The following is a 72,089-nucleotide window of genomic DNA, read 5'->3' as shown; positions in this document are numbered from 1 at the left end:
ACATAATTTACCATGCGGGTTATACTGAAAGAGTTCATATAAAGGATATATACAATGTATAAAGACAAAAAATGATATAAATCATTGCTATATACTGCAAAAATTAGGGCCTTGCGGCCCGCTAATAGAACCGATCTATATAGGGGCGATGATAATACTGGTAATGCTCTTCTCCTAGCTGCCACTGAATTATCCATAGTCCTCTAAGATGTGTTGTGGCCTCCTTGGAAAGTTGTTCAGCAACTGAATTACGTTCCCTGTAAATGTGTTGAAAAGAGATATAATTAAATTGAGCTTTTAAGATCATGATTTCGTCCAAAATGTTTATGAGAGAGTGGATATGACATGCAAATGTGTTGTTGAACCAATTGATGATGATTTTTGAATATCCAAATATTTGAATGTGATTGCATGCATGTGCAAGGGAAAAATGGAGGAGGTGTCTAAGAGATATCAATTCTACAAAATTGTTTGTCCCCATCCCTAAACCCGTTTGAATTATGTAGAGGTTATTTTAAGTTTTGTGCAATATTATACCCTCCCCACACCCTTGTGCTTGTGCTACCCCATCAAAATATGCCTAAGGTAGAGTGCGATTGATGACTTCAGGTGTCACGACGCGGGCAACAGGGATGTGATTCTCTTATGGGATTTCATGATATGCAGATACAATTTTGGCAATGGAAGATGACCATCGAGCCACTCTATCTATGAAAATAATCTCGTTCTTAATGAGCCAAATAGTCCAACAGATAAGTAGCGGAAGGCAGTGGACTTTATGGTTCGAGGTCTCAACTCTCCAAAGATCCCAAGCTTCTAAGACATTGAGACCATGCAATCTGTAGGTTAAGGATAATGTGGCTAGAACTTGTTCCTAGATGTGAAGCACTAACGAGCATAACAAAAAAAGGTGATCATTAGTTTCCTCTGCTTGATGACAGAGCACGCACCACGATGGGTCAGAGAAGGATCGTTTCGTAAGATTGACCCCTGTTGGTGTCCTGTTTCGTAGGAAATTCCACATGAATAGTTTAGTTCGCGGAGGAGATTTTAATTTCCATAAACTACGCCACTAATCCAATATCTCAGGCAGCCTGTGGGCAACATGTATGATGGGAGAACCAGTTTTGGGGGAAAAAGTGCCATGAGTAGCAGGGGCCCAAACAAGTTCATCGACACCTTCCTTTATTCAAACATGGGACTCTTACAACGCATTAATATAGCCCTCCCAATCTTGATGCCAATGAACAGGAATGCCTAGATGCTCAGCTGTTTCCCATGCTTGTGTGAAAACTGTGCTATTCCTAGGGTCAACAATATGAGCAATCATAGTAATATCTCTCTCTTGAGAAAATGAATGAGGTCAGGAGGGAGGTGAAACATGTTTCCACAACCCGTCCAGGTTTGATGCTAGTGCCCGATAGACCATCACTAATTCTCCAAGTGAGTCCATTCTTGATGGTGGGTAAGGTATGCAATACAACTCGCCAAACTATGGATGTCCCCTTTCTCTTCCATGTAGGCAAATGAATCCAATCCATTCTTTGATGTGGCCAGATATATTTGTAGTAGGTCACCTCTGTCCAAAGGCTATGGGAGGTAAGGATAAGCCATTCCATCTTTGCAGTGAGTGCATGAGCAAAGGAGGATAGATATTTCAATCCCTAGCCACCCCATTTCTTTGGAATTGCAATGTGTTTCCAGCCCACCCAGGCAAAAGGTTTTCCTTCCTTATAACCATTCCAAAGGAATCTGCAACAAATTTTTTGTATCCGAGATAAAATTCCTTTAGGAATCCATGCCAGAGACATCCAATACACAGGGTTAGCCTCCAGGATTGATTTAATTAGCACTAATCGACCCGCTCTAGAGAGGAATCTGTGGTTCTAGTTGAGTAGTTTTTTTTGATCTTGACCACAAGCCATATCCAGTCATTAATTTGTAGCAGTGTGGTTTGATCCAGAACCCAAGGTATTTGAGCCCATCATCTAGTTCATGGCTCTCGAATGGGAATTTCTGTTGTGCAACCCGGGCTTCCTATGGGGTACAGGCTGAGATGGTGATAGTAGATTTCAATACCTGCTACCTCTATTAAAAACATAATTAAACTAATTAAAACTTTTTTATTTTTATTTTAACAATAATCGAGTAAACTATATTAGCATATTTTGTGCAACTACACAACAAAATTACAAGTCTTTCCTAAGTAACATATTGAGTCTACATTTTCTATAACATAACTAAGAGTTATTGATTCCTTTGGTCCATATTAGTTACATACATCCATAAAAACTGAAAAGTATAAAGTTTATTAAAGATGCCTAGGGCTTGATAACTTTTGGTTGGCATTTACAAAATTTTGAAAGCAAACAAATGAACCAATCATGTGAGATTATGATATTTGCCATATAATCTAATTGGTTCATATTTGGAAGTCCCTTTGGTGTTGCATAAATGGAATTTTCAGAAGATTCCATTACCTTAGAGTTTTTAGCTCCTCCCTATTGCTAAGCCTACATTTCTACTCGTTATTGCTTCAACCCTTCTATTTCCAATTCCAATTCATGGATTTTGTTCCTCCAAATTGTGAGAGTTTCCAACGAAGAATCTAATTGGCTTGAAAGGTTTTCGACCCACTTGGATTGGATAACAATTTCCACTTGATTTGACACTTTGAACCTGTCCAAATCTATCCCTCGATTTTGGCCACTATTACGTCTATTTTCCATTGCTTCTAAAGGAGAAAGGTCAACATTTATTGTCAAATTTCCATGGGAGTAGACACAAAAGAATTTGTTATTACTCTCGAGCTCTGCAATTCTCAAGAGCCAAAGTGATACCCCTTTACTTCATCGTAATCTCCTTTTGGTTTCCCAAAGACAAAGAACAATTTTTTTCCCTGTTTTACTACCTCTGAAACTTGGATTGATTGAGAGGTGTATTGACTTGCTCACTGTGTATTTATTGCACCTGTATTTCCACTTGAGCTTCCCCTACTCCCAAGCCTTTCTCAGGCTTTAATCAATGATGAATAGCACGAGAGAGCAATGATCTATCACTACTATGACTAAGGCCCATCATCTTTTCACATGTTTCCTTATTTCAAACTTCAAGAGCTCTCTTGCCATTTTGTTGTAGTCATACTTCCACAAGGTTGAAGGACGATGCACAAACAAAGTATCACTTTGGTCTATTGTACTATTAGAACTACGCTCGCCTCCAATGATTTAACTCTATTGCATGTGGTATAAGACTTATACATGTACCTTTTACCTTTGACATTATTATAATAGTTAAGGAACCATGACCTCTTTCGAGGTTCCATTCACACTCATTGTTCCAGGGGTTAGGTTGATTGCTAAATATGCCATGGAATCAACTAAGGTGTTGAGTTCTCTTAGCATATGCTTGCCATGGAAGCAGACAAAAGAAGAATAATTATTCATAATTCGTTTATACAAAGAGTTTAGTTTAAAGTTGGTTGGAGAGGTGTTAAGGTTTAAGTGTCCAATTAAGTTGTTAGAATCACGCACAATTATAAGGGAATCACTAGATAATTTGCTCTGCTAGATTTATTCTCGGAAGCAAGGCATACATTTCTACTTTATTGTTGCTCCATAAACACCTAGTTTCAATTTGTCCACCAAAACCATAAAGTACCTTACACATACCACCCAAAAACTTTTTAAAATGATTCATTAATGATTACAAACTTTTATACCTAATTTCTTTAAAAAAATTATAAAACAATATATATAAATTAAATTCCAAAATATAGGTCTATTCTTTTTCCATCCAGGCAAGATAAGGTTATGAATATCCCCAAATAATGATCTAGACGGTTCCATAGTGAAACACCGGTGGAGTCTGCTCTATCTCATGTTCTTCTTGTTTACCCTAAATTTCAATTTTACCCATAAATACCGTAGATCAATGCCCACTTGCGTACGAGAAAAATACACGTATAGAAATACAGTATGCCACCAGTAAAAATACTCTAAACCCTTCGAGAAGCCTCCAATGCCAATGGCAAGGGTTTTAGGGAAGCTCTTAAAAGGACCAACAGGAGACTCTGGAAGTATAGATGGTGGAGGCAGAAGGATTTTGCAATTGCAGGGTCTCTATATAAAAGGCTTCTGGCTATTAGGGTTTCTTCCCTTACAGTATCAAACCAATGGCGAAGAAGCTTATCCCCTTGCTTAACAGGGTTTTGATAGAGAAAGTTGTTGCTCCGAGCAAGACCGCTGGCGGCATTTTGCTTCCGGAGAGCACTGGCAAGGTATGTTTATACACATTTAGGAAAACATCTTCTGGAAATATTTGTGTAATTTATGCGTATTCTCTCATAGGCCATTGGATTTGCCTTATTTTGAATGGCAGAGCTGAGTAGCGAGGTTGGTCGCTTTTTGTTAAACCGATTGATAATCGAAGCGTCTCTTATTTTTTCTCTGGTTTTATTGCATAGTAGGGTTTTTGTGTGGCACTGAAGCCTCATACCAAACCACCTGAAAAATGAATCTATTGGTATGATCTAAAATATGCTCACACGCAGCGCGTTTGTGCTATAAGTTGGTCGGCTTGCAGATACGCGTAGCGTTGATTTCTCAGTTTAGGTTGCTTTATTCTAACACCTCAAACCCTAGGTTGAAGGTTTCTATGCGTCAGTCTACCCAACATATATGTATGCACCGAACCGAACATACGGACGGTGCCTATACAGTGTGTGGCTATAGTGCTAATTGTCAGAGAACATAGGTCTCTGTTACTGCAGCACCAAGTGAAACCGGGTGCGCCATAGCCCAATTGGAGGAGACGTCTCTGTGTTATAACTCTTAAAAAAAAAAATTAAATGACAAACACATCAGACGATGAAGAATCAGAGGCCACTGATGCTTTTGTTTCCATTTTAAATCGGTAGGTGTGCAACACATGCAGTGTGAATAATGCACCCATAAACCTAGTTCTGTATTATTGTTAGATATGTAGTGTGTATTTGTGCAATGCATACTGAAATAGTTCTATATGGCTGGTCAGATATTCAGATTGTTTAATGCACAACAAACATAGCTCTATATTATTGCTGGATATACAGTGTACGCTGTACACGTAAATGGAGATCTCTCTTACTGATTAGATATACACTATGAGTTGTGCACATAATTGTAGTTTTCTCTTACTAATTGGATATACTGTATGTTTTGCACACGGAAATGTAGGTCTCCATGACTGATTGGATATACAGTATTTGTGGGTGTAATGCACATAGAAACATAGGTCGATAATATTGAAAAGATATACTCTGTATGTAATGAACACAGAAACACGTATCTGTATTTACTGATTATTATCAAATGTACAGTCTTTATGTGTAGTGCATCGCATTGGTCTTTTTATACAGTATTTGTGGGTGTAATGCACTTAGAAACATAGGTCTATAATATTAAAAAGATATACTCTGTATGCAATGAACACAGAAACACGTTTCTGTATTTACTGATTGTTATCAGACACTACAGTGTTCATGTGTAGTGCACCACATTGGTCTTTTTCTAGACTTTATACACTGGGTATTTTCGTTCCTATGTATGAGAGAGATATGCACACAAACACTGGTTTACATTGTTGATTAGATATTGTGTCTTGTGCACAGAAACACAGGTCTATATTGCAGATTAGATATATATTACTTATGTCTCTGTGGTGCACATAGAAACAAAGGTCTGTGTTTCAGACTATTTATGTAGTGTGTATATCCCTGTAGGGCACACAGAAATATAGGTGTCTATTGACAATATACAGTGTGTATTTATACAGAAACGTAGGTCTTTGCTACTGGTTATATATAGAGTGCATGTGTAGTATATACAGAAGCACAGGTCTTATGTCTATGAAGTGTGTGCCCGCTTTTGTGCGGATATTGCACACAGAAATATGGGTTTGTATTACTGATTAGCTAAGTCACCTGACACGGGGATTCAGGATTCGACGGATATGGGGATTTGAGTGTTGGATATGGACACATTGACCCCCTGGAAGAGGACACGTTCGGATATGTTATGTATATGTATATCTATATATATATATATATATATATATATATACTTCTTACACAAATTCTCATTCATAATTCAAATTCATTGATCGAAACATAGATCTTCATCTAGATGTAAGTTTTACAAAGTAACATTATGCATACAAAATCACAAATACAATTGTGACATAAATGATAAATTATAATTTTCTAATACATATTCAATTCATCAATGATCCAATAGGAGAAAGACAAGATAGTAAGATACAGATATTGTAGTTTTCTCATTAAGTCATCAAGATCAAAATGCGTAGTTTACATAGGTAGTGCAATGCCAATGGCAAATAGAAAAAGAAAATACAAAACAACTACAACTACAAGTCTACAAGCCTCAAGGCAGTAGGTAGCTCATGACTCATGAGTCATCAATCCTCATAGTCATCATTAAAATCAGCATCACTGTCATCACTGTCCTCATCATCATGGTCACCACGGTTCTCCTCTGCTGCATCCTCCTCTGTATCCAAAGTCATCTCTGCATCTGCTGGTGTGGAGGATGACCTCTCTATAGTATCACTATCATCAAATCTGACAGGCTCTATCCCTTACCTGTTGGTTGAATCTCCTTGAAAATGCTTCCACACCATTTTCTCCTTGCTCCCAAACACCCACAGCAAACCCACAACAAACTAAACAAGTGAATGTGCAAATAGAATGGGGAAATATTCCTTTATAACGCCACGTGGGTTCTTGATTTCCAGATTCGTGTCTGAAAATCAGGACACGTTCCGGATTCGAAGTGTCCTGATTGGAACACGTTCTTGATTCGAAGTGTCCCGATTGGACACGACGTGTCCCGATTTTCAGACATGAATCCTCCCAAAGCGTGTCCGATTCACCGGATTTGGGACACGTAGGGCCTGGGAGACGAATCTGGTTTCATAGCTGATTAGTTCTACAGTGTGTATGTTTTACCCAGAAACACAGATTTTTATTGGTGGGGAATACTATACATGCAAAAGTGAAAAATGGATAAGGCCTTACCCTGGAGAGTGCCCTGCTTAAAGGCAATTTCACTTGAGAACGTATTTCAATATATCTATCTGAGATGGATACACAGTAGCACAGCATTCCTTCTTAAGCAGTACAAGCCGTGGGACTTTGTGCATATTGCATGTTTTGTTAGTGTACTATCAATATTTAAATCTCAGTTGCTGTCAGGTTCCTGTCTATTAAGCACTGGAGATTTTGTTTATTGGCTGTTAGTCACACTCTAAAAGAAGATACTGAACGTGACATTTTTGGGGTATAGTCTGAGAAGATACTTCATGGTACAATTCTAGGGCATAGGCTCTGCTGTTTTCATGTCATTTTTTGATAACTGCATATTACTGTTAATTTTGGATTTTCGTTTTTCCCCGAATAATTTCTTGTTGGGTGGTTTTTAATGTTTTATGTTTTATGGCTTCCAGTTGAACTCAGGAAAGGTAATATCAGTTGGGCCTGGTTCTCGTAGCAAGGATGGAAACACTATCCCTGTTAGTGTCAAGGAGGGTGACCATGTTCTTCTTCCTGAATATGGTGGCACAGAAGTAAAACTTGCAGAAAAAGAGTAAGTATACGGTTTATAAATTGTTATATCTCATGGACTACTTTGTTTTAACACCAAATTGGCATGCATGGGAGGGGTTTATCAATGATGTGCTGGATACACTTATAACAGGTGCATTCTGCTGCTATAAGGGAATGCTCTATTCTGTCATATTTTAATCCAGAGCAGGTTGCTTAATCTCCTCCTTCCATGTTAGCAGAAGTGTTTATGTAGGATGCACACACATACATACACAAATATATTTGTACTTTAAATGTAAAGTGGAATATTTATACAAGAGAAACATCATAAATATTTCAGTAATCTTGAGAGTTTCCTTCATGAGGACGTGCAATAGCGGACCAAAGTGGATATATGTGAGAGTGAAAAATATGGTATATATGCATTTGAATGTAGAAGACTAAGGAAATGGCATGGCATGGTTTATATTGGCATGACATTGTTTATATTGGCATGGCATGGCATATAGGATTTTCTGTGATACTTGAGATGGTAATAATCTTAAATTTTAAGAAGTTGCTGCTTGCGTAATGATGTTTAAATAAGATTTTAGCACTGCATTGGATGAAGGGAAATGGCAGGGCATTGTTTATATTGGCATGGCATTTAGGATTTTCTGTGATACTTGAGATGGTAATAATCTTAAATTTTATGAAGTTGCTGCTTGCATAATGATGTTTAAATAAGATTTTAGCAACTTATTGGATGTGCCATATTCACTAAAATTAAGTAAAGTGAATCATCGTTTTGTGTACGAGTCAGCTCCGCAATTTAATCATGCTCTTCGAAGTTGCAAATTTTGAAGTTGTGTTCATTGCTGGCTCTGGTTTCAGGTACCACTTGTATCGAGAGGATGATATTCTTGGGATTTTGCAGGATTGAGTTTGCCTACAGTCAGGGTACACAGTTTTGATTCTAGTGAGACGGTTTGAATTGTTTTGTTAAACAAATTGATAGAGTGTTTGGGGATGGCAGGGCAATTTAGATGCTGTTGTCATGCCAATGTTTTGATAGTTTGGATTAGTCAATATAAACTTGCAAAAAGTCTCAGCTCGCAACTTGAAGCTGAGTGCAGTGAAGTGATGTTTTGCTTCAAACAAGTTTCAGCTATATATTTTTCAATGATATTGGAAATAATATATTGATGATAAGCACAGAACGTTTCAAGGAAGAAAACTCTCTTTAATGTGTATGCATCATGGATTTTAGTTGACGAAGAACGAATCAAGCAAAGCATATTTATAGCTAGTAATTTTTATATTGTGTTTTTTTTGTTGTTGTTTAAAAGTATTTAGGTTTGGTTTAAGAAAGAAAGTAGTTGTCATAAAGAAGCACGAGGGTAAGAAAATAGAAATTTGAACCATTGCCTCCTAAGTAGTCCTCATAAAGAAGCACAAGGGTAAAAAAATAGAAATTTGAACCATTACCTCCTATTGTCTAGGGTATCTGATAAAACGTTGATACTCAGATGTACCGGTCTAAATAAATGAAGCGACTGCTATATAAAACAAGAAGTGCAAGCACTGGAACAAAACTAGAAGTTTTGAATTTGAGGCTTTAGAAAAGAAGTTGGATTGGTTATTTGTCTTGCTTCGTTTTGAGTTTCAGGCTTAAGAAAAGTTGGATGGTTGTTTGTCCTGCCTTACAGAGTAGTTAACGATAATGCTTTGGGTTATCACATCGTTGTCAGCCGATGTAATAGTGCGTTGAATTTACAGATGGCCCATTTGGAATGCATGCCAGACGCATCTCTACACCTATGTTAAATTGCTGTTGTCAGCCTCGAGGTGCATAGTAGGGTTTTATATTGTAAAATTTCACATACTAAGAAAGAAAATTAGGACGGTAGTGTTCTTATAGTTACCATTCATTAAAATTTGTGGCCCTAGTCTTTAATCTCCATGAATAACAGGATGCGAGTCGGTGCAACCAGAGGGTTTAATGTGTTATAAAGCATTGATGATTGTAGAAAGTTTTTGATGGTGAATATATTGAATTCTTTGGAAATTAATTTTTTTTCCTATTATTGAAACCATGAAGAATTGGGTTTTAATTGTGTTCCTATTCATGTTTAAACCATTAACAGCTGGGTTTTAATAAATTATGGTGACTTATATTGACAAGAGCTATTGTTCCAATTCTTATGAAGAAAGTTATGATACTAAGGTTATGATACTGAAAATTTAAGTTATAGGAAAATGGATAATCATGACAGAGAAGTGAACCCAATGTGTGATGTCTTTATGGACCAATCTGTGAACTGAAACTATATAGGTTCTGTTGTGAGGCTGTTCTTGGTAAGGAAATTTTTTTTTTTAAATGCGTGCACATATTCATAGATAGGCTTGTGTCTATTGTGTCTAGCAGAAAGTTCGATTGATCGCAATAATGATGCGCATGAGTTTGATTTCTTTCAGGTAGGTTGAAATGCCACGTTCAAAAAGCAATTAAGAGAAGGATGCTATGTTACAAAAGCTAGGTTGAAATGCCACATGAAAAAAAATAATTAAAAAGAAAAAGAATGCTATGGTCTCTTGTAACATTATCACAGGGTAACTTGAATTTTTTTGTTTGTTAATTATATAAGTGGAAGATTTTTGCTTTTTTAATTTTAAAGCGGAATTTGATTGTAGTGTTTAAGTGATGCTAATCAAATGTGAATACGATTCGTGTTTCAAACTATCTGTGAAAAAATTTGGTCTGTAGTCAACATCGTTCGCATTCTACGTTAGTGCTTCATGTATATGTATAAATAAACTTGGTCTGAAAATTTGGTCTATGGGATTGAGAAAATCTGGTCTATGGGATTGAGAAAAATGAGGAGTGGGAATTGTTTGAAAAATGAGGATTGAGATGGGAAAGGGATGTCAGTTTTAGGGATGGACTCTGGTAACAGTTTTGGATAAATAGATAAATAGAGAGATAAATAAATTTTGTCAATGGGATGGAGAGAAATGAGGATTGAGATGAGAAAGGGATGTCTTGGCCTTTCATAACTTTCTTATAAAGAAAGTGCTACAAGAACTGTTTCTCTTGAAGCCAATGTTATAAGATCTTTTAAGTTTTCTGGCGAAGTACATGCTACAGGAACTCTAAAATTTTGAAAGAGTTTGTGCTTGACTGAGCAATCCACACCGAACATGATTTTATATTTTGGAGTACTCGAGTCACGCGTTTCTCTGAACTTGTGAATAAGATAGTGTGTGTTTATTTGTTTTACATTTTAGAGTTTTTCTTGGAGCTTTTTGGGGACTTTTTCTGGTTGAATTTATTTGAAATGTCATAGGAATTTGTTGAAATCTTGAAATCACAAATTTTAGCAGTGATTTTTTTTAATTGGTTTTTTTGTGTCTCTGAAGAAATAGATGAAGGTTTATATTAAAAAATTGTTTTTTTGTGTCTCTGAAGAAATAGATGAAGGTTTATATTAAAAAAGAGATCTCGCATCTGGCCCAGAACTGTTATGCTTTTACGTACTCCAGTTACGCGTTTCTCTGAACTTGTGAATAAGATAGTCTTAGTTTATTTGTTTTACATTTTAGGGTTTTTCTGGGAGCTTTTTGGGGACTTTTTCTGGTTGAATTTACTTGAACTTGTGAATAGCTCCTAAATCTACGTCTTGATTTCATTGTTTTCCAGAATAGATCTACAGATTTGGTAGTGGCATGCCCAGAGTCATATCAACAGAGTGCTTGAATTGATAGTGTAGAGGTACTCTTATGGGTGGGGTGAATATGTCCACGTACTCCTCCATAACCTTGTCCCTCCATAACCTTGTCCATTGACAGTGTAAAGGTACCCTTATGGGTGGGGTGAATATGTCCACGTACTCCATAACCTTGTCCATCTGCTGCTAAACCTTGTCCATCTGCTGCTACTGTGCGGAGGAGCCCTACCTGGAGGCCATGGCCACAATATTCTTCTTTCCTTGAGGGTGAATCATAAGGAAAAAAATTCCCGGTCTGAATAATGATCTTACTGCACTAAGATAGTCTTAGTTTATTTATTTTGCATTTTGAGTTTCTTTTGGAACTTTTTGGGGACTTTTTCTGGTTGAATTTACTTGAACATGTGAATAAGATAGTCTTAGTTTATTTGTTTTACATTTTAGAGTTTTTCGTGGAGCTTTTTGGAGATTTTTCCTAGTTGAATTTACTTGAAATTTTATAGGAGTTAGTTGAAATTTTGAAATCACAAATTTGAGCAGTGATTTTTTTTTGCCTTATAGGAGTTAGTTGAAATTTTGAAATCACAAATTTGAGCAGTGATTTTTTTTTGCCTGTGAAGAAATAGAATGAAGGTTTATATTCAAAAAGAGATCTGGCATCTGGCCCTGTGCAGAAATAGATGAAGGTTTATATTAAAAAAGAGATCTGGCATCTGGCCCTGTGCAGAAATAGATGAAGGTTTATATTAAAAAAGAGATCTGGCATCTGGCCCAGAACTGTTATAATTTTTCAATGTTGTCAATATTCTTTTTGGGTTTGAGATCGTGCGTGATGGCTCAATTCAAACCTTTCAATATTGTCAATGTTACTTCAATCTATACCTTCCAATATTCCTTTTGGGATTGAGATCGTGCGTGATGGCTCAATCCAAATCTTCAATTGGGGATCACCATAGTTTAAAAATTTTATTTTTTTAGTTCAAGATTTTCCAGAATATTTTCAAAATCCAAATACATTTATATTTTTTTTAGAATATTTCCAAAATCCAAATACATTTATATTTTTTTTTAGAATATTTCCAAAATCCAAATACATTTATATTTCATTTCTCATTGAATGTTAAGAGTGACTTTGATTGGCTTATTGTTTTCCTTGATGAGATATTTTTGGTTTTTCTTCTAAGTTGGGCCCAACTCTAACTCGGATCCAACTCTTATTTTTTCCTAAATTTGAGACTTGGATCCAACTCTTATTTTCTCCTAAATTTGAGGAGTCACCCTTATGTGAGTAATCTTTATTGTCTTTTTCCAGAATATTTTCAAAATCCAAATACACTTAACTTTATTACTAGAATATTTCCAAAATCTAAATACATTTATATTTCTTTTCTCATAGCATATCAGATTGATCTTGTAACTTGGAACCAACTTTAAGTTGGGCATTTTTTATTTTTCTTCCAACTTGGACCCAACTCTTATTTTCAGCTAAATTTGAGGTGTCACCCTTGATTATTTTAAAGCTAATTTTGAAGAGTCACCCTTTTGTGAGTAATCTTTGGTGTCTTTATTTCTTTTAACAGGTTCTCCTTCATTTGTCTAATTAATCAAAGAAATTGTTTTTCTAGCCTTATCTCTTGAGGATTTAGAGAAGGATCTAACATTCACAAGGGGAGCTGGACATGGCCTTCCTGTGTAGTTGAGTCCAAAGGATTTTGTCTGACATGCATTTCGTCTAATTGAATCAATCTTTTTTGTTTATTTGAATCCTGGGTGTTTGTACATTGAATAATATTCACTCCATTTGGGCTTTCAGCTATTTTTTGGACTCTTGTTTAGCAATTGCGTGGGGTAGCAATTGCGTGGGGCAGTTTTTTATTTGTGCCTTATTGACATCGAAATAAAATATATTTATAATTAAGTTTTTGAATCCATAGATGGTTTAGAGCCATTAGATTTATCTCAACAGAAAAACCTTCATTAAAATCTATCTTTATGAAGATTTATGTTATAACTAGATCAAAAGTAGAAGACCAGGGATGCATGAAGAAACTGACATTATCCCAAAACTAGGGCACTGAATCACAAATATCACAAATAATAGTTTTATTCTCAAAAAATTCAAAAACAAAACAAAAAAACTTTAAACTTATAACTAGATAACCAGTGCTGGAAAACGATAAATGTTTTCACATATTAGAAATCCCCTATTAGTTAACTGAGGCTAAAACCCATTAAATCTAGAGATTAAAACCCATTAAATTTAGAGAACACAACCTAAACAATAAACTCTTTATAATATGAGAATTTTAAGAATTTTTCAAGTATTGAATTTATTTTTTATATAAAAAATATTTTAAATAACAAAAATTCACAATTTGATTAAAAAATGTTTTATTAAATTTCGGCCCACTTTTTTAAGATGTAGAATAATTAAACAATGTGATTTCAATTTCAATGTTTGATTCAACGTGATTAATATGTTCTTTTGGTTATTTGTACTCATAATTAAGACGTTAATGTCCTCTCGCTTATTTGTACTTGTGAATAAAGAAGTGATTTGAGTGTTTCAACATGATTGATGATTCATGTTTTTCGGTTAACTATGCTTGTGAATAAGATGTCAATGTTATGTTACTCGTTTGCCTATACTTGTGAATGAGATACATCTCAACTGTTTCAACATGATTGATGTTTGAATGTGTACCAATAAAGATGGATATTTATTTGTAATTGTTACTAACATTATCTAAATAAAGATGAAATTAAATATAGTTAATTTTTCTTAATTGTTCATAACATTATCTTTAAATTGACACATATATTTTCATATTATATTGAAGAATGTAATTAAACATTCAAATTGAAGTAAATAGGGTTGGAATTTATATAATTAGTTGCTCGTAGTTGTACATAACATTATCTTAAAATTGAAGTGAGACTATTGATCTTCATTGTGCTAGGGTTATCTCGCTATCTCCGCTATGTGTGTTGCCATGATGGTGTTAGTGGGGGCTTAGAGGCCCCCTCCTTTTGGGATGTTGTCACGAGCAAGGGCAATGAGCTCAAATCCTCCTTCACAAAACTCGCTGCATACAATGCTTTCAACTCCTCTCGAAAGTCAAATGGTGCTCGCTCAAGGGAAAGAGGAGCGGAGAAGAGCTCATACAAGAACACCACCTCACAACCCACTGATGCAGGGGGCTTCCAACAGCCTTGGCCTTGGAATCAAACAAGGAACAATTGCAAGCTAAAGGCGAAGAAAATACTGATACTAGAAATTCAAGACCTTGATGTTGCAACGTACAAAGACTTTGTGCAAGAACATGTCATCATTTGTAGATTCACGGGCATCTTGCCCTTGGGAAAAACCCTAAACTGGTGGATTCATATCAAGTGGTAAGGCTACAGCAAGGATCTAAAGGTTTCTTCACAGTAATTGTTGATCTCTTGGAGGATTGAGACCACATTGTTGAGGGTGGCCCTTCCTTAACTCTGCAAGGTTATACATGTGCTATGGAAGGAAAACTTCACATTTGCGTTTTTGAGGGTGGTCCTTACTTCCTCAACTTTGTAAGGTTATACATGCGCTATGTAAGGAAGACTTCACATTAGGAAAAAAGGCATCACCAGGGTCCTCACTTGGGTAAGGCTCTATTCTTTCCCCATTGATCACTGCTTGCCCTTTGTGTTGAAAGGAATAGGTGATGAAATAGGAGAATACATCAAAATGTTGGAGGGGACTAGGGCTGACCACTACATCTCATATGCTTGAATTTGTGCCTATTTAGATGTCTCAAGGGTGTTGAAGAAAGTGTAACTAGGTTTGGTCTTCATAAATGTAATTTTGATCTTTGTACTTGTAAAAGAAAAGAATTATTATTTTTGTCATTATTAAGAATGGATTTCTTGTCCATTCGATAAGCACATGTTTAAGTGCTTCTAGGAAAGTCAAAGAGTCAATGTAATTATTGAAGACCCATGTGGGCATGTTACACTATGTAAACATATGTATTAGAGTCAAAGAAATATGTTTAGAATGATCCTCCAAAGCAAAGACAAGTCTCCTCTTCAAGTCGGCTCAAGAAATGATTTTTTATGCACAAATGTCAAGTCGGCCTCACTAGGTGATCAAGTTGGCCTAAAAGGAGGGACAAACTCCTATATATAGAGCAGTATGACCTCACCATTAGACCATCAAGTGATCTCTGAAATCAGCGAAGAGAAGAGGCAAGAAAGAGGTGCGAAAAAGAGCAAGAAGGGTGCTTCTAGGGCAGCAAAGAAGAGAAGAAAGAAATCTGAATTGTGGAGGACTGTTTTAGGGCTCTTTTCTGTCACACATGTGAAGAAGGAAGGACATTTCTGCGGTCATATCAGATCTAGAAGTGCAGCAACTTAAAGGGGTTCGATTGGGCTAAAGAGAGGCTCCAAATAGGCCTCCATCTCCAGCGAAGTAGGTGCCATCTCAAGCGAAGGAAGGGAGAAGAAAAAGGAGGTCAATTACAAGCCTAGATCAGCCACACGTGCGAAGAATTGAGATCTACAATAGGGTAAAAGGATCAACCCCTCAACTTGGAAATATCTCTCAAGGAAGGTCTCGTTCTCTAGCTTAAGTGTCAAGGAAAGGGAAGATTGCTAAGCGAGGTAGAGAAGAAAAGGGAGACTCCAAAGAAGAGGTCTCTAAGGAGATCTAGGGTTTTTGCATAGGGTAAGAGGATCAACCTCTCAACTTGGAAATATCTCTCAAGGAAGGTTTCATTCTCTACCCTAAGTGTCAAGGAAAGGGAAGATTGCTAAGCAAGGTAAAGAAGGAAAGGGAGACTCCAAAGAAGAGGTCTCTAAGGAGATCTAGGGTTTCTACAGTTGCTTGAAGAAGAGCGAAGGAAGAAATCAAGGTGCGCAACAGAAGAAAGAAAGGCTGTGTCTTGTGCTTGGAGGATCTACTTGTCAAGGGTCTAGGGTTTGGCATTTGTCAATTGAAGCTTCAATAAGAGAAATTTTGCAAGAAGGGTTTTCCTCTCTAGGAGAGAGAGGTTTTTCCCTGGTAGAGAGCCAACATCTTGTGTTCTTGTCTCTTTTGTTTTGGTAACTGTTTGATGAAGTAAGAAGAACACACACTAATAATAATAAGAGAAGATTGTGCTAATAAGAAAAGTAAAAGTACTTCACAAATTGTTATCATCGATAGAAGAATCTCACTATAACCCAGATGCCCTAGATTCTTCAACAAAGGGTGCTTCTAGAGGCTATTAAACCGATCTTCAGGGACGAGGTATGGCTTCAGAACATAGACTATGAGCATATACCTTTAAGAGGTAGAAAATGTCACGAGCACGATCATCTCTTCAAAGATTGCCCCTAGAATGTCTTCCTATGGACCAATGCTCAAGCTCAAAAGAAAATGGATGAACAAGGCTTCACTAAGGTAGCCTCCAAAAGAAATAATAACAAAAGAAATCAAGGGAACAAGGTCAGCTGCCTTGATTGAACAATAATAAATTCGAAGCCCTGCAAGAGGAACAAGAAGAATAAGATACAAAGGAAAATGTCGAGGAGGAAAGCGAAATGTTGAATCAACTACCCATGCTCCAAGAGCAAAATTGGGAGGGCGCTCCTTGTTAGAGCCACAATGAAAACGACTTTCCCTCAGAAGATGTGGACATGGATCAAGAACCTAAAGGAGACTCAAAAGCAGAACAAGTGATAGAAGAAGCTCTAGGAGGAGTTGACTGCAACTCAATAGAAGTGTGGGAAAAAAGTGGCGTAGCAGCGATACTAGGGGAATACATCCAAAAAATAGGAGCATATCTCATACAAGAAGAGCTAAAACAAACCACAATGCAGAGAAACCTAGAGGACAATGCCTACAAGGGGATTTTTCCTAACATCACAGTCAATCAATATAACCCCAAAGATCCAGGTTAGAAATGAGGAAGGAAAACAAGTCAACTCCTTTAGGAACTTGGAGCAAGACTAATCAATAAGGGCAAGGTAAGAGCTCTCACCCTAACTCCTTATCTTTCTCAATGAATTGCATTTCATGGAATATTAGAGGCTTAAATGGCCCTGGAAAGAAAAGACTCTTAAAACAAAGAATAATGACAATCAAACCAGAAATATTGCTCCTCCAGGAGACAAAGTTAGCTATGGAAGACCTACCAACTCTGCAAAAAGAATGTTGCAAAAGTTACAATTACTTAGCCAATGCAACATGTGGTATAGTTAGAGGGTAGTTAATTTTATGTAAGGACTTGTTATATGAACTGATATCCTCAATACCAACTAAAAGCTCTATCACTGCTGTCTTGAAAGTAAAAGGAACCACATAAACAATGTGTTACCAATATCGATGGACCTCACAGAGTGGAAGAGAGGATCCAAATGTTGTCTTTAGTCATGAGAATTCTTGAAAGCATACTCCATCCATACAAAATCATTGGAGGGGACTTTAATATGATCCATACCCTGTTAGAAAAGAAAGGAGGTCTCAAAAAATTGGACAGGGATGCTGAATCCTTCCAAATAGCCATATATAAAATGGGTTTGATGGACATGCAGACAATTAATGGTATTTACACCTGGAACAACAAACGAGGAGATAGGTAGATTGCCTCTAGACTCGACAAATTCCTCATCTCGAAATCAATTTTCCTTGCCTCTTGGGACACAATGTAAAATACTCCCACATTCGGGATCTGACCACTGGCCAGTTGCTCTGAAAATTCACATTTCAGCAGCCCCCAAGAATCACCCCTTAGATTTGAGGCTTTTCTGCTACATCATCCAAAATTCCAGAATAATATGAAAAATTGGTGAGCAAGCTCTCCAACTCAGAGCAGTAACCAAATGTACCAATCCCAACGAAAGCTAAAGCATGTAAAAAATAAAATCAAATAATGGAACAAGGGAGTCTTCGACAACATATTCAAGGAAAAAAAGGAGCTGGGGTAACACATGGAGGATCTCCAACAAAGAATCATCTATCATGGTATCATAGATCAAATGGAGGAGGAAAAGCACTTACAAAAGAGGTGGGTGGAAAGAGCGAGGCAGGAAGAAAAATTGTGGTAGCGAAAATCCAAGGTTTGCAGGCTCAAGTGTGGGGAAATAAATTCAAAGTTCTTTCATCACTCCATGATCCAACACAAAAAATCAACATAATTCTAAGCTTGAGAATTGCGGATGGGAGAATGGCCAACACCCACGAGGAGATCTTTGAGGAATTGAATAATTTCTACAGTAAAACTCATAGAGGAGCCCCACATAGACAAAACCCAAGCCATCAAGGAAATTACCAACAACATCCCCACCATCTTGAATAAGGATATTAACACGATGCTCCTCAGAGAGGTATCCATGCAAGAAGTGGAGGAAGTGTTGATGACCATGCCCTTGGGTAAAGCTCCCGGGCTTGATGGTTTCACCATTGCCTTCTTCAAAACTGTGGAGTACTATCGGGTTAACAAAACCGTGCTCAGGGCTTTTAATGCCACTTTCCTCACTCCTCCCAAGGAAGGAGCAGAGTCTCTAGATTGATTTAGATCGATAGCCCTCTGCAACGTTATCTACAAGATCATTTCAAAGGTTTTGGAAAACATTCCTAAGGCATTGTTACCCCTTTTGATTTTGGCCAACCAAGCATGGTATGTGGAAGGCAATCAAATTCTTGGCAACATCATCTTTTCTCATGAAACCATTCACTCGCCCTAAACCCTCAAGCAGCTTGAAATGCTAATGCAATTGGACATGTCAAAGGCCTTCAACAAAATTAGTTGGGAATATACATGTCAAAGGCCTTCAAATTCCATCAGCATTGCATTGAATGGATAATGGCTCTAATCTAGGGTGCTTTTTTCTCTATATTGCTCATCAACTCCCCCACCCAACCCTTTGACCCCTCAAGAGGCATTCGTCAAGGGGATCTCTTGTTCCCCTCCCTCTTTGTTCTCATGGCTGAAGGGTTGAGTAGATCTCTTCAAGTTGCCAACACCAATAACAAACTCATCGGACTTAAGCTACATGACTCATCCCCAACTTCCACCCATCAACAATTCGTTGATGACACCCTTCTTATGGGCATTCCAAGTATTGATGAAGCTGAAGCCTTCAAGCGCATTCTTAACCTCTTCTTTGAAGCGTCTGGAACCTCAATTAACCATCAACAATCCAAAATTTTCTTCTTTAACACTACTTTTGCCATTCAAAGAAATATTATCAAGATCCTGGGATTCCAGTGTTGTTCCCTACCGTCGAAATGCTTGGGGGTTCCCCTAACTGACAAATCATTAAGGAAATAAACCTGGGAGGACCTCCTCAATAGGTCGTGCAAGAAAATTTCTAGCCGTACCTTTAGATCCCTAAACCTTGTTGGGTGGCTTATCCTAGTTAAATTTGTTCTTCAGGGCATGCCTCTTTACCTATTCTGGGCTCTTGCTGCCCCAAAATATGTTAGAAATGACATCTGTAGCATCCAAAGAAGCTTCCTCTAAAGGGGCTCGGATATGAAGAAGAAATGGGCCTTAGTGGGGTGGGACCAGCTCTACAAACCAAAGAAAGCAGGTGGGCTTGGCCTTATAGATCCCGACCTCTTAGGAAAATCCCTAGGGGAGAAAACTTGGTGGGGATGGATGGATAACCGCAACATGCCGGGGGGCTAGCTCTGGCGAGCGAAATGCACTCCCAACCACACCTGAAAAGATCTTATTAGGCTATCAAGTCAAGTCCATATGGAACAAGGTGTGTAGAAACAAAGAAGTTATTTAGAGGCACAACTTTTGGGAGATTTGCAATGGGGAAAACCCCTGCTTTTGGGAAGACGCTTGGCAAGAGCTTCCAATCGTCAGCAACAATCACCATGCCACCCTACAAAGAGTTATGCAAGCAAAGGGGAAATTTCATGTAGCCCACTATTGGAGGCCGATCACTCTTGGAGGTCGATGGAGAGAATGGCTGGGAAAATAGGATTGGCTTCCCTTACCCAAAAATTTGGACTGGAATTCTTTTGATCAACTCCTCAAGGAGCATCAAATTCAAGTGGATCACGGGGAAGAGAGGCTAAGATGGGGTAAAAACCCTGCAGGACTCTTTAACCTCAAGGAGGCTTATGGTTATATCGCTAATCATGATTAGATGCAACAACATAAAAAATGGTGCACTCTCTGGGGAAGACAACAATGGCCCAAAATCACCCTCTTCCTTTGGCTTGTTATGCACGGTAAAATACTCACGTGGGACAATCTCTGGTAAAGAGGCTTCATAGGTCCTTCCAGATGCCCTCTGTGTGAATCGCAGGAAGAGACTATCAACCACCTATTGAACACTTGTGACTACACCAACAAGCTCTAGAATTGGGGTGCCGAAATATTCAATATGACAGACAGAGATAAGGCCTCAATTCAGACCACTTTGGATAATTGGTGTTCAAGCATATCCCCCCACCTGGTAGTCGACCGAGTCTGGAACCTCCTACTAGGGACACTATTTGTTAGGTTATTTGGAAGGAGCACAACGTAAGAACTTTCAAGAACATGAAGAATCCAGGGGAAAACTTTCTTACCGTGATCAAAAAGAGTATTTGTGAAACAATATCCATATCTAAGATTCCCATTGTGTAAAGCCTCCCCCCCTCGCCCCACCGTGTTACCAACTTGCGCATCCTACATCTCTTGGATCTGCAGAACCTCTTCCATGTTATTCCTACCCTTTTGCCCTCCACCCACGGAGCTCCTGACCATTGGTCTCCCCTCGGAGGGTTTTGTGATAAAATTGAATTATAATGGAGCTGCCTAAGGCAACCTAGGTGCTGCAGGCTTTGGTGATGTGTTAAGAAATTTCAAGGGGGGAGATTCAATGGGTCTATTTTGGGAAATTAGGGACTGCCACCAACAATGTGGCAGAGCTCCAAGCTATGGAGCATTGTCTGATCATTGCTAAAGAGCAACACTTCACACTCTTGAGTGTGGAAGAAGACTCGCGAGTTGGAAACTCACATCGCTTGGAAGCTCTAGCATGGCTCCACGGTCAACAAGGTAACGGACAACTGGAGGCTGACCAAAACTTTTCATCGTATTCAGCAACACATTAGGGACCTCAGTGGGCTCCACTTTCACGTTATTGGAAGGAAATTGAATGGTGTGGAAAATAGGCTCGCCAACAAAGGCACAATTGGCGAAGAAACATTGCAATCCCTTGCATGGAGGGATATAGGTGAAGGCCCCCTCTGTCGTTAGTGTGAAGCAATCAACGACAAGGACAATGAGGGTAGTAGCATTAATGATACCTCCACAGGCCAACAAATCTCCTCGACTCAAAACGTACAATCTCCCTAACTTGATGTGATGAACTATGCTTCAAGCATCAAATCCAATAATTCTTCCATGGTTCCTTGGATCTCAATCGTGTTTCTAGGTAACGAGCGTCGCCCTCTCGACCCAAGTATCAGCAAAATACCTCGATCCACTACAAGAATTGGTTATTTTGCTCTATCAAGAATTCAGGGTTTAATTACCACTACCTTTCTCCTTGATGTCCTCATCCCACGATCGTCCTATGAATACCCCATGTTCGCTGCTCTCCTCCATCATTCCTGTGCCCCTCGCTCTTAGGGTCTCTCTGTTGTTCCTTCCCGTGCCCCTGATTTCCACCACCTGCTCTTCCCCTCTTGCAAGATTTCCCTCCCCCCATTCATAAGCATGGCCCATGCCCCTCGCCAGAGCAACGCCCCCTCCACCAGCGGTTGCAGAGGGCGGAATATCGAACGTTGGAATCAAGCCAACCAACGCTCGGGAAGTGAGTAGAGGCGACGATGAGGCAAACATCCCTAAATTACAACAACATCACCCCTAAGAGACCCGGGAGCGAATTTCTGAGATGGAGAATCAGGCCAAAGTCATTTGACACAGAACAAACACTGAGGACATCAATGCTTAGTTTTTATGGATTCTTGACCCAGGGTTCACCAGAGCTAGGGAAAACTTGTATAGCTGCACTATCGAGTTCTCCTGGAATATGAAGACATTTCTAGGCTTGGCTCTACAGGAAACTATACAAGCTAACAAAGCCTTGGAGGATACGCTGAATAAGCTCAACAAAAAATTCACGTTGTATGTGGAAACTATCCACCACATGCGCTTCGTCACTAAAGACTCCCGACACTACACCTTGCTCAAGTGAAAGATGGTGTCTTCATAGGCAGTACGTGAGAGCACACCCATCATCAAGCGGAGACGAGAGGTGCTACGACCAACCACCTTGTTACTGAGAACACTCTTACTAGAGGAACTCCAAAGACGCCAATAACGCTGGAATAGGACCTCTTGAATTGATTTGTCTTATGTAGTCGGAATCCCTGCGGTCATGGCTCTATGCCCTATGGGTTAGTCTTTTTTGTTTTTGTGTCCAATATGTGAAAAACCAGGTGATGTGCAAGAGTGAGGGGCACCTCATGGAGGGGCTAATTGTCACCAATTTTGTCACTGTCATTGGTTTTGATAAGGAACTTGTCACTCATTTTGTAATAGAAGTGGTCAATACTAATCAGTGCAGAGCTTAGATCAAATACATGGTTTATCAATACAAAAAGCCCAGGAAGGCACTTTACTATTGGTGGTCAAGTCTCAAATCTGATCAACCATGCATGCTGGAAAGCAATTGTAATCTTCAAATTTCCTTAATATAATGCTGCCCCTTCTCACTTACAAAAAAACATTTGCTTAAAATTGACACATATATAATTTCATATTATATTGAAAAATTCAATTCAAATGGAGTTTGGTAGGATTAATATAGTTAATTTCAATTGCATAAGTTGAAATTATATCGAAGAGAATTCAATTAGGATTCAAATTTAGGTTGTTTATGAGAATTCTATCAATATTCCATATTTGAATGATGTAGTGGATGCAAAAATGGTTTGTAGCTGAAATTGGCATTCCATTAAAAGAGAACACTTCAAATAAGTAATGATCTTTGAGCAATTATCTTTATTTGCATCATTTCTTAAAGGAGAAATAAAATTGTATGTGGTATATTTTTGAATTTTTGTAAAGGGTTTAATATTTTTTGACGTAAAAAATAACATTTATTTGGGTTTTATAGATGTATAGCTTGAGTGAGTTTAATAGTTAAGAGCAAGTGTTTCTTTTAAAGAGGTTATAGATTCAAAACTAGAGAAAGTAGAGGTAATATATGTACACATTGATAAATTTTAACAATCAAATTACAATAAAACAAAAATTATTTATCTCAAAAACAATATTTTTATACACCAATCTGCAATTTAATATTTAATTTAATCAGTCTTAAAAAATACATTTTTATTATATATATAAATTAAATATTTAAAACTTACTTGTTAGAAATATAACCTTATATCATAAATCCATATCATATTGAAGAAGTTAATTCCAAATGGTTTAAATTATTTGTGACATTACAACACAACCAACATTATATATATAAAATTCCAATCATATTGAAGTTAATTCCAAACGGTTTAAATTATTTGTGACATTACAACACGACCAACATTTTTATATATATATATATATATATAATTAAATATTTAAAACCTACTTGTTGCAAATATAGCTTTATATCATAAATCCATATTAATATAGTTCATCTTAGTTATTCATAACATTATTTTGAAATTAACACATAATTTATATTATATTGAAAAGTTTAATTAAAATTCAAATTAAAGTTGATACTAAAAATTTGATTAAGATTCAAGTTGAGGTTATTAGTATATATATATATATATATAATATATATATATATATATATATATATATATATATATATATACATATAATTATTTAAAATTAGTTTTCTTTCTTGTTAAGTTTGAAAATTTCATTCACAACAAAATATTACATTATTCTTTATAATTTGTAAAGCTCTACTAGCCTCATTCTTATGAGGTTTGTTGGCCAATTCAACATAATTTGCCCACAATACCAAAACATCAACAATATTTAAAACATAGTAAGAAATCAATTAGGAATCATATGTGGTTACCAAAGTGGAGTTTTCCGGTCTATTGTTAAGGGGTGGTGGGAGCTTGAATTCACACTGAATATGCCTCTCCAATGAGCGTCCAAACAAACAACGTTGTTTTTCATGCTCCATTGATTTCTTTGCAAGTCATTGAAAATGAGATAATCTCATTTCTATCATCGTGCTTTTCCTTGAGAACTTGTACTAAAAAGGCCTTTAATTGGTAATGAAAGGTAACTGTTCATGTAATGATTTCTCCTTTGCCTGGTTAATGTCTAAGGTTTGAAAGCCAATGACAAACTTCATTATGAGCTGAGAATCTGAAAAGATTGCCATTCTTGAGAGATAACCAAGTTGTCAAGCCTACAAATATGAGCTTGAGTTCGAGGAGGTGTTGTAGCCTAATAGGCTACGGAAGAGTCATGGGCCTGAATCTTAGAGTGAGGCCTACTAGATTCACTGTGCTCACTGACACCACACCGACTTTGACCACATTGTCTAGGCAGGTTAAATGAAACAAACATCTAAATGTTACAATAACTAGGGAAACCTCGAATGTAGCACCCAAGTGGTTTCGACTTAGTTAACTTCTCAGTATTTACCTAAGCACTCCTGCAATTTATAGGTAATGCAAACCCTACCTTAAACTGATGCTAAGGACCAAAATAAATCTCCTTAGTACTTGTAGGGGAGGTGGAAAAAGCCAGAGCACTACTAACCAAATAATTCCATAACCACTCAAAAGGAAAAACCAAAGGGAGGGATACAAGAGGTCTGATGCCAAGTAACTTGACATAAACACAATCAACAGGGAAGAATGGTAGGCACCTGACAGACACACAATTGTCAAAATTTATGAAGGAATCAAACACTTGAGGAGATCCAACGAAATTCCAAATTAATGAAGTAGAGCCTAGATGACTAAAGACACACAATTACCTCAAATTTAGACCAGAAGATGAAGGATGCAACTAGACCCAAACCTGGCCCTGAGATATGTGTCTTTAGAGATCTCTCGTCTAGGTCAAGCACAATAATATGAGATACTATATCCCTCCAACAGTAAGCCCTTAAATTTCTAGCTACCACTTTGCAATCGTAGGAAGCATGAACTATCCAGAATGGAAAGTTACTAATTTTTGAGTGCTTGCTTGTTAGGTGGTTATAAAAATTCCTCCTTGACCCAAAGCTACCTATTGAAGACAACCTCACAATATGGAAGGTATCATCAACATAACTGAAGACTGGGCTTATAGGGTTATCTGAACACCTCCCTTGGAGTTGATGAAAAACCCACAACATAATCAAGTGTAGGTCACCAAGAAGACAGGTTAGGAAAGCTCGAGAGAATCAAATCATCATCTACTATGTTGAATATGCATGTATGGTGCATGGGGTGACATGCCATGCCGTCCCCTCCTTAAAATGCATGGGAGTCGGTGGGGTGGCGAGCATCCCCCTTGAGTCCCCTCCTATACGTTCAATCACCCCCATTAGGGTTATATGAAAATAATTTAACAAAAAAATAATATTGTATTTTTTCTCAAAAATATGTATAAATAATTATTAAAATTTTTTTGTAACCAATTTTAATGAAAGTGAAAATATTTCATTATATTTATTGAATGAATTAATTTTATTAAATATTCAATAAAATTCCTTTCTCAGTTGAAGGTTTTTTGTTCAATTTAAGATTGGGTGTTTAAAATCTATCATACTTATGGGTGTCTTGGTATAAATTGAGCACACAGGTTTTGAGGATTGAAGGCCTAATATGGTTGTATGTTGATCCATGCATGCTTAGATCATTATAAAGTAATGTGAATCATCGATCAAAGGTTTTTTCAACATACTTCCTTGTACGTAGGAAGTGGATCTAGAGAGCTTTATTAGTTGACAATGAGGACAAAGGTCCTTACACAGGGATGCCCATTTGATTTTAGGGTTATTTGCAACTTTCCACTAGGATATCATAAGTACAAATTTATTGTTGATGGTGAATTGGACATGATAAGCAACAACCTGTCATAACACCAACATTTGGGATTGTTAACAATGTTTTGTTTGGCACAAGAAGTCTAGTGCCATTAAGAGCCAGGGTAGAAACATCAATTCCATGCAAACGTGGTCCAACTTTTGCGGGCTATGAGAAGGATTTAAACAAATTTTTTGAGAATGTTTTGTAGGTAGTCTTGAGGAACTATGACTTTAATATTGTTCGTTGTCTCACAATTGTAAGTCCAAGATTGACAAAGGAGCATTTCTATAGCCATTTGTTTCTTAAGGATGCAAGGCAAGAAATAACATCCATTATAGAGAACAAGCTTCAGATTATTCTTGCACATGTTTTTTCTAGATACAAGCATAATCTTGGAGAGGTTCTTGATGCTCCTATTATGATGTGTTTGATAAAAGACACAAAAGCAGCCTAAGAGGTAAAAGCACTCAAAGACTTCCAAGAGATGATGCCAATTGATCAAACTCGTACATGTTGAGGTAGCTAATGAGTAGTTGTCCATTCAAACATTTCTCATTATAGATGAAATTTTTAGAAATGCAAATATTCTTATAAGGAGTAAATATCTTGAATTGATTGGGTCATTCAAGAATGCAAGAGGCAGTGCAGACATATTTTATTTTATGAATGTATCTGGTGAATACCTTGCACATCTATATGGAATAACCATTGTTTTAAGGTTTCCCAAACCAAAACTAGAATATTTGGATATGAGGGATTTTTGAATAAAAAAATTGACTGATCATGTTGCATTACTATTTTATAATCATTTTCATTAATCAAATTGAGTGCAAGGCAATATATGGAGTCATGATTTCATTTGTTCTATAATGTTTCCTTTGTTATTTTTGTTTGTGTTGTTGAGATTTGGTTGAATAGATATAGGAGGTGATGATTTGGACAACATGAAAATTTTCAATGTAATATGAAGGTCACTACAAGTGTGAATTACTAAGTGTCTTATCCCTAATCTCAAAGGTTGAAGACTATTTATTTCCTTACTAGGCATTATGCAAATGTCAATTCCATCATTGAGAGAAAGACAACATTTTTGAGAAAAAAATGAAATGAATGGATGTGAAGCACAAGAAAAAAAAATCAAGTCATTTCAAATCCCCGCGTTGGAATAAACAAACAATAGAATGATTTATATAAAGAATGATTTTTGGAATGTATAACAATTAGTGGATTAAATAGTTGAGAGACTTGATTTGATATTTTCCTAGCTAGAGACAGAAATATAGAGAGGAAGAGAAGCTGGAATGAAAAACAAAATTGATATAGAGGAGAAGAGGAGACAAGTAGTTGTAAAGTATTGATTTTTCATCAACACTTCAACTATTGGTCTATATCTAAGAATACGATCATAAACACACTAAAATACCACAACACTACACTTTGCACAACAAAAAACGTACAATAGTGAATCAATGTAGCACACAAGACAATTTTTAACCCAAAACTTGTTATATTGCAACTTTAATATAGTAAACATGGGGCTCCCATACCATGGATCATGGCCCTTACAATTAGCCCTGATACATGAATAAATAGGGCTTGGATCAACAACTTATGATCACCAATCTACCCTTGAACAAATTACACTCGACTTGCTAAAGGAGTGCTCAACTCATCCATTTCAGTCCATGTACTTTGAACACTTGGAAGGTCCTTTGCCACCTCTTCTGTTGCTCACAAGTACTTTTGCAACTTCAGAATGCTTGCATCTCAAGCTAACCAATTTTCCTCTATCAACCCTCTAGCTACTTCTAGAGTGGCTGATCTTAGGCCTCCAAACCACCCTCTAACAATCCTCTTTCTCCTCCAAGAAGTTTTCTCTTAGGGTTTTCCAATTCTACCCACTTAATGTCCTTCTAGCTACTCCCAGAAGGCAATGCTTAGGGCTTGTACAATCAACCCTCTAAACAACCTCTCAACTACTATGAGTGATTGCTTCATAGGGAACACACTAATTTTCGTTCTCTTACTAGTTTGGCTCATCAAACATACTGAACATAAGGGATTTACAAAACAAACCTCATACCAATGAATAACCACTATCTTTCACTGAACTTAGGGTTAATATTCTTGTTGTCAAAATAACTCCAAATCTGCGGGCTTACGTCACCATTAGCTCAACAATTTATCTCCTTAAATACACCAAAATTTCTCTTCCTTGTATCCTCTAGTCATTCTACAAGGATCTCTGTCTTGAGGATAATACCCATAGACCTAACAATTTGGATTGTTCAAATCACAGGTGCATGAACACAGGGAACTCGACCCTCATATTATAGCCCTAAACTTGCATACAAACATGCCCTAATACCTTCGTTGCTCTTCAGGAGGCTTCAACCCTCACTTTCCTTTGTTCCTAGCTCCAACAGAGAGTCTCAACCCTACCTTAAATAAAGAAAAAAATCACCCCTAAACATAGGCCAACCACGAATTTTGACCACTGCAATTTCAACCTAAATACAAAGATTTTCCCTTAGCTTCAATGCACCTTCTTAATAATCTTTGATAATAGAACCATGTTGAGAAGTTCGACCAACATCCCTCCATTTGACCTGTACCAAAACATGAGACAAACAGAAACAAAACATGTTCTTTTTCTTCTATCCATCTCAGCTCTAGAGATTCACAACTACTTGACTTGTCTTTACTTGAGATAATTGCTCTTCGATGGATGCACAAATGATCTTCATCTCACTCTTCTTATAGTGTTATATGAGGGTGACCTTTTAACCCTCAAGTGGCATCACTTAACCTAAGATGACTTGAGTTCATTAACAAAACCCCAACTATCATTAGAAATGAGATTCCTTCCATTTTTTTTTCGCCACATCATGATGCCCTGGGTGCCCCTTAGCCCATCAAGAGTGCCTCTCAGGCATCAATAAATAAACTATTAATTTATCCATGTGGTCTTGCGCTCAAAAATTTGGGTACAAAACCCATTGCTTGGGTATACTGCCCACAAAGCACTTTTGTGGGTCAACTCCTCACAAACCCAGTGCCCCATGGGTTGTGGGAGTACCTCCCAAGCTACACATTTTAACACTCCCTATTAGTGAGGGAGGCACTTCCACCACTTGGAAGTATCTCGTCATCATCGATGACACTATCCCAATCTCTGGCATTCACCACTGCAACATATCGTGTAGAATGAACCACACTCTTCTCGATAGTGTATTTGCCATCAAAAGCTTCCTGCTTCTTCCTTTCTTGATAGGCCTTCATGCCATCCCATAATTCCCTCTTGCTAGTAGAATTTCACTTGCTCCCTACTGACCATGTGCTCTTCTTAGGTTAAAGATTCTCCCTTTTAATCTACATACTCTTGCTCAAACATGACTCCCTCTGAGTCTCAGGAACCTGCTTTGTCCCTTAATCTATAAGTTTTCTTGTTAGCTAATATAGGCCATGCTCCCTAACTCCAATGATAACTCCACTAGAGTTAGAGCCTCTAGGTCCGAGTCTCGCTTTCCTATCCTAGAAAATCACCTCAAATCCCTTTCCCTGTATAACTGAGACAAACAACACACTATATCTGAGTATCGATACCCACAATACATCTTGAACTCTTAAAAACCTACTTGAATCCATCATGAATGGCACAACACCTGATCCTATGATTGCTTTCTGACTCTTGCTGCCAACCACCATGTGCAAATTTGAGTCCCATTTAGTTAGAGTCTCAAAAACTTCACGTGAACCTGTCATATGCTTCAACGCTCCACTAGCCACATACCATGCAGTCTTGGCGATGGCACCCTCAGAGAAATGAGAAACTAGAGAAAAATCCTTTTCCTCCAACCTTTGCGAGACGTCATCTAGCTTAGAAGATGTAGCGGCACCATCTACTTCCTTCCCCTTTCTCTTCTTACTTTCTACCTTCTTCTTCCGCGGGCACTTTCTTGAATAAAGACCACATTTGCCACTTGTATAACACTTTAGCTTGATCAAGTCCTTCTTTTCCTTGCCCTTCATCCTCCTTGCAAGAGCCACGTTATCATCATAAGTAGTCTTCTTCTTATAAATATTCTTGTCCCACAGTTCCTCCTGGATGAAGTCATCCCATAACCTATTCCAATCTGGCAGATTTTCTTGAGTGATGATCCCTTTGATAAACAACTTCCATTGCTCAGTAAACCCTTTAAAAGTAGTCCTCACCAGCTCAAAATTTGGAACATCTTCATCAATGACAAAAATCTCATCTTGAACTTGAGAAAGTTTCGTCAGGTACAAAGCCACACCTTCACCATTTGACATCTTGGTTCTCTTCAACTTATCTCTCAATACCAATAGCTAGTTCTCATTCTTATTCTGGAACAAATCCTCAAGAGATTTCCGGATCTCATGCACAATGTTCTTCTCAGAAAAATGAGGTATTAAGTGATTTTTAACACCATCTAGGATGATTAGCTTCACCTTCGTATCCAAATCCTCATAATCTTCCAACTCCTTAGGGTTTGTTGGTTTCTTGATTACCTTGTCGGAAAACTCCTAGATCTTGTTTACCATCAAGAACACCTTGATCCTTTCCTTCCAAGGACTATAGTTGGAAAATCCATCTAACCTATCCTCCTATCTCAAACCAATAGCCAACTTTGCCATTGCTATTAGTCCTCCAACAACAAATAAACCAACACCCACTTGAGCTATACATTGTGCACACTCTGATCCACTGTTCCTTCAAAGTAGCTTTGATACCATTTTGATTTTTCCTCAGCACTTCAGTTATAAGGATTTTTCTAAGAACATGATTATAAACACACTAAAATACCACAACACTATCACTTTGCATAGTGGAAAACATACAACAATGAATTAATGTAGTACACAAGACGATTTTTAACCCAAAAATTGTTATATTACAACTTTAATACAACAAACATAGGGCTCTCGTACCAGGGATCATGACCCTTATACTTATCCCTGATTCAAGAATAACTAAGGCTTGGGATTAATAACTTGTGATCACTAATCTACCCTTGAAGAAAGTACACTTGACTTGCTGAAGGAGCACTCAACTAAGCCCTTTCGACCCACATACCTTGAAAATGTGGCAAGTCCTTTGAAATCTCTTTTGTTGATCAAAATTACTTCTACAAATTCATAATTCTTGCATCTCCAACTGACCAATGTGACTATATCAACCCTCTAGTTGCTTCTAGAATGACTAATCTCAGGCCTCCAAACTACCCTCTAACAACCCTCTTGCTCCTCTAAAAATTCTGCCTTTAGGGTCTTCATAATTATTCCCAATTAACGTCCTTCTAGATGCTCCTAGATCACAATACTTAGAGCTTGTACAATCAACCCTCTAAACAACCTCTCAACTGCTATTAATCACTGCTTCTTAGGGCACACACTAATATGCCTTCTCTTAGTAGTTTGGATCATCAAACATACTAAACATAAGGGATTTACCGAGCAACCCTCATACCAATGAAGAACCACTAACATTCACTGAACTTAGGGATATTATTCTTGCTGTCCAAATAACTCCAAATGACAATAATTACTTCACCATCAGATCAACAATTTATCTCCTTAAAGACACCAACATTTCTCTTCCTTGTATCCTCTAGTTAACCTACAAGGATCTTGTTCCCGAGGTTAATACCCACAATCCTAACAATTCATATTGTTCAAATCACAGGTGCATTAACATAGGGAACTTCGCCCTCATATTATAGCCTTGAACTTACATGCATATTATAGCCTTCGTTACTCTTCAGGATACCTCAACCCTCACTTACCTTTTCTCCCAACTCCAATAGAGGGCCTTGGCCCTACCTTAAACAGAGACAAAATTCGACCCTAAACAAAGACCAACCACATATTCAAACCACCACAATTTCACCCTAAACACAAATATTTCCCCGTAGCTTGGATGCACCTTCTTAGGAATCTTTGATCATAGAACCATGTTGAGAAATTCAACCATTATCTGTCCATTCGAATTGTACCAGAACATGAGACAAACAAAACCAAATCACATCCTTTTTCTCCTATCTAGCTCAACTCTTGAGGTTAGTGGCTACTTGACTGGTCTTTACTTAAAGATAATTTCTCTTTGATGGATGCAAAAATGGTCTTCATCTCACTCTTCTTATAGTGTTTTATGAGGGTGCACTCTTAGCCCTCAAGGGGCATCACTCAACCCAAGCTGACTTGAGTTCATTGACAAAAACCAAACTATCATTAGAAGTGAGATTCCTTTGATTTGTTTCTTTCCACATCATGATGCCCTAGGTGACCCTAAGCCTATCAAATGTGCCCCTCATGCATCAATGAATAAACTATTAATTTATCCACTTGGTCTTGTGCCCAGAACTTTGGGTATAAGACCCACTTCTTGGGTATACTTCCCACAAACCACTTTTATGGGTTAACTCCTCAAAAGTCTTGTACCCTAGGAGTTGTTGGAGTACCTCCCAAGCTACACATTTCAACAGAAAGGAACACATATAAAGTACATAACAGAGATAAGGAATTCACAATTTAAAATCAGGGAAATGAATAAAGCAAAATTTTAATTGATCAAGGGATTGGTGTTTCCTTTCAGGTATTAGCCAAAAAAAGAACATGTTGGAGCCTGTAAGAAGTGGGAGTGGGTGCTTCTAGCAAGTTGTAGCTTGCAAAATAGGTGGGTGCCTACAAAAGCTGATGTAAAAAGGGAGTGGGTGTTTTCATTTACATCACAACAACAAAATTTGTGGGTTTTTCCGTTTATGGGTTTCCACTTATACCAGGTGTCTACATGTGTTGCATGTGTTTGTCTTTGAATTCATGGTTAATTGCTGAACACCTATACAACTCTGCTAATTGTTAAAGAAAAGGTTAAAAGACTATTAAAATAATTTGAACTTGGTCATTTTTAAAAGATACAATTACAGATTCATCTTCCCTCTCAGTAATTACCTAGCTTCCAACACTTTCAAGTCCAACTCCAAGTAGATGGGCCATGGTTTGTTCTAAGCAGGGGAGGATAACAACTTCTACAAATATGTCTTTTCCCAATATATTTTAAGAGAGTAAGAACTGATCCAAATGGTTGGAAACTTGGTAGCATTCTCCTCTATGATTATTTCGGGTGAAAATTCCACTAATGGTATCCACATTTGTAACCTTTAAATATTGTTAGACTTCCTTGAAGATAGATGTCGCTGGATCTAACTGTTGGATTCTTCCCTTCTTCTCCATATTTTTAATGAGATTAACCCACCCACTATCCAAATTTCTTCATTGCAGATAGATTTGATTACTCAGAGGTGGGGCAATAAAGATTTTTCTTTTGTCGCTTTTGGTGGTTCGTATACTGTTATAAGGTAAACTATCTCTCGACCCCACATATTGGAAATTTTTAGATAAGATACACAGGGATGCTATCCAATCTTGGAATATGATTTCTTTAGGGTTCCATACTAATGTGAGCCCTCCTACACTACCTTTGGAATCCAAGGCCATCAATTCACTAACTTTCCAAAATTACACTAACTTTCTCACTAAACACTTTTGTTTCATGTAATATAACAATATTAAGCTTTTCTCTTTCTATGTTATCACAAAAGTTCTGCTACTTACCTTTGTTGTTGAGGCCCCTAATATTCCAAGTCATGATTTTTATTGAGGGTTGAGAAGGGGGGAAATACCCATAATCGAAACCACCTACCTTGAATTGATGAGGAATTCTCCCACATATTTAATATCTTAATTGGTTGTCTTCTTGCCTTTCTTAGCATGTTCCACTGTTCTTGTCAATGCTTCCTCATTGAAGATATAGTTGGTAATATCTATTCTTTTGCTCCATTAGTATGTCTTCGAGGTCGCTCAATCCCATGTATTTATGATCTCAATAAATGAGCGTTCTTTCTTACTTAGGGTTTCTTGGGTAACTTCCATACCAAAATTTGTATTTGCGATCATTTATTTGATATATATGGTTTCTGATGGGGCCTCATGATATTTTCTTTTAGGAGTGGGTTTTTCTCGAGAAGTGTCCTCTGGTTGCTCGAAGTCCATGAGGTTATTTAGCAAGAGGATATTCTAATATGAATATGTTAGTGTTGAAAACTTGTTTACCATTGGAGTTTCCTTTGCAGTCAATTGAGTTTGCTGTGGCGGCTATTCTGGTTGTGACTTGGGTTTTTTCCTTTTCTACTGACAAATTTTTGAAATTACTATGAATTTGCACGCGTGTCATTCTATTGTGCCTTTGGTTGTACTATTGGGAAATTTCTAATTAGATGGCCATATTAATAGCAACACCAACATTTGAAGGGCACATGATCATAATCAAGTGAATGCGTCCAGATTTCATCATAGTATTCGATCTCAATTGATTCAGGAAGTGGCTTGGAAATGTTCATATACACACAAATTATCACATATGAGGAATAACGACGTCTCTTAGTAACTTCAGAGATATTCAAAAAATATCTATGAAGTTACCATTTCCCTCTAGAATATCTCGCTGCGAGTGATCTTTTGGCAATGAGAACAATTTAACCCAAATTGGGGTTGCAAGAAATTGTTCTTTCTTTGGAATATAACACTTCTCTCAAAATGACATTACAAGACTAATGTTGGCAAGGAAATACAAACCATTTCAAATACCCTTTTCCTATTTTCCCAAAGGAAAAATCGTAGTTTTCATTAATTAATAATGAAAATTACATATAGCAGATGCTGTTAAGCATATCCAAAAAACTGTCTATTGATAACTCAATAGATCACAGTTGTCCATCAAAAAACTAAATATCAAGAGTGTGTAATGATATATATACATAGATATTATGCATTTAAGTTATCGAGCAAAATTTTTATATGCCTGAGATTATAACATGAAAGATATGTGCTGGTATCTCTTCAAAATTGCAGAATTTCACAATCCTATGTTATGCCATGTCTTCGACTTTGCTATCATTACCTATAAAAGGACGATTATAATATTGAAAATGTTCCGATCCGATGTGTTCCATAATCATCCTAGTACCATGTTCTTGCTACGAACCCTCTTTGGAACGCTGATAAGAAATTGTACTATTCCTTTCCTTGTATATATGAATACAAGAAATATAATCAGATTGTGATTTAATAATTAATGTATCATCCAAAATATTTCAGAGAGTGTGCGTGTGACATTGTGATGTCCAATTGAACCAGTCGATGATAAGTTTAGAATCATCGAATATCCACAATTGTCGACAACCCTTTTCAAAGGAAAAGATAAGAATGAGCTTCAAACTGTATAATTCAGCATAATTGTTTGTGCCAAAACCAAGACCAAATTTCATCTCAAAGTAATGCTCATTGTTTAGATAAAGAACAACACCTCCTCCACATCTTCCTTCCTGAGCAGAGCCGTCAGGAAGAGCCGTCAAAATAGGCCCATGACTTTGAATGGTAAATGTTTTTGATTGATATATTACAAGTGGGTACAGGTTATTCCTCCTCTGGGATGAGATCGTATATAGTAAGTGCCTGTGCCCCAAGTAATTCAAGCATAAAGACCTGATTTTCATTTTTCATTTTTTTGTTTGTTTGTTTTTGTTTGTTTGTTTGTTTGTTTTGTTTGTTTTGTTTTTTTTTTTGTTTTTCGACCAATCCAAATGGCCCAAAATATAAGAATCAATATTTTCCTAAGTTTTTTGTCACATAATTCATGACACCATCCTTTCCATGCCTCAATCACAGTCATTCCATGCCACCTGTATCGTATGTTTAATGATTGATATATCAAGATCCAGATCAAATTTGCAACTGAACACTGTAGAAAAATATGATCATTTGTTTCCTCTAAACAATTGCATAAAGCACACCATGACAGACCCTGGAATGCTCTTTTTCTAAGGTTGTCTTCCGTGGGTATTTTGTTTGATAGTATGCACCAAAGTAATAATTTTTCTTTAGGTGGACTCTTCAACTTCCAAATGAGATTCCACCACCAAGTTAAATCCTCTAGTTTTGTATGAGCAAAGGCGATTAAATATCACTCCTTTGGATTATATTGACCTCTTTTTGAATGTACCTAGACAAGTTCATCCTCTCTATCTGTTAGTCTAAAGTAAGAAAGTGACAAAGCTCTTGTATAATCCATCCAGTCTTGATGCCAGTGATTCAACAGATTTAAAGCCAGAGTAGATAACCAACCTTGACCCCATATGGAAGTATTTTCCAGGTCAGATATTTGATTTATCCATATTTTACCATGCTCATTTAGGAATTTTACTAAATCATGGGGGACAATATACTTGTTCCTGCTTCCAGACCAAGGATCTATCCCAATATGTACTCGCTCGCCTGTACCGATTCACCAAGCAAGTCCATATTCTACAATATTGAAAGAAGCCAATACAACTTTCCAAATCATTGAGATATTTAATTTGCTTTTATTTTGAACATTTATCCATTCTTCAATTGTTAACTTATAGATATATTTTATGATAACGACCTCTGTCCAAAGGCTCCTGGAAGTGATTAGTCTCCAACCAACCTTAGCTACAAGTGCCTTTGAGAAAAAAAATAAATTATTGATACCCCATCCCCCCCATTTCTTGGGGAGGGCAATACTATCCCATATAATCCATGCGAAGATCCAACCTTCTTTTGAACCACACCATAAATATTCGCAACAATGTTTCTGGATAATATGCAAAATGCCCTTGGGTATCCATGACAATGCCATCCAAAAAACTAGAATGGCTTCTAAGACAAATTTTATAAGGACTAAGCACCCAACTTGAGATAACCATCTGTGACTCCAAATTTTAAGTCTCTTCTCAATTTTGGCAATCAAACACATCCAATCCACCTTCCTGTAATCATTTGGCTTTAGATGAAAGCCAAGGTACTTTGTACCTTATTCAGAATCCACTGTTTGAAATGAAAAATAACCCGGTGAAAATGATAACTCCTCCCTAGAACATCTTGTGGAGGAAAGAGTAGATTTTTGATGATTTGTTACCATATCTGTAGCTTTCTTGAATAATTTGATGATTATATTGAAAGATGCAATATCTCGCCGAGAACCATCTCGAAAGATAAGCACATAATCTACAAAAAGTAAATGAATGAATCAGATATTCTCTGCAAGAGGTTCCCCAAACAAATTCCCCCTTCTCCTAGGATCCTCGCCTTCCATAATTAATATAATAGTAATAGGGACAATGGACATCTCTTTATGATCCCCCTTTCAACATGAAAGAAATAAGAAGGTAAGCCATTAATCAAAACCGCAAATAATGTCGGTGTTATACAACACATGATCCAATTAATGAAACTAATATGAAAGCCCAGATGAGTAAGCAAAATTCTAATGTAGATCCAATTGGTTCTATCATATGCCTTATATAAATCAATATTTAGTATCATACCTTTCATTTTCTTTGTCTTCACGCTGTGCAACTCTTCTTGTGCTAGACCAATGGCTTAATGAATATGACGATCCTCCAATAAAGAAGATTGTTCCTTAGAGAAATGACGAGATAGTATTGGCTTTAGTCTATTTGCAATCACTTTTTCTATGATCTTATAAATACAATTACATAATTATATTGGGAGATAATCATTAAATATCATCAGATCGTTAGATTTTTGGATAAGGGCGATAAACGTGGTGTTGAAGGCTTCATACATCCGACCTGAAGTTCTGCATTCTTCAATAACCTTAATCAAATCATTCCCAATTAAATCATAGAATTCCAAAAAAAAAATTGACAGGCCATCCATCTGGCCCTGACTCTTATCCCTTTTAAACCATTTGAGAACAAAATGTACCTCTCTTGTGGTTACCAGGGCCATCAGATCCGAGTTTGTGTCTTCATCAACAAAATTGGGGACCAACCTAGGAACTTGAATAATCTCCGGAAGTGATACTTCCCAAGGGGCTTCAAATAGAGAGTGAAAATTTATAACCCCCAAATTTTCCAAGTCTCTAAAGTTTGATGCTCTGACACCCCCTTCATCTTGAAGTGACCAAATAGTATTGATTTCTCTTCTACCCTTGGCATATTGATGAATAATTTTTGTGTTATCATCCCTTGCTTGTAGCCAAATGCCCGACTCCTCAACCTCCATGTTTCCTCTCTTTCCTTAAGGATACTTCACTTTTCAGTCTCGAGATGAATAATTCTTAACTTCGTATCATTGCTATCGTATCCCCCCACCCCACCAGGCTGCTCCAAAAGTCCTAATTCTTCCTCAATAATTTTCAAGGACTCCTCCTCCCTTTTATTTTTCTTCTTCACCCATTCAATGGTATTCTGCTTTAGAGTTTTCAAATTTTCCTCAAATTCTCTGGCAGTAGACCCCTGTCCTAACAATGAAACATTTCTCCATGATTCTCGAACCATCATTTTAAATTCTTCATCCTTCATCCAAGAAGCCTTTAACTAAAATGGAACCTTTAGTTTTCGAAAATCCCCAGCCAATTCTAGATAAATAGGAAAATGGTGATAAGCTCCCCCATTTCCAATCCATTATCTAAAATGAGGGTTATTTTCCAGCAATGAATCCCGTAATAAGAATTGATCCAATCGATGAGAGATCATTTGATCAACAACTCTACGATTTCTCCAAGTTGGCTTAAGTTTTGCAAAATCCAAATCAACCAAATTGTTTGATTCAAGCATATGAGAAAAAAAACTTAGATATGAACCCCCCAACATTCAACTATGCCTATGGAAAAATTAAGGTCCCCCCTAATGATCATATTATTTTATTTTACTGCATAAAATACTAGGCCATTATTCTATTCCAGAATCCTACCGTTTCCAAACAGGGACTGTATATGTTTACCAAACTAATCTTAATACTAAGCTCTTATGGAAAAATGTCTCCTGCGATCACTCCCTTGCATCCCCAAATGTTTATAAGTCTAACAGATATACAATTTGCACCAAAAGCCAAGCCCTTGGATTTGCCACGAGCATCAATAGCATAAAAATACCATCCCTTAAACATACCCTCTAGTGCTCTTACAATGTTAGATCTGGAACCTAAGGTCTCTTGTAGGAATATAATGTCAATTCTGTTCGACGCAACCAAGTGCCTCAGTGTTAGTTTTTTGGTGGAACCTAAGAAAAATCTCTGTAATTATAAGATAACCAATTCATTTGGAAACAGATACCGGGGCTTGTCTTGCTCTAAGGACCACATCTAAAGAGAGTTGACACCCAACCACTATGTCATGGATGGCCTGAATGATAACTTTGGATATGTGAGATTGGAGACCACGAGGGATTTTGGGGATTTTGGACAGGGAAAGATGACCCAAACCCACACCAGAAATAGGTTGAGATAAACCCTGATTAGGAGGTCTAGATCTAGAGTGTATATTATACGTAAATTTCCCAAAGGAATCAAAAGAAGTGTCTTCTGGGACAAGCACAAAAGGGCTAAGGATTGGAAAACAAGCAAGGGCTAGTTCAATCAGACACGATATAGCCCCAAGAGACAAATTATAAGCACACGCCACCATATTTGATATAGATACAAGCATAGTTAATGACAAATTAAACATGCTGTGATCAGAATAAGGGTGTGAAAAAGAATAAGTACCCAAAAATGAAGAATATGATCTGGATGCCTTTTGTTGCGCATTAGTATCCCTTCTGTCTTTATGTGCCAGATAATTACAAGGAGGAAGACTGATAGATATTGTCTATATGAGGAGATCCATGTCACTACTGGTGGGAATCCATATCAACAGCTTGAGTTCTGCCACGAACTAGTACACCCTCCTTTCCACCTTCATCCCATCCCCCACATAGATTTTGCACCAGAAGACATTATCTGAAAATGTGACCAACTTCATGACATTGCCAACAAAAAAAAGGAATACCTTCATAATATAACTTTTGATTGTGAGTGTATCCTTTATAGTGAAGGATAAAATTTTCCACAAGACCCTCCCTGATATCCAGGAAAACCAAATCCTGCACATAAGACATTTTCCTAGTCTCTAGATATGATCTGTCGAAATCCAAATATTTTCCTAAGTCATCTTCAATTCGTCAAAAAATATCTTTTGTCTACAAATGTAAAGGAAATCCTGACATCCTAATACAAATCGGTCTTGCCCCTAATTGTTCTATTTCCGTGTCAAAAAGAGGTGACCATGTCTTCAAATGTATTGATGCATGTTCAATCTTCTAATCACTGGCGAAAACCCAACAGGCATGTTCAACATCACTGAATTTGAGGGAAAACCAACCATGAGATAGTGTGAAAATATCTAGAAGTGTATTCAAAACCTGTCCCTAAGACTTTTGAGCCCACTTCTTTAAACGAGCCGACAAGTATTTTCTCCCCCAGACCCGCTCTACCAAAACCCTTTCCGTTGTATCCATAATTTTGTCAAACTTGAACCCATCCCCAAGATTCAACGCGCTATCCCACTCCCTTAATTTAGCACTCTTAGAATTTTTTGCCTTCTTTTTTATGATTTCCTCTAAGCCTGTACCACCTTACAGAGTAATATACTATCCATTAAAGGGGCTCGACGAGTACCCACCCTCCAAAATACACTGGCCTGGTGAAAATGCACCCTTTGAAGATATCTCCCCTCCTAACAGAGGCACATTGACAGGAACATGCCCATGACCACTATCAGGGGTAATGGAATAAGCGAATGATCCAACAATAACATCAAACTCTATGATATAGCTAGGGTTAATTACATAGTTCCCACACAAACCTGAAACCACTTGCCTGACTGAGGGAAAAACCATAACTTGGTATAACTGAGAGTGTTGGCATTAAGATGCATGTGTTGCCCTTGATGGAAAATCACTTGTAACAAAACAAGTATATGGTAACTAGATGAATCCAAAGGCTAGTTCAGAGGTGACAAAATGATGGAAAAAAATACCATATTGATGGGTAAAAGGTTTACAGATCAGAATCATAAGTTTGATACAGGGAGATTGTTGGAATTATGAATTAGGTGTTGTCCTTGATGGAAACCTACCTAATGAGTTGTCATTGATGACAACCTATTTGATGAATGGAATCCTACTTGATAAGTTGTCTCTTGATGAAAATCAACTTGTTAACGGTATAAACATGATGTGTTTATAGATGTGACAGAATGCATGGAAATTTAGAGGAATGATAAAGTTGGAAGTTCAAGAACTATACATGGGTTTTGTTAAGCCAAGTCGTGTATGCACGCGAGTTTAGTGAAGAAAAGTAGCGTATGGTTTTTACACCATGGTATTCTAAATACCATGGGTCCTTACCATGGTATTGGCCCATAGTAATGAGTGCGACAACAGATATTGATCCTGTCAAAGATTACCACCGACACTAATGTAGTTTTGACCCGTGGTATTGGATAAGGGCTAAACTATATAAAGAGGTGAAGATCAAAGTGCTGGGTGTGCAAGTGATGGAAATATTATGAATATTTAGATTAAAAGAAATATGCGTGTTATGGGTTTTTGATGCTTTGCTTATGCACCTAAGAGTTTGATGATGGATGAGATCCAATAGATCTGAAATAATTATGCACCAATGAATACAATGATGGATTAGGATCATGAGACTTGAAATGAATTTTCATTGTATGATCTGCTCATGGATTGACTAGATCTCAGTACTGACGCATGTTTTTATCTCTGAATATTATGATCTAGGTCTTTCTGAAGTTTTGAAGAGCTGCAAAATTTTAGGTCAAAATTTGCAAATCTATACGCTGGTTGGTCTTGGGAAAAGCGCGTATACATGCGGGTTCACTTCTTCAAAGTCATGTATACAAAGTAAGGGTTTCTGTTCATAAATGACTGATCAATCTGATCTATGCTGCTATTTCTCTGCTATCTGTCAATGATGTCCTCATGTTGATCTGGGTTGAGTGATAATGTATGAAGTAGAACTAATTGAATGATGAAGTTGAATTTGGTTATTAATTGATTGAAGAATGTTAAGATTACTTACTGATTGTGATTGAAGATCAGAGACAGTTCTGTGATTGGTTCAGAGTGTTGCAGTAGATTGAGTATGATTCAATGCTCTTTTCAGAAATTGCAGTGGTCAAGTTTTCAGTTTTCAGTATATTAATATTTGTATGCGAGTTTCTCTACAGAAAAACGCGTATGCACGCGGGTTGCCTTAAGTGAAGTAGCGTATGAATTTTGGCATTTGAATGATCAGGACTGCAATTGATTTTGTGTGTTGATGTAATATTCTGGGTTCAATTCTGTGTACTGGTTATAGTGATCTTACTGTTCCAGTTGATTGGTTGAGTTTTAATTAAGTGTCAGTTGATTGGGTTTTCAGTGAATGGTTGATATAGTTGTGTCATAATTTATGACTGGGTTTCAGTGAATGGTTGATTCAGTTGTATCAGAAATTGATGATTGATTTTAAGTGAATGGTTGATTCAGTTGTATCAGAAATTGATGATTGGGTTTCAGTGAATGGTTGATTCAGTTGTATCAGAAATTGATGATTAGGTTTAAGTGATTGGTTGATTTAGTTGTGTGAGAGATTGAAGATTGTGTTACAGTGATAGTTATAGTTTGATTATTTATATCGAGCTTAAGTGTTGGTAATGGGTCTAGTATCAAAATTTGATGAAAAGTTGCCTACAAGTTATGATGTATTGAAGCAGGTGGATCTAGTGTGAAAATTCATGAAACGTGGTCCATGGATGTTGCTAAGGGTTGGAGCCTTCAGTGAGGAAGTCGAAGCTTCCTCCCAGAAGTAGCTGGTGATAAAATCAGAGGGTTGGAGCTCCCTTCAAATAGCAGTTGGAGAACGAGTAAATGTTGTAGCCTTCTGCAAGTTGGTGCTTGCGTACTGGTACAAGTTTACGCTAGTATAAGAACCACGGGGTTGGAGCTCCCTTCTAGTAGGAGCTGGAGAATGAACGAAGGTTGTAACCATTTGCAGGTGGGTGCCTGCGTACTGGTATGTGTCTGCACTAGTACAAGATTGTAAAAATCTTTTTCTTTATATTAAAAGGAAGACAAAGATGACAACAACATGTGGTTTTTTCCCGCATTGGGTTTCCACCTTAAATCCTAGTGTTCATGTGTGTTTCTTATGCGTGATGGTTTATTTGTTCTTATAGCACATGGTTACTATTTATCTAATGTTTAAGAAGTACTGATGCATTGGTTGAAGACAAACATATGATGAATTAACTGAATCATAAGTTCACTGGATGTACGCTAGTTGTCTTAAGAACAATCACGTACACAAGCGGGTTTCTTTTAGTAAAGTCGTGTGTAGAAATTTGAATATGAAAAGTAAAAAGTTATTGATTTCAAAACACTGATTCATCTCCCCCTCTCAGTATTTTTCCCAACAGAGAGAAACATCCCTCTACAAGTCTAAAAGATTCCAGGGAAATGCTAGTCACACTGATGAATCCACCATAAGATAATGGCCATGCTTAGCCTTCCTTTCATGCTTGACCATAAAAATCCAGAAACCCTTGTTCCAACACTGCCAATAAAGGTTCTTGATCAGAGCAATCATTTAAAAACTTTAGAAGATTTGAAAGGGATGTATAAAAACCTGATTCCGTGGAGCCAATTGTTGGGGCTGAAGAAACCACCTGATGCTGAGGTGGAGAATCCATCCATATGGAAATATCCTCAAAAGGGTCTGTTAAATAATTAACAACATCTTCCTCCATGCTCGTAGTTAACACTAGCGGGTAACTTTGTCAGCCCCTATAAGACCACTACAAGAGATCGCCCGACCACCAGAACTTCGGGAGATAATCGCTACCGCCACCTTCGAGATAGATGAATAACCCCTCGAATAAGTGTAGAACCAAATAACACCTCACAAAACTAAAGAATAGCCCTCAGATACTCCTACCCATTTGTAGGATATGGAATGCGAGCCCTAACCAAACCCTATACCATGTGGTGGCCAAATCTATGATGATGCACCTCAAATACCCTTTTCCTATCTTCCAAATTAGAAAATATAAATGTAAAAAATGCTTTGGCTCTTAGGAAGAGATCTATTTGCCCCTTAGGTTTCCACTTCACCTGAATCTATTTCAACAAATCTCACTCCCTTAGCAATATGCCCATGAATTTTCAATTCAATGCGTGGTCCTTCACATATTGTTTGTGAAAATTTCTAAACTGAAATTCTATTACTTCAACAATTGATTTATTTCACCTACTTATTATTCACAATAAGTTATTTACGAAATCCCTTCAACAAATATTAAAATAACTTCTACTGTAGTTATCACACAATTACCTAGAAAAAAATACATGCACAAGCAATCACATCAACACAATTATTTTTGGACAATTGTCCCAAGAAAAACCCAATGTGGGAAAATCAGTGCAGTAGATGGGGGCTTTATTAATATTCAACAACAATTTCTTTTACAAGGAATTATTTTACATAGAAACTGAAAGAAAACACCTAAGACTTAACCTTTGAGACCTTCTGACACTTTGGGGACCCTGCTCCCACTTCTGCGTCACCCCTACGTCACTATGCGTGGCCCAACGTGGCTCTGCGTCCCTCTGCGTCAGCCTGCGTAAGCTCTACGTCTCTCCTTTGGATTGCATCTCTCTTTGCGCTGTCTCCCACTGTCCCTGCGTCACCTCCTCCTTAATCGCTGCCTGCTGCTGATGCCCTCCTCTTCCTCCACCCTATAACTCTCCCTCTGAAATCAATCTCCTCTGCTTGAGAATCGATTTTCCTTGAGATACTGAGTATCTGTCGGTGTGTGTCTCCAAGTGATCCTTATGTATTCTCTTATACTTTTCCCGTTGATGAATCAATAGACGATATTAAGTCCCTAATCAACGGCTACGATTAAAAAAGACTTGATCCTCACCCTTAGAAGCTTCTCACCCTTATTTTTATTAATACCCATTAATATTTTTATTTTCCTAAGTTTAGACTTAGGAACCCAAAAAAAATATTAATTATTTTAATAACTCCTCATCTGGGTGGAATTTCTCAAAACGATTTCCGGGTCTTGGAGATCTCATGTGCCTTAGCCTCTCCTCCAAATCTCTAGGCTAGATCACATCCAATGCTACCAAAAATTAACACTCCCTCTTAGCGAGGAATGTGCTCTAGCAATGTTTCACTATAGAAACACCACACTGATCTTCTGCATCGGTACCTGTGTTGATGCTTGACCTGCTGCCTCACATCCCCTGCACTGCTTCTTCCTATACTGCTGCCCATGACACTATCACTACCACTTCCGTACCTGTACTACAACTCCCTCTCAACATGCTGCATCATGCAACCCATAACATTATCACTGCTAATTGTTGCATTGCAACTCTTGACACTTATCCATTTATGCTATGGAAATGGATTCTTTACCATCCCCATCTTCTCCTTGAAATAAACAAAATTTGTTCTTCCTAGAGCCTTGGTGAGGATGTATGCCACCTGTGCTCCTGTAGGTGTGTATCTCAACTGTACTGCCCCTCGTTGGACACAATCTCTGACAAAGTGACACCTGGTATCAATGTGCCTCGACCGATCATGAAATACTGGATTCTCAGAAAGCTTGACGCAACTCTAATTATCACACATGATCCTGGTTTCTTCCATCCTTCTCCTGAATAGATTCATAAGAAATTTCCTAAGACATATGGCTTCGCACGAAGTTGTGCTAGCTACCATATATTTTGCTTCAGCTAAGCTCAGAGCCACAAATTTATGTTTCCTACTGCACCAGGAGGTCATTCCTGATCCAACGTTGAAGCATTACCTAGATGTACTTTTCCGATCTATTGAAATTCCAGCCCAATCTATGTCAGCGAACCCACTCAACTTGATGTCATTACCTCTGGTGTACAATAGTCCATGCTTCATTGTTCCTTGTATATACCTGAGAACATGTTTGGCTACTGCATAGTGCGCCCTCTTAGGTTCCACTATGAACTGACTAAGGGTGTTGACAATGTAACAAATGTCTGACTTGGTATTGACCAAATACATCAGGAACCCTATAAGCTGCTTGTACAAGGTGGGATCAACATCTTTGTCTTATAATGCATCAATCTTCTTCCAGTTGGTGATCATTGGAGTAGCCATAGGTCTACAGTCCTGCATACTGAATATCTTCAATATTTCTGTAGCATTTTCTCCCTTGTCCAAGGAATATCTCACCCTTTTGTTGCCAAACTTCCAACCCCAGGAAATAATGCATCTGTCCGAAATCCTTCATGTCGAATTCTGTGGCTAGGTTCTTCTTGCAGTCTTTGATGAGTATGGATGATCCTATCAGGAATAGATCATCCACATATAACACTAGGATTAGAGGCCCATTCTCTACGACCAGATAGTAGAGATTAGGGTATGCATCACTCTTGACGAACCCCATCTTCTGCAAGTAGCCATCAATTCGATCATACCATGCCCTAGGTGTCTGTTTAAGCCCATACAATGCTTTCTTTAATCTACATACATGATATTTTTCTTCTCATGTGTCTCAAAACCTTCTGGTTGTTCAATGTATACTTCCTCTTCTATTACCCCATTTAAGAATGCTGTCTTGACATCCATTTGATGAAATTCCCACCCCATCCATGCTGTAAGAGATATCATGGTTCTATTAGAAGTATACCTGGCTATTGGGGTGAAGGTTTGTTCGTAGTCTATCCCTTCCTTCTGAGCATACCCCTTAGCCACAAACCTAGCTTTGTATTTCTCCACATTGTCGTATGCAGCGTATTTTACCTTGTAGATCATCTCGAACCTACCATTGATCTGTCCTGAGGCCTAGGCACCACTTTCCAGACATCATTGACCATTATAGAGTTGTATTCCTCCACCATAGCATCCACCCATACTTGATGCTGAACAACCTCCTGAAAACTAGAAGGTTTCCCAAACTGAGCTAATAAGGCCTGGTATTTGTCTAGATGTCTTCGGTCCCTCTTACTACTCTTCTACATTCCGTAGAATTTGTTGGAGTTCCTGGATCATTCTTCCACTGGTAGTAGGCGCATCTATTAGTTCTTCCTCTTTTTGAGATTCCTCATGTTCTAAAGCTTTGTCTTCAGGAGAATTTCTAGTACTAGTTTCCGCTGGTTGAAGTGGTTTGACCAATGCCCCGTCTTTCGACTGCTCCTCAGAAGGCATTTCTTGGGATTTCCTGAAAGCTCTATCCTCCATGAAATTTACATCCCGCCGAGCTACTACCTTCCTACTCCTTGGAAGATAGACTATATATGCCTTAGCATTTTCGCTATATCCCACAAGATATCCTTTCTCAGCAGTTTGATCTAATTTCTTTCTCTTCTCTTAGGGTATACGACAACACACTAAACTCCCAAATATCTTGAAATGACTGACTTCAGGTGTCTTCCCAGTGAAGACTTTCTTTGGAGTGATTTTTCCCAATGCCTTGTGAAGAGTCCTGTTCTGGACATAAACTGCCGTGCTACATGCTTCTGCCCACAGGAATTTGGGCATATCTTGATCATACAACATCACCCTAGCTACTTCCACAATAGTCTTGTTTTTCCTTTTTGCTATTCCGTTCTGCTCTGGATTGTAGGGAGTTGTCCACTCCCTTCTGATGCCTTCCTTAATGCAAAAATCGGTGAAGTCCTTGTCAACATACTCTCCACCATTGTCTGAGTGCAACACTTTTATCTTATTTCCTGTCATATTCTCCACTGGAGCCTTGAACTCTTTGAATCAACCGAAAACCTCATCCTTGGTTTTCAGAAAGTAGATCAAAGTCTTTCTGGAATGGTCACCGATGAAGGTGACAAAGTATTCGACACCACTAAGAGATTTTGTGGACATCGGTCCGCAGATGTCTGAGTGTATCAATCTTAGCACACTCTTAGCCCTATTGTTACTTCTGGAAAATGCTGCTTTGGCATACTTGCCCAGAGCGCACCCTCTACATACATCATCTCGTTCAGTACTTAGTTCTGGAACTCCTAATACTATTTTCTTGAGAATTCTCAGAGCCCCATGGTGTAAGTGTCCCATCCTCCTATGCCATAGTTCATTCAAATCTTTGTCTCGATTACCGCCTATCAGTGTCTTTGGTGATTCTAGTTGCAACCTGTATAGCCTGTTACTTCTGATTCCAATATGGGCCTTCTTTTTCCAACTCGAGTGTTTGACTATACTTTCTACTTAATGAAGAAAAACTTCATAGCCCTTGTTTTGAAGTTGAGATACAGAAAGTAAGTTCATCCCCATCCTGGCACATGTCGCACATTGGTTTCTCGAAGCCGCTCTCCTGCTTCGGTTTGAAAAACTATAGTACTTCTTCCTACTGGAGTAAACTTTGCCTTATTTCCCATGGTGATCTGAAAATTCATTCTTTCTTCCTAATAATTTGAAAAACATTCTTGGATTCCTATCATATGACAGGAAGCTCCATTGTCTATATACCAAACCTCCGAGGAGGCAGAGCTTGCTAAGCAAGCAACTTCTTCTTCCAATCTGGAAGGTAACATAGAATAATCGTAATTTATATCCCTTGTGTATTCTTCTGGAAATCTGCGTGAGTCCCCTTGAGTGGATGCCTCTGCATCATGCTCTTGACCCATAATCGATTTTCCTCTCCTGTTTCCGGATCTCTGCTTTGATACCATGTGAAAATTTCTAAACTGAAATTCTACCACTACAACAACTGATTTATTTCACCTACTTATTATTCACAATAAGTTATTTACGAAATCCATTTAGCAAATATTAAAATAAATTCTACTGCAGTTATCACACAAGTACCCAGAGAAAAATACATGCACAAGAGTCAATCACATCAACACAATTACTTTTGGACAATTGTCCCTCGAAAAACCCAATGTGAGAAAACTGATGCAACATATGGGGGATTTATTAATCTTCAACAGCAATTACTTTTACAAGGAATGATTTTAAATAGAAACTGAAAGAAAACACTTGAGACTTTCCCTTTGAGACCTTCTGACACTTTAGGGACCCTGCTCCCACTTTTGTGTCACCCCTGCATCACTCTGCGTGGCTATGAGTGGCTCTGCGTCCCTCTGTGCTAGCCTGCGTAAGATCTGCATCTTTTCTCTGGACTGCATCTCTCTTTGCACTGTCTCCCACTGTCCCTGTGTCACCTCCTCTTCAGCCACTGCTTGCTGCTGATGCCCTCCTCTTCCTCCACCCTGCAACTCTCCCTCTGAAATCGATCTCCTCTGCTTGAGAATCAATTTTCCTTGAGATACTGAGTATCTGTCGGTGTGTCTCCAAATGATCCTCAAGTCTTCTCTTATACTTTTCCTGTTGACGAATCAACGACCGAGATTAAGTCCCTAATCAACGGCTAAGATTAAAATAGACTTGATCCTCGTCTCTTAGAAGCTTCTCACCCTTATCTTTATTAATACCCATTAATATTTTTATTTTCCTAAGTTTAGACTTAAGAACCCATTAAAAATATTAATTATTTTAATAATTCCTCATCCGGGTGGAATTTCTCAAAACGATTTCTGGGCCTTGGAGATCCACGTGCCTTAACCTTTGCTCCAAATTTCTAGGCTAGAGCACATCCAATGCTACAAAAATCAACATTGTTGTGATTCCTCCAACCTGTTATTCAACCTGTGGGATTTCCATTGAACTCCAAGTATTGATTTTTCATTTTTGCTATGATTTCCTGTAGAGAATCTGAATTCCCCTGTGGTAGGTTGATGAGTTCCAACAACATCATTTCGATAGGAGGGTATCTCACCCCTCCTCACCTCACGCAACTCATCAAAATAGCCCAAAATATTAATTATCCAAATTGTAAACTTGAGGATCCATGATCAAGTGTCCAACACATAGTTTGCATAAATTTTTTGAAAACCCCAACCCTACAGAGCTCTCTAATATGTTTGTAATTTTATTAATAAAAAATATTACAATATAAAAAATTAATTTGAATCGAATTATTATTTTTATTATTATTTTAATTAAGTAGACATTATGTTTTAATATTTGATTTAATGTCACATTTCACAACCACTACAACATCTCCCTCATATTTAACTATAAAGCCTCTCTAGGCGCAAAGGAGAAAGAAAATTCATTTTGAAACTATAATTAATTATAAGCACATAAATTTGACATTTATATCATAATATCATCAGTAGAGTAAATTTTAAGGACGTAAAACTATCTTAAAGTTTAGAAACCTTGGTGAATATTACTAGTTCCTAATATGCGAATTGTAAAATGTATGAAGATATTTTTGTAAAATTTTTCAAATTTTTATTGATTTTATATATAGTCTCTATAAAATTTTGGTGATTTTTAAGGTAAAATAATTTTATACTATATAAATTGGGCGAATCAATTAAAAAAAATGGAAATTGGTGAATCTTGTTTTCATAAAAAGCATGGAAAACTAGCCCACCTACTAATATTAGCCCCTAGAATTCTCCATAACCATCATAAGTGTTTTATCAAATGAAATACTTTTCTTTTACAAGATGCTACATAGAAAGCATTATATTTCATTCAAAGTTGACAATGATTACTAAAACTTTATAGAAAAATTATAAAAAAAAGTCATGTACCTACCCACACTATTACTATCTTATTTTTATATAAAATTGATTTATATATTGTTTTTTTCAAGATATATAAGCATTATACTATTAAACCGACATACGTAGTATTCTCCTTCTTTTTTATTTCCCTTTTTTATTTCTGTTAAACAAATCATTTTGTTAATTAGAAAAGGTTATATATAACTTGGATTTCCAAAAAAGGACTAAAATCTAGACAATCCTTGAGACTAGCAAGCTTCCTACCACTAACAAAAAAATAAAAATAAAAAACTGACTACAATAATCATGAATAGAAAGAAAACTCCTTGAAGATCCAATATTTCAAAGGGGGAAATGCCTCTGACATTGATGTGATTTTCCTTGAATTGGCTAATTGTTCACTGCCTTCTTGGATCAATGCCTTATTGCTCTTGTTGCCTCATTTTTTGACTTCTTTTCTTTCTTGGATACCACTTTGAAATCCTTTGTTTGAACCTCAAAATCAAGCTATGAAGGACTCAATCCTAGTTGGTTTCTCTCCTTGTTTTGAAGATAGACATTGTGTCTAGTCAATTTAACATCTTAAATTGCTCTACATAAATTATCAATCTGGGTATCGTAAACTGATGAAGTGTGGTGCACCATATGTGCTTAGTTAACCTTTTTCTTACTTCGTTGTTTTATAGATTTTATTTTGTTTTGGGGTTTTGTTTTTGTTGGTTTCCTAAAGTGTCTAATGCAAATGGAAATCCTATTCTAAGGTCTTAAGAATACTTTTAAAGGTCAAGTATGGGTAGAGATTTCAAGACAAGGTTTATGTCCCTAATGGTAACTTCCAAAACTTAGCACTTCAAAAGATCTCAAAACATGCTATTGATCAAATCAGTACTTGAACAAAAGTGTAAATATGCAGCTACTTAAATCAAACAAAAGATGAAATACTGATCATGAAATCACTGTCTCTGCTGCTTGTCTAAATACGGAAATAAAAGTTAAGCTATTGCACTCAAACAAATCAAAAACTGCAAACTAATAAAAGTAAAATCAAATCACATCATTCATAGTTCGATTCCTCGCCAGTTAGTCTAAGCTATGGCTTTTGGAGATAATCGTCAATGATATGAGCAAGTTGATATCTAATTGCAGAAAAGTAAAACTAAAATCAAATCACATCATTCATAGTTCGATTCCTCGCCAGTTAGTCTAAGCTATGGCTTTCGGAGATAATCGTCAATGATATGAGCAAGTTGATATCTAATTGCAGAAAAATAAAATTAAAATCAAATCACATCATTCATAGTTCGATTCCTCGCTAGTTAGTCTAAGCTATGGCTTTTGGAGATAATCATCAATGATATGAGCAAGTTGATATCTAATTGCAGAAAAGTAAAACTAAAATCAAATCACATCATTCATAGTTTGATTCTTCGCCAATTAGTCTAAGCTATGGATTTCGGAGATAATCGTCAATGATATGAGCAAGTTGATATCTAATTGCAGAAAAGTAAAACTAAAATCAAAGCATAACTGAAATTGAAAAGCTAAAAAAACAAAGTCAGCAGAGAGGGAAATCTCATGTCACTATTTGATGCAAAAACATGTAAAGAAAAACTAGTCTACAATCAACCGGTTGAACACACTTACATGAATTAAAATTGCATGAATGGAAAATCTAATCTATCAAACTTGAAAGCAATCAAATGACATAATGAAATTAAAGCAAAATTACAAAATGAAATCTTCTTTACCTTACATTCTAATATGCTCCATGACATCTACTTCACATCTCCTTCCATGTTGAGAACATCAAAGCTTTATTCAAATTCTTCAAAATTACAAAGTACAACAAAGCTCTCCAAAGCTTTCCAAAGCCATCTCACAAGCTAACAAGCTAAGACTAACCAATGAAGGAGAGAGATCTCCTATTTATACAAAAAGATGAGAAGCCATCTCATTAATGAGAGTCCATGAATCTCTCCCTCTACCTCTAGAGTCCAAATCAAAATAAGAACTGATAAGACACATGTCTTCTTAGAGTTACAATACAATTAGGAGATGTGACACATATCCTTATGATCCCATGATTCTTTCTACTCAAATTCGAATTTGGCCTTAGAGTGCCACATAAGGGTTTTCTAGAAGCCTCATTTTAATCTACACATGTCAACAATCTCAACCCACTTGTTAGGTATAAGCATATGCACATTATTTTCTAATTTTCAACCACAAATTCACTTAAAAGGTTTAAAATTAATAAAGATTGGAAAAACATAAATGTGGCCCAATGATAATAAAAGTGGGATGAATATGGTGACATAGTAGTGAAATGGAGGTGAAATGGGGGCGATATAATGGACATAATAGTAAAAGTGTAATGGAAATGAATGACATTTTCAAGACTCAACACATTGTACAAAATTCTAGCATGATGATATGGTATGCCTTTCATATGTTTTCCATGCTAGTCTTCTGCAAGTGAAATTAGTTGTGGGTCATCTAGATTCATATCTTTTGGTAGGGCTTGTATTTCAACTTCTTCGATAGGAGAGCTAACCATTTCCTTTGGTGATGGATTTTGCCGGTGCTTTCCAAGAGACTTTTACATTGGATATGTAGGATTCAATAGAGCATTATGGGATTTTTCTTCTGCTTATTGCATGCTTGATTGAATGTATTGATCTGTAGACTCCTTTAGAGAGGAGACAAGCTATCTTGATAATAAATATATATGGAGGTTGAAAGAGGCTGGAAGATATTCATGTAAACACAGATCCAAGCATATGATGTGTAGCTCTATCTCTTTGTATCCTTCAATACTTTGACAAAGTTATCAATGCCTTCAAGGGTTTCCTCCTCCCAATATTCCTTCGGAAAAGAAAATAGAAGAACACACACTGGGGCAACAAGGAAATCTTCATTTTCCAGATTATACTGCTCCTTCCAAAATTGCACGAAAAACCTTGCATTATTAAAAAGATATGCCCCACCTTCAAAAACCCTTGATTTGTCTTCTAAGCTGGAGAAGATGACGATGAAGAATATTCCCCCCCCTAAATCCAATTCTATTTGACTCTAGAGGTTCAATTTATTTCAGATCCACCTAATCAACAACTTTCTAGAGGGAAATAATCTAATGAATTTGTAGATCAGATCAAGATCCAATATATATTGGATATACTCTCCGATCATTCTAGATTTAACCTCGTATTTTGGATCTTGCACTGCATTTGGCAGGTAATGCTCTAGATTTCTAGATTGCCACGATGCCCCCAATGGAGGTTTTGCTGCAAACTCAGAAACCCCACTTCACCCAACTACTCTATGAAAAAGATGCCGAAGATGAGGAGATTGAAGTGAAATACCAGTAGATCTAGAATTATTATGAACTCATGAAAAAATATGGCTAAGAGAGGGGACAAAGCCCCCTCTCTCAAATCCAAGCATAAACGACTATGTAAAAAAACCCTAAAATTTTCAAAGCATAACAAAAATACTAAAAAGAATCTTGTTTATTTCCTTTTTTTAAATAAAACATTATATAAATTAAAATTTTGAACTAATTTTTATAATTATCTTTCAAAATGATATTTTAAAATAAATTTTCCAAATTTAATCAAGGTCAAACCAACATAACAACAAAAACACATATATGCCATTTCGTCTTGCTTAAAATCCCCATAAAAGAAACAAAAAATAATACAAAATGCTAATTGACAATTAATGGTTTTCTTTAACATATCATTCATAAAACTCGCATGGAAAATTTTAGGGGCTAATATTTGCAGGTGGGCTAATTTTCCATGATTTTTTCAAAAAAAAAAATCACCAATTTACCTTTTTTATAAAAATTATTCGCCCAAATTTTACAATATAAAATTATTTTACTTTAAAAATTGCCAACATTTTATAGAGAGTATATATTAAATCATTATAAATTTGAATAATTTTACAAATATGTCTATAAATTTTTTTATAGTTTGCATATTAGGTATTAGTGAGATTCCCCAATGTTTTTAAACTTCAAGATAATTTTCCATCCTTAAAATTTTCTCTACATAAGAGTATGACAATTGAGTTTTATTTTACAAGTATAAATATATTTTAATTTTAAATTTATTAAGGGTTAAGAGAGATCAAATATTTCAAGATATAATCTTCGTTTTGAGCTTAAAAATTTGACAAAAGGTTTACACCTCCAATGTTTTGGATGCTTTATGTCGGTTCTTAATAATATTTTTTATATTTATATAAATTTCACAACTTTATATATAGAAATATTTTTATATTTAATTTATAATTAATAGTTTTCTTCAACATATCATTCATAAGAGTATATATATATATGTTTTATACAAGTATAAATTTATCTTAACTCTAGATTTACCAAGAGTTAATAATGTTCAAATCTTTCATTTTTTGAGTGTAAAAAATTGACCAAAAATTTACACCTCCAAAATTTTAAATGCTTTATGTTGTTTTTAATAATATTATTTATACTATATAAATTTCACATAAATATTCTTATTTTAATTTTATTAAAATCTCCATATATGAATTGTTATTTTTCTTTCATATATTTTATAATTTAATTTTTTTATGTTATAGGCATATGATACATTTAGATAAATAGATAAATATATAATTTAAAAAAATTATAAATATAAATTATTATATCTCTATTAATTAAATTTAAACAAAAATTCTAAAATATAGTAGTTATCCGTATAAATAATTATTTTAATTTATGTGGTAAACCAGATCTATATATATAAATGTCCGTATTCTAATTAGGCATTCCTTTTGAATCCGTTCACATGACATTTTTGTCTGTCTTTTGTACATGCAAGTGACACCTCTGTTCCTTTTGCCTCTGCTGTGACATATGTCCCTCTGACATATGTCCCGTGCTCTGAGAAAAGCCAGTGGTAATTACACCATTTTTTTTTAATGATGTGCACGAGACCTAGGTGGTCAGCGGCTATCACTTAATCTATATTCAGATTTTTTCCTACGCTGATACTTAATCTATATTCAGATTTTTTTCCTACGCTGATTCTGCTGTTATGGATCCTAAGTAAGAAATTAAGAAGTAATGATATCATGGGCAATGCAAAGGATATTTATGCCCTGCGAACGTAATTGCATCAACGAGAACACTTTGCAGAGATTCGAACTCGGCCTTATTCTCTACTCTAATATTCTATTGGATAACTATCTGTGCATCCCTTGAAAGAGGAGAATACTAGTGAGTTTCACCATGGCAAACCAGTGGAAAATTGGAAATTGGCATGGGTTGAAGTAACAACTCAGGCTGCCTTAACGGTTGTCGCTCCTTATGGGATTGGTTGGAGCATTTCGTTGGAACGCTATTTAAACCTTGCCAGAGTGGCTCCTCATGGGATTGGTTGGAACAATCAGTTGGAGCACTATTTAAACCCTGCCAGAGTTCTTTAAGGTTAATATCAAATTAAATTTGCTTCAGGATGGAGAGTTGGCTTACTTGCAGGGTTTCGTTCCTACTTAATTGTGCATTCAATGTGGATTGAGATCAGTCTGTTAGAAAAATTGTGGCAACACTGAACAGGATAGAGCCACGAATTGTTACAGTTGAAGTGCGGGTATGACTAGACCTGCTTTAAAATGTGGCGACTCATGGGTAGGCACTTTTTATGTTTTTATAGAGTTTGTTGCGGGTAGGCACTTTTTATGTTTTTATAGAGTTTGTTGCATCTTTTTTTCAAGCATGTTAGTATGCATCCTAGATATGGATTTTCAACTGGTGAAACCCAGGTTCAAACGTAACTTCATGCTTATTTGGTACCCATGTTTTAATCACAGGTAGGAAGGCCCCAGGAAGGAAAACATAGATTCTCTGCATATTTTTAGAGGTTTCATGTTCTTCAAATCTAGGAGCCAACTGTACTTGATGATTTCTCGTCGATTATTAGGTCAAAAAAAAGTTTTGAATTGTGGGAATTGCATCAGTCCCTTATTTTTACACTAGAGAAACAAACAAAGCTCCAGATGTTATGCTTTCTATTTTCTTGGGTTGGCTGCAACCATGGTAGCTATCTGCGCTTGAGTACTTTTGTGGCCTGTTCCACTTACATTTTTTGAGTTGAATCATAATCCTTGCTCCTTGGTTGCATTAGCTGACTAGGTGAGAATAAATATGGACAATACATGCTTCAATGCTCTTCTTGATTTTCCTTTAGTCAGCACAAAAGTTCATATTATTTCTTAAAATGAATTGCTGAAAGTGTAGGGGAAAGATGCAGTAACCACATCCATTAAACAACTTGTAATGAGGGATTTTATAGTCACTACAAGTTCATATGCCGCGTCGTGTGCAACAGGGACATGCAAATCTCTTTTCAGAGTTCTAAATTCCAAACCCTTTCTTCAATCTCAATAACTCTATGCACTTCAAAAAAGCCCACTTTATTCACATTACATTGTTTAGTTCATAAAAGCTTCATAGTAGATTATGGAAAGATTCTTTTCCTGTGTTGTTCACTGTTCGATTCATCAATAATAATATTATCCTATCTTTTCACAGGTTGTTGTTGGCATAATCTTGGGCCTAAAGTTTGGAGGAGACAAACAACCATCCAAAGGCTTCTCAACACTGTTGGTAACAACCATTTGTTTATTTGTGGCTGCATTTGGGTGGTCATGGGGTCCTCTTGGATGGAACTTGCCAAGTGAAATTTTCCCACTAGAAACAAGCTCTGCTGGATAAGCCATAACTGTTTCTGTGAACCTTCTTTTCACATTTTCCATTACACAGGCCTTTCTATATATTTTATGTACTTTCAAGAACATGATTTTCCTATTCTTTCCAGGATGGATCTTTATCACGACTACCTTTATATACTTCTTCTTACCACAAACTAAGGGTGTATCTATTAAAGAAATTATTCTTCAATGGAGAAAACACTCTTTTGGAAGAAAATAGTTCCATGCATTGATGAGGGGGTGAAGCAACCATATTGGCTTATGCATTACTTGTGCTAGCCTTGTGCATTCTATCAAGGGTATAGAGAATTTCATGTTCGGAGGATTAGAGAAGAGGCTTGGGATTCCAGAAAACTTATGTCTCCTCCTCGACAACAATCAATGAACTATTGAAAATAAGGGATAAATCATTTGCATTGATTGCACTCTATATTTTTGAAGAAGATAATTGATAGGTTTAGACTTTCTATTCACACACTGAAATAAAAAAAGTTAGAGTGGGTATTGTGAGTGCAAATATTGGTCTGGTTAAAGAACTCAAAAACCTCTCCATCCAAAGTGTATTTTCTTCAGTTGGGCATAAAGTTTTTACTATGGCAAGACTCTAGCAACGTATAAAAAACATTTTTCTTTAAAGTCCCCAGCTCTTAATCTTCTCCATTCCACATCATGTCATCTTTAATATATCCTCTGCCTAATTTAACAAACTTGCCGTATTTTCCATAGTGTTGTTATGGAAAAATCTCGTCTTAGACACTATTCATCAACCCATCCAACGAGATATATATGTATATTCGGACTTTCATCTGCATTTTCATTCTTGGGTTGTCATTATAACATCCTCATAATGGATCTTGAAATTTAGGAGTTTTGTTTCAGAGCTTATGGATGCCTTCGACATATTGTGCTGACGCTTTCTTTCATCTCCATATACTATATAGCTTGTTCTTAGACCTTGTATGGCTCTCAAAAGATTGAACTCCTGCCAAATTGGTAAACATAGGACCTGGCTTATGCCCTATTACTGGAATGGATTCACTGGTGACTGGGATATTATGTCGCAAGAAGGAAATGCTTTCATCTGTCTTACCAGAAAATTAAGAATTAGGTGTGACATTGTGTGGTAATAGATAGAGTTTGCACTTTGTAGAAGGCCATCATCTTTGAACAAGGCCCGTTCTATGTCACATGGTTCTACTTCAAATTTTAGGTAGACTCAGATATAGAAAGGGAATATTATCATCATCAACACCATAAAATTGTCTAGGCTTCTAATAGACATAATTACTATAAATAATATCACAATTTTTTAACACATTAGTATATATTTATAATACATTAACTTTCCCACAATTTATATGACCAATGAATTACCCGTAACCTTGGAAGCCCTCTTCATCCTGTAATTTTCATCAAACTCTTCTTCGACCTGTCATATGTGGATGCATCAAAGCATTGGATCGTTTTCACTTCTGTCCGATATCTAATCACTTGCAATCAATGACAACCTGCTATTGATGCTTTGAATGCCCCCTTAAGTCTGGCAAAATTGTGAAAAGCTGCTGAAAATCTTAAGTAGGGGTTTCATATTGACATAAATTCAAACTTTAAGCTTCAAATCTTAGTAACCCGCATTAGATCAATTGCACTTCTGTCCGATTTCTAATCACTTGCAATCAAGTCAACTTGTGGCTCAAGCTCACGAGGACAAAGATCTCGAGCTGAGTGCCTAGAGAAAAAAAAAAATCCTTACAAGTCCTTAATAAGCTTCAAGTTTTGGAGAGCTGTATTGTGGCACGATCAGTTGTGCTCGAGTATCTTGTGCATAAGATGACTGTGAGACATCTCAAAGGAATGGACAACAATGATAAAAAATACCATGCTCACGGGAATTGAAGGTTAGTTTTACAGTTTTTTTTAAACAAATACTATGCTCATGGAGATTGAACGTTGGTTTTTCAGTTTTTTTTTTTCAAGTATTAATTATAGGTAGAGTAAATCTGAGAAGAACAAATCAGTGATAAAAAAGTGCAATGCAACATCTTTATGAGATTCTTTCTTATCTGGACCTAGTCTATAATATAACTCTAAATAAATGTATTTTATCTTTTGAAAATAGTCCTCACATTGGACAAATTATATGATTTGTATTGTGAGAGTCATCTTTGATGGGATGTCTCAAATATGAATTTTAAAGGAAGGAACAAGAAACAAATGTATTTTATCTTTTGAAAATAGTCCCCACATTGGACATGTGGCCTACAATATAAATTATATGATTTGTATTGTGAGAGTCATCTTTGATGGGATGTCTCAAATATGAATTTTAAAGGAAGGAACAAGTTTATGGATAAACTATTGAAAAAGGGCTACTGGAGGTATATCATGCCAATCATGATATTTCCAAAAAACTTTGTTTGATTTTTGATAGCATGATATTTCAAAAAATCTTTGTTTAATCTTATTATGGAAGATTAGTACATTTTTTTTAATTGTAAAGAAATAAATCCTGGTAGGAGTTGTACCAAGGTAGGTTGAGTTCATTAGGTAAATTAAGAAAATGTTTAATATGGAAGGAGGTTTTCATAGAGAAGCCAAATTCTCTCTATCTCGAAAAGATGCTTTAAACATACAAGCATTCTCCTTCAAAAGGATTCTTAAACTGGTGATGTAATGCTCAATAAACAAGGGTCAAGAATTGGTCAAAAAATAAAGAAACAATGGCTGCACTCTTCTCACACTTGTAGAGTTTCTGTAATGATCTCAACTCATCAAATTTCCACTTCAATACCTTGTCACCAAAAGAGGCATGTACTTAGAGAAGCAAAGTCTTCAAGGCGGCAAACTCTTCAATGTTGGATTTGTTACTGCTCAAGTTGTGCATTTTGTTACCCCTTCTTTTATCACGGGTACCTATGGAAAATATTTTCACTTGAATTTGGTGAAGATGGCTGGATACGAACAAGTAGCCTTACTAAGGGAATTCAATTATAGCATTACATCATCAACATATTTATTGCTCTCTTATAAGCTGATTAGGGTCATAATATCTTCATTATTGGTGTGTATTTCTTGATTAAATGTTTTGAGATTTATAATGGCAACGTTAGGTCGTCATTTATTTACAACATTGTACAACTTGTTAAGGAAAGTATGACAAGGATGATTAATGCAACCCATGTGGTTGCTATTGTGATCCTGTGGTATTGATGAGTGAGCTAATAAGTGATGATTGTGATTGAAAAAATTCCAAATAAATGTTAGTACTGAGTTTTTTTTTTTGCAACTAAAAAGAATCACCAAAAATTTAGATTTAGGCCACAATTAATACACTCACATCCTACTTAGCCTGTTCATTTGTGTTTATTAATTCTGAAAGGGAAGTTTTTCCTTATGAAACAAAATATCAAGGCTGACAAGAACAATAACCATTTGAATTGGTTTTGGGTAATGAGAAAAAGAATTGAGTGGCTTCACCATTAGTGTGGCCAGCATGAAAGCTACTGAACAACATGCCTTGCTTCATGTGGACTAACCATTCCTCTTTTCCAAATGTACCACCCAGAGCCAATCTTATATATGACGCTGAGCTTATTGGTTTGGAGCAGGCCAAGGAAGGTAAGGCAGGTAGTGATATCGCAATAGAGGAGCGGATTAAAGTAGCAGATAGGAGACAACAGCAAAGTAATGGAGGACAAATTAGCAGAGGATTTGCAACAATATGAAATGACCCTAGCATACATGGGAGATGATTTTATATTTCAGTTGTTTGGATATAGTCACTGCTGTGAAGAACCGTTGCAAACTTAATATGGTTCAATGTTTGTTGAATTTGAATTGTTATGAAGAAGCTATTTGCAAATGTAACACGGTATTAGCTTAGGATGAGAATAATATCAAGGATTTATTTAGACGGGGTAAGGTATGACGTGCTCTATACTAGACTCATAAAGCAAGAGAGGACTTTCACGAGGTTAGGAAATTTTTTCTTAAGATAAGGTAGTGATATAATGATTATTTTTTCAATTTAATAATTTCTCTTGAAGATAAGCCTTAGTGATATAATGATTATTTTTTCAATTTAATAATTTCTCGCGAAAATAAGACAATGATACAATGATTATTTTTTCAATTTAACAATCTTATTGGGTTTCTTTGCATCTTTTGAGAAAATTACTAGTAATTAAATTGATTATTTTTTATATATTTATTGCGTCAAGAAGCGCACTATAACCTAGTAATGCTAGGGTGATTTTGTAGTAATGTAAATATTTATAATCTTTTACCATTTATGATGGGTTCAATTAGCATTATAAATTTTATAATATCTATCTTAAGATATTATTCAATATTCTATACATCGTGTACTTATGTCCATTGGAAAAAACAAAGCCCCTCATTTTTTTTTGGGAAAACAAATTATTCACAAAAGGAGTGCATTTTGAATAATTAGCATTTACAAGTGATTCCAGAATTCATCAAATTATTTATGTAATATTTACAGTATGATATTAATTTATTTATGTAATATTTACGGTATGATACTAAGCCTTGAATCAATCCCTTTCATTAGTATAGTTTTCAACGCTGTACTCCATTTTTGCTTTTAAATATTGCATTTCACAGTACTTTTGTATAGTTTCATTTTTTCAAGCTCGTTTCATCAATCAAGTCATTGAGGGTTACCTTATATTCTGGGGCCTGCAATGGTGAAGCCGAAGTCTAGGGAACCATCACACTCTTCCAAATCTCAAACTCAAAGTGAAAACTAAGGTGCTCAGTCCCCAAGTTTGATTCGTAGCAAGTTCTCAAAAAATAAGTTCAAGCAGGGCACGGAGGCTAGGAGATTCATAGGGGTTCATAGGTGTCCATGAGCTCATTTAGCTGTGGAAACCAGGGACCCAAAAATGAAAGAGGGCCGTTGGCTTGGAACCTTCGTTACTGCAAAAGAAGTTGCGTATGCTTATGATTTCACTGCGAGCGCCACGAGGCCTGATGAAGACACGAACCAACTTCATATACATCAATCCAGAAGCGTATTTGGCCTTCTCACAACCACTATGTCCTGCAGGTCCTGACAATAATACTGAGGTGGCCACTGGTATGGAAAAACCATTACTACAGAAGCATGAAAAGCCACAAGACTCGTGGGCTGATTTCCTATGGTAAGCTTTGAACACCCAACTTGCCAGCTACAATGAAACGAAGAGGCATCGCCACCACCGACAGAAAAAATCAGTTTAAATGGTGGCTACAACTTGCTTGAAGATGTACCGATGAGTAATTACTTGAATTCTTGAATTCTTCACAATTAGATGCAGATCAATATCTGTGAGTCGATTGTAAGACGTTCAATGCTCGCCTGAGATCATAATGCAAGTTCCTGGCACAACACAGGCCAAGATGAGATTGATCTAGCCCAAAATTAGTAAACATATGATCTTGCTTATGATTTTACCATTTCATTCTTTCTTTTATCATCATTCATAATTCGTACCTATTTTTTTACTTGTTAAAATATCTAACCAGTATAGATTCATCTTAATTCTTAATTCAGGATTTACCAAGTTTCAAGAAGGATCAAATCTCTTTTAAAGATCTCTTTTCACTTTAAAAGAGATTTGCATGTCGAGAAATTTGATCTTTGAGCTTAGTAAATCCGGAGTTAAAATGGATCTATACTTGTTTAATTACTAATTATAATTATAATTATTAATTTGTAACATTACAACATATCTACTATACCGAGATCAAAAGTTTACATTTAGTTCTCAAATCCTGAGTTAAAATGGATCTATACTTGTTTAATTATTAATTATAATTATAATTATTAATTTGTAACATTACAACATATCTACCATACCGAGATCAAAAGTTTACATTTAGTTTCTTTATGAAATATAATAACTAGGATGGGGGAAATACTAATTAAAATGTAATAATATATCTAGACAATTTCGAATGCAATAAAAAAGTTTTATCTTTACAGGTATGTGTAAGTATATCATGCCCTTAAAAAAATATTTTTTTTACTACGTTAGTTTGAATATTAAATTATTTATAACTTTTTAATCTTATTAATTGACTAAAATTAATTATTAAAATATACCCATGTATTATTGCATCTAGAGGCGCATTCTATGGCCAAATATGACCCTGATTTGAAATATTTTTTTACTACATTTGCTTGAATTTTAAATTATATATAACTTTTTTATTTTATTAATTGACTAAGATTAATTATTAAAATATAACTATGTATTATTTACTACATTTGCTTGAATTTTAAATTATATATAACTTTTTAATTTTATTAATTGACTAAGATTAATTATTAAATATAACTATGTATTATTGCATGGAGAGGCACATTCTATAGCCCAATATAACCCCGATGTGTAACTATGTCACGTTCTCAAAAAATAATAAAAATATTTTTTATTAATGTTGGCCTAAACAATAACTTGAACCTTAAATTATATATAACTTTTTAATCTTGTTAATGGACTAAGATTAATTATTAAAATATAACCATGTATTATTATATATAGATAATAAATTATATCATGCATTTAATAATTCTTTTATCATATACCTGAATTTGAATGGATCTTAAATTTCTATTTAACGATTTTTTTTTACCACATTAAAATTCCAAATTAAGTAAAATATTAAACATCTTTACTCATATTTACTAAAGCTAATAGCATCTTTTAAATCAAAGGAAAAAGGTTAATTCAACACAAAGAATGCTAAAAAAATCTTTTAATATATCTTTTGATTAAATATTTATAAAATGAATTTTTAAAGGAAAAAACCATATCCTATGGATATATTAAAGTCTTTAAAGACAAAAATATTTCCACATCAAAGTTCTAATATTTGAAAATATCATTTTGATGTAGTTTTATTATAATTTTTGTTATCATGCCATAAAAAACATTATTAAATCTAATATTAATATGATTAAATTTAATAAATTTGGATTAATATGATATTCAATTTTGATTCATGATCCGGATTATCCACAGTTTTCAGTTTATTCTGCCAACGTTTCAAACCCCAAAGGGGGTCCATCATCATGACAAATAAGAAAGAATAAGAATGAGAGATTATTGAGAGAGAAGAGAGTTGCGACCTGATTATTGAGGTCGCAACTCTCTTCTCTCTCAATAATCTCTCATTCTTATTCTTTCTTATTTGTCCTGATGATGGACCCCCTTTGGGGTTTGAAACGTTGGCAGAATGAACTGAAAACTGTGGATAATCCGGATCATGAATCAAAAAACTTCCACAGAAGCCTAAAATCTAAGATATTCAATTTGTTATATTATAATATATATTAATATATCATGATATATATACTCTAGATATATATGGAGGGAATAACAAAGACATAAAGTGATAGATGTGGAGAGATAAAGGGAGTGACAAGGGAGATATGGAGATAAAATGAAGAAAAAAGACATAAAGCGAGAAGAGTGGAGAGAGAGAGAGCGAGTGCCGAGAGAGATGGAGAGACATGGATAGAGACTGTGTATGTTTTGGGGCAAGATAGAGAGACAAAGAAAGAGAGATGGAAGGAAGGGGGAAGAGAAGGAGAGAGAAGGACTTAGAGAGGGAGGGAGATAGTGACATGGTTCGAGGGTGAAGAGAGAGAGAGGGGGTGGGGAGAGAGACAAAGGGAGGCGAGAGAGGAAGGAATAGAGAGAGAGAAGGACATAGGGAAGGAGAGAGAGATGGAGTTGGAGGGAAAGAAAGAGGGAGGTAAGAAGAAATACATAAAGAGAAAAAGGTGGAGAGAGAGGGAGCGATAAGGGAGATAAAGAGAGGGAGAGAGGAGAGCAGGAGGGTAGAGAGATAGACAAGGAAGAGAGAGAGTGAAGATGAAGAGGGAGGGAGAGATATATAGATATAGAGAAAGTGTGTGTGTGTTTTGGGGGTGATATAGAGAGACAAAGGAGAGGAAGAGGGAGATAGATGTAAAGATGGGAGGTGAAGAGAGGGAAGGAGATAGAGATAGAGAGAGGGAGGGAGAGATAGATATATATGGAGAGTGTGTGTGTGTGTGTTTGGGGGGTGGGGTAGAGAGACACAAAAGGAGAGATGGAGGGAGATTAGATATAGATGGAGGGGGCAGAGAGGGAAGAATATTTATTGTAATATATGCATTGATTTCAGTGTAGATGATGATTTCTAATCCTATTTAATTGTTTGCACTAGATGCATTGATTTCAATGTAGATGTTGATTTCTAATTATATTTGATTGCTTGCACTAGATGCATTGATTTCAGTTTAGATGTTGATTTCTAATCATATTTGATTACTTTCTTTAGATGCATTGATTTCAACGTAGATGATGATTTCTAGTCTTATTTGATTGCTTGCGTTAGATGTATTGATTTCAGTGTAGATGTTGATTTCTAATTATATTTGATTGCTTGCACTAGATGTATTGATTTCAGTGTAGATGTTGGTTTCTAATCTTATTTGATTGCTTGCATTATATGCATTGATTTCAATGTAGATGTTATTTTCTAATCCTATTTGATTGCTTGCATTAGATGGATTAGACATTGTTAATCTTGAGACTGTAAATGATTAAAAATGATCTCCAAGATTAAATGGATGGGGTAGAAGGAAGAAGATTTCTTGCACTAAATGCATTGATTTCGATGATGATTTATAATCCTATCTCATTTCTTGCACTAGATGCATTGATTTCAGTGTAGATGTTGGTTTATAATTATATTTGATTGATCGCACTAGATGCATTGATTTCAGTGTAGATGTTATATTATATAATAATTGTTGGCTAATATAACCTGATTAATAATATAATCTAATATTATATTAAATATAGTATTATAATATTATAATATTTAACATAATATTATAATGTTTAAAAATAATTTATTATATAATATCTAATATAATATTATGTTTAATAGAACATTATCAACCATAGGGAAAGAGAAAATAGAGAAAATAAATCTTTTACAATAGGTAAAAGAAGTTGGATTTATAAAGACATTAAATATCAAAATTAGATTAAAAACATGATACCAACAATTATTGATTTTTTTTTAAAATTAAATGAGTTAAAGCATAATTTAAGGTCCTAACTCCAATTTAGATGACTTTAACATTATCATTTTGTTGCTTCATTGAAATAGATGCATTGGTTTGAGTGTGGATATTAATTTCTAATCCCATTTAGTTGGTTATACTTCATGCATAGCTTTTAGTGTAGATGTTGATTTCTATTCTTATTTGATTGATTGCACTTCAGGCATTGATCTTAGTGTAAACATTGATTTTTAATCCTATTTGATTGTTTACACTAGATACATTGATTTCAATGTAGATGCTAATTCCTGATTTGATGTAAATAGATGGATGATGTGCATTGCTTTCAAAGTCATAAGATTTATTGTGTGCATTGATTGATGATGTGAATTGATTTCCGAGTTATATTAATTGTCAACCTATATCCATATTAAATAGAAATGAACAATAAAGAGCCCAAATCCAACTTAATCATTAGCTTAGATCCATATTAAATAGAAATTAACAATGAAGTGCAAGTCAATAGAGAAAGGCACAAGAAATGACAACTGAGGATGCATTGATTTAAGTGTAGATGTTGATTTCTAATTCTATTTTATTGTTTGCACTAGATGCATTGATTTCAGCATAGATGTTAAATTTTGATATGATGAAAATATATGGATGATGTGAATTGCTTTCAAATTAATTAGATTAATAGTGCCCATTGATTTCATTATATGCACAAAGTAATTATTGATGGTGTGCATTGATTTCTTTGTTATAATAATCATCAGTCTACATTCATATTAAATATAAATAAACAACAAAGAGCATAGATTCATCTTAATCATCATCTGAGATCCTGTTGACTTGGTAGACCTAGGGTTCGACCTCTGGTTGCCAACAAAGGGCTTTGCTGCAGTCTAGCACAACACCGACCTTTTCATTCCTCCACAAGGGAGAAACGTCTCACTTGAGGCATTCCGAGACATTTAAGATAGAAGGGATCGGAAAATAGTGTCAAGTATCAACTTATCGCACAAAGAATTCATTACATGTATATTTATACATTAATGCCGAAATTCTTTAGAAACCATCATAAAATTAAAATAAATACATCGTGACAATGGATGCTAAAAGAAACAACAACACATCATAAAATAAAAATTTAAATAAGTGCGTCCAAATCAATCATTCCATACACTCATACACAGAGTTTTTTTTTTTTAATAGAAATGATTAGAGAGATGCATTAATTTCTGGCCCAAATGCCGCAATTCTGATTACAGTATTCAGAGCAAGATCCAGAATGCTCTTTGTCCAGGACTGAAGTCTCTTTTCCTATGCTACGCCAGAGATTTTTACAAACTATTTTTCTAGCAACCGCCTCTATTTTTCCCAATTTAAAAATGCAAACGAACTGCTTCAGTATAAGGCAGTGAAACATAATCACCAGGGGATTAAGGAATGGGACCCCAACCTTCTTCTCCATCTCTGAGAATGACTCCGAGGGGGAGAAGAGCAGCTTTATTAGCTTCAGTGTCAGCCTCTTTGTTGTTGTCTCGCTTGACATGATGGAATTTCAAGCTCTGAAAGGAATTTGAAAGGATTCTTGTTCTAGTAATCAATCTGGATAGTCTTAGATCTGATGGGGCAGATCTGTCTATGATAGTTTTAATGATAGTCTGAGAGTCTCCCATCACTATTGCATCATTGATTCTGAGAGATTTAAGTTGCTTTAGCCCTTGGAACAGGGCCAGAGCTTTAGCTTGAATGCTGGTGTTGAAGCCCACTCCCCAGGCAAATCTGAGAACAGTTCTGCCATCCGCTCTCTTAACCACTCCACCAGCACTGGATCTGCCCGGGTTGCCTTTGGAAGCCCCATCAAAGAAGAGGATAATATGCTCCTGCTTTGAGCAAAGAGCCAAGAAATCTGAAGTGATAAGACGAATTTTCCAGTCTTTAGGGAGAACGGGAGGCCTGACAGTTTCAGTGAAGCGGAGATCTAGGGAGTCACTCCAAGCTGCATCAAGATCTCTCAGTCCTACCCCATCAAGCTGTTCACCGACACATTCCTTTAACTGAGTTTTGATTTTAACCCAGACAATCTTGTAATCTCTTTTCTTGTCTTTGAAAATCCTCTGATTTCTTTCCAGCCAGGTGTGCCAACAGATTAATTTGGGAAGAATACACCAGGCAGCTTTGAGATGGACATTTTGAGGAGAGCCTCCGGGATATGACCACATCCAGTTCGAAAACAGCTCTGGAATATTATTGGGGAGGAAGATATCCGCCCTCCAAGGGCCTAAGGCCGCATTCCAGAGATCGGCTACAAACTTGCAATTCAGCATCAGATGCGCAACAGTTTCTGAATTTTCACCGCACAGGGAACAACGAGAGGGGCCGTGATAACCTCTTTTGTGAAGTCTATCATCCGTCAAAATACGCTGGTGACAGAGGAGCCAACAAAAATAGTTGATTTTGGAAGTGAACGCTGGAACCAAACTCCTTTCCATGGTTTCGGATCTGGAGGAACGTGGGGATGCGCTGAGATCTGCCTGTATCCCTGAGAGACGGAGTAACGCCCAGGCGACGAGCCCCAGCCATGGGTGTCTGCCTTTCTACTGTTCAAAGGAGCCTTGCCATTAAGGAAGTTTGAGAGGATTACCAGTTCGTTGGATAGGGACTGGGGCACCTCAAAATTAATCCAGCTGAGCCAGTGACCCTTCTCCCAATTAGATATGTCCCACAGTGTAATGAACCCCGATCTGTACATCCAATATTTCAGCGCTAACAGGGAGCGATCATCAGATAGAGGGTCGCAGCCCATTATACGATCCTCCCAAATTCTGATTTGCTTGCCATTACCAGGGATCCAATGAGCATGATCGTTGATTAGGGAGGAGGATTTTGCACAGAGCTTTTGAATTAGCGAGCCAGAGTTTGCTCTGGGGTGATCTAGGCACCTTTTCTTCTACCCACGAAAGAAATTTTTCCACAGAGCGAGCTGAGCCCACCCCAGATTTGGGGCAATAATCCTCTAGATCAATTTTGCACCCAACGCCATGTTTTGCATGCTAATGTTCTTAAAGTTCAATCCGCCTTCCAATCTGGGCATGGAGATTTTAGTCCAACTTAATAGAGGAATTTTCTTTTCGTTAGCTTTCCTGCCTTTCCAAAAGAATTTTCTGATATGCTCCTCCATTTTCTTCATAATTCCAACAAGGGCCAGCATCACTGAAAATTGATATATGGGTAGGTTGTTAAGGACGACTTTTATTAGAATTGACTTACCTGCCAAATTAAGCCAGTTAAAACCCCAGGAATGGATCTTAGACTCGAACTTTTCCAGCAGGGGCATCCAATCTCTATTGACAGCACGTTTTTGAAAGATAGGGAGACCTAAATACTTGAAGGAGGACCAAGATGAGGATGCCACGAAACCAAAGCAACTGGAGATAGCTTGTAAAGTGGAGGCAGGGGTGTTCCAGCAGTAGATATGGCATTTGCCTTTATTCAGCTTGCTTCCAGAGTCTTCACAGTAGTCATCAACCACTTCTTTGAAACTTTTAGCTGAGGACACAGAGGCAGCGCCTAGCAGGAGAGAATCATCCGCGAATAACGTGTGATTTATGTTATTAACACCTCTCGCAATGTTCAGACCCATAAGTTCTTGGTCCTATTGCTTTTTGTTCAAGAGGAAGCTGAGGACGGAAGCTTGAAGGACAAAGAGCAGAGGTGATAGAGGGCACCCTTGCCTCAAACCACGAGAAGATTTGAAGAAATCTGAGGCCCTCCCATTCACCAGAGGGGCAATCCAAGGCTCGCTGATACAGGCCTTAATCCAGTTAATAAATTTGGATCCAAACTCGAATTTGCGCAGGACATCCAATAGAAAAGTGTGTCTCACTTTGTCAAAGGCGCTTTCAAGATCTAGCTTGACAACCATACCTTTCTCTTTGAGAACCAAACTAGAGTGGATCGCCTCTTGTACCAGGACAAAGTTGTCCACGATCTGTCTTCCCTGTATAAATCCTCCTTGGTTCGCAAGGAATGATGCCCGGGAGGATGATTTTTAATTTGTTGGCAATAACTTTCGTGATCAGCTTATAGCCTATATTACAAAGGGATATAGGGCGAAATCGGCTGAAGGAGTTGGCTCCTTTCTCCTTGGGAATGAGGGCCAGGATGGGCGAGTTAGTGCTTCCCCCAATTTTCTGGCACTCTTGGGATTTCCATATCATTCTGCATAGGTCTTTCTCCACAGCCTGCCAACAGGTTTGAATGAATTCGGCAGTGAAACCGTTAGGGTCTGGGGCCTTATCCGGTTCCATAGCGAAGAGAGAGGCTTTTATTTCATGATTAGAGATATCAGCATCCAGGAATTGATTATTTCTTTCGGTTATCAGGAAGGGCACCTCATTCACAAGGGAAGAAGCATGATCAGCGGGCTCTTCTTCACTTTAAAGATTTTTGTAATGAGTGAAGGCCGCGTTCTTTATGCATCTGATATCTCTATGGGTGGTGGTCTCAACTTTAATTTCAAAGATGGAGTTGAAACTTTTTTGGGCCTGAGCTTGCTTATGGAAGAAAGAAGAGTTTCTATCTCCTGCTTTGAGCCAAAGACTGCGGGATTTCAGTCTCCAATACTCTTCCTCTGCCAAGCTAGCCTTATGGAGCATGCGCTGAAGGTTAGCCTCCTTGTCAAGTAATTCTTTAGTGATCTCAACGTTTTCCGAAACCAACTGATGCGATTCGAGATGCTCCTGGATCATTTTCCTTTCCACAACAGGATTTGGTAAGGATTTTACCTAGGACTTTAGAGCAGCTTTAACTCTCCTAAGTTTCTCCTCCCAAACAAAGAATGCATAGCCTTTGACAAGGAGCTTCCAGGTTTCTTTTATCAGAGGCAAGAAAGGCTGCTCCTTGACCCAGAGAGAGTTAAATTTAAAAGGAATGGGACCTTGATCCGAATGAGCCAGCAGCTCGAGTTTAATGGGACGATGATCGGAAACACTGCAAGGAAGAATATGCATTCTAGATTCTAGGCCAAGAAGAAGAAAAGAGCTTTGAACGAGAAATCTATCTAACCTTGCAGCGATATGACTTGGACCGATTCTTTTGTTTGTCCATGTGTACTTCCCAGCTGAAGGCTTAATATCGATCATGTCCTAGTCGAGAAGCAAATCCTCAACCCATTCCCGCGCCGGGTCCCTGACGATGCTTCCTCCACGTTTTTTAGACAATGATAATGTTAGGTTAAGATCCCCTGCTATGATAATATTAGCTAATTCTTCAGTATCTGCCAGATTCCTAATGGAGTCGCAACAATGCTTTTTCTCTGCTGAGCTGACGGGAGCATACATGTTGAAGAGGGAGAGAGTCGTATCTGTTTCTACATGTTGGATTTTTGAGAACAGCCAATGGGTGTTTTTAACTTCTCTGATCTTTATAAATTTGTTTGCATTCCAAATAGTGC

At 36.6% G+C, this 72,089-nt stretch overlaps 2 protein-coding genes and 2 pseudogenes across 2 annotated transcripts; 3 read left to right on the top strand and 1 right to left on the bottom strand.

Moving 5' to 3' along the window:
- Window positions 1-4,020: 4,020 nt before the first annotated feature.
- On the top strand, window positions 4,021-8,901 carry LOC149213821 (10 kDa chaperonin, mitochondrial-like). Its single transcript, XM_089392121.1, has 3 exons — window positions 4,021-4,279; window positions 7,504-7,643; window positions 8,477-8,901. The coding sequence occupies exons 1-3, from the start codon at window positions 4,175-4,177 to the stop codon at window positions 8,523-8,525; spliced, it is 294 nt and encodes a 97-aa protein (XP_089248247.1). The 5' UTR covers window positions 4,021-4,174; the 3' UTR covers window positions 8,526-8,901.
- A 17,304-nt stretch (window positions 8,902-26,205) lies between these two features.
- LOC149213820 (protein PELOTA 1 pseudogene) lies at window positions 26,206-27,048 on the top strand (annotated as a pseudogene).
- A 10,837-nt stretch (window positions 27,049-37,885) lies between these two features.
- LOC149213819 (uncharacterized) lies at window positions 37,886-38,413 on the bottom strand. The gene has a single exon (XM_089389168.1). It carries the CDS (start codon window positions 38,411-38,413, stop codon window positions 37,886-37,888), a length of 528 nt encoding a protein of 175 aa, XP_089245294.1.
- A 5,313-nt stretch (window positions 38,414-43,726) lies between these two features.
- LOC149213818 (peptidyl-prolyl cis-trans isomerase FKBP42 pseudogene) lies at window positions 43,727-61,561 on the top strand (annotated as a pseudogene).
- The last annotated feature ends 10,528 nt before the right edge of the window (window positions 61,562-72,089 follow it).

Source organism: Pinus tabuliformis, chromosome 1_1 (genome assembly GCF_031772625.1).
Source record: "Pinus tabuliformis cultivar Carrire ecotype Pingquan chromosome 1_1, CPIR1, whole genome shotgun sequence".
In the NCBI taxonomy this organism is placed as follows: domain Eukaryota; kingdom Viridiplantae; phylum Streptophyta; class Pinopsida; order Pinales; family Pinaceae; genus Pinus; species Pinus tabuliformis.
Note: the sequence above shows the minus strand (reverse complement) of the source record. Positions and strands in the feature narration are given on the sequence as shown.

Coding starts and splice junctions, on each gene's coding strand:
- LOC149213821 (XM_089392121.1), top strand. CDS start 4,175: ATGGCGAAGAAGCTTATCCCCTTGCTTAACAGGGTTTTGATAGAGAAA. Junction 4,280..7,503: donor TTCCGGAGAGCACTGGCAAG/GTATGTTTATAC, acceptor TATGGCTTCCAG/TTGAACTCAGGAAAGGTAAT. Junction 7,644..8,476: donor GTAAAACTTGCAGAAAAAGA/GTAAGTATACGG, acceptor CTCTGGTTTCAG/GTACCACTTGTATCGAGAGG.
- LOC149213819 (XM_089389168.1), bottom strand. CDS start 38,413: ATGGAGGTTGAGGAGTCGGGCATTTGGCTACAAGCAAGGGATGATAAC.